A 72,089-nucleotide genomic window follows, 5' to 3' on the forward strand; every position below is an offset into this window, starting at 1 on the left:
AGGCAAGAAAACACCACGGGAGGCAGCGCGCCGGCTGCGCAACACCAGTGCTGACGACAGCAACGAGCAAAGAGCCAGCAGGATCCCACGGAGGGTCAGCAGGCTCAGCCTCGACCCCGCGATCCCGTGTCCAGGGAGCAGAGAGGAAGGACACCAAGGCCCACCACTGTGTCTTCCGTCCTGAAGCACGACTCACGAGGCCCGGCGTCTCCGCGGAGGCAAAGTGAGAGGTAGCCCCAAGTTCCCAGAAAACAAAGGGTCATCCTGGATGAGCAGCGTCCTGCCTCCAGGCCTGCTGGCCCCCGAGCCCCCACCAGCCTCCCGCTGGGCGTGCTCCGTCTTCCCAAGCTGTTTGCTCTGGTCTCTCCAAGGGCGTGATGGGAATCGCAAGCCATGTCTTCCCCTGCCAGGCATCAGGGAGACTCGCCGCCCTGGAGACTCCGCATCCTGAAGACTATCGTAGTCACAGGCGCTGAGGTCTGTGTCCAGGGGTGTCCGTCGTCTGATCCACAGCAGGACGACCCCCGTGGGCGGAGAGCCTGGGCGGACGTTGCAGTTTCTGTGGATTATGGTGACGGCTTAACAAGCAGCCAGTAGGGAACTGACAGGCAGGGAATGACAAGCATCATCCTGACTTCCCAACCGGGCGCATCATCTGAGGGAGTCAACGCCCAAATCATTTCTGTGGTTTCCTTCGGAGCCAATGCAGACTCTCTCTCTGCAGCTTTCCTTTCTCTCTCTCTGCTCTCCCCTCCTGCCTGTCCCCCCTCACCCACGACCTTCTTGCACAGGCATATCCCATCTACAATGAAAGGAATTAGGGGCCACCCGGGAGATGCAGCAACGCCAGACCCCAAGGGCCTTCCCTTCTTAATTACGAAACCCTATCAACGCTCTCGGCTCAATTTTTCATGAGCGACATCCGTTCATTCACACAAAGTGTCTCCGTTCTAAGGAGGCAAGAGCCGACTCCACCTACCACCCGACTCTTTCTGTTTGGATCGTGGAGGTTTCGATCCCTTGTTTCTCACGCGGAGGCCAACGCAAGCAGGGACCTTCAATTCTCTATTACGTTTAAACACGTGGTCACTGCCAACTGCCTACTACTTTGGGTTTTTAAATATTGATTTATATATGCATAGAAGAGCTGGGGTGCAGGCCAGAGATGTGGGGGGGTGAGAGGATTCACCAGAGACAGAGTGGGGAGCAGAACAGGTGGATCGACTGAAACCCACTGCTGAGGGGAGCAGCAGGTGACCCAGGAGAGGTCTGCTGTGCCGAGTGGGTAGCTCCCTGCCGGGGATCGAACTCGTGCTGCAGAGGCTGCGGACCGCTTCATAGGTTGTGTCTTCACCCCTTATGCCACCAGGGAGGCCCGACCCACTATCTGGTAAGTATCCGATCGTCTGTCCCGATGCTTGAGAGTCATAACGTACACGTTTGCCGCCAAAAGTCCACGACGACTGCTTAAAATTAAACTTCCAAAGCTATAAGACGACTCATAACTCACTCACGGAGAACTGACCTTTTCATTGTACTCAATGTTTCTCAAAATTTATTTCGCAGCAACAACATTTTCTTCTCTTTGCGGGAATAACGCATCCATCATCCTTGGAATTTGCATGCGGCTGTTCTTTGAGGCCACCCTTTGGCTTCGTGCCCCTCAAATTCCAGTGACGGAAAGAGTGATTTTGAAGAGACGTCAACGTCAACCTAAGGCGACGTTTATCTTTTTCAGTGCTTTTGTGAACGTCGCGATGCTGGGCTTCTTTGTCAACATAGGTATTTTTATTTTTTTTTTTAATTTTATTGATTTATTTTTCTTATTTTATTTTATTTTTTTGACTTAGTATTATTTTTTATAATAAATTTTATTTTTATATTCCCCATACAATTGCAACCCCCCCATTCTGACCCCATCCCTCCCCTCCCGCCCCCCACCCCCCTAAAAGTGTCTCTGGTTCATAGTTTTTTGTTGATTTTGATTTTCACTTTCTTATAGTAATTCATTTTCCTGGTCCCATATGTATTATTTTTACGGAGATCCTGTCGGTGTCCTGCACTGCCTGTGGCCAACGCACACAGGATCACACCTCTTCAGATATGTGGGATCACACAATGCTCACGACCAGGGCCCCTCAGACGTCTGAGAGGTTTCCACACTTCCCTTGAGTTCCCTGGGAGTCTCTTCAGTAACTAGACCCCGTCATGGGCGCCGATTTCCAAATTCTGAATGGGGGTGACGTAAGCAAAAGCAAAAATGTGCCGAAATGTACTCGGGCTGTGTGTCTCCTGCCAGGGGACTGCTGGTACCTGTTGCTTCTCTGGGATCTGTCCACGCTTGTACTTGTCCCTCAACTATGTCCTGCAGCTCCTCCCCCATTTCCTGCAGAAGACACTGGAGCAGAGACGTCCACCCAGATGATAAAATAAGGACTTTGGGGCCTCCCTGGGGGGCGCAGGGGTTAAGCCCAGCACTGTGAAGCTATGAGTTCGAACCCCGGCCAGGGAGCAGCCCACAGGGCGCAGCAGACCTCTCCTGTCTCCCTGCTGCTCCCCTCAGCAGTGGATTTCAGTAGATGCACCTGTTCTGCTCCCCACTCTGTCTCTGGGGAGTCCTCTCACCCCCACACTCTAGCCCGCACCCCAATTCTTGTATGCATCAATAAACCTTAAAAAAACCCTCATTATTCAGATTCCATGAGCGAGTGACAGCGAAAGCATCACGACCGTTTATCCAAACGATCTGAGGACACTTTGCATCAGGACCAAGACCTTCCTCATCAGAACACGGCCACCCTCTGAATTTTTTCCACTTTTTCAGTTTTAAAATATTCATCTTGGGCATCTAGAGGCTGCATTTGAAAACTCTCAGAAGATGACCTTTTCGTGCAAGATAAGTGAAATGGGGTGGCATTATCCTCTCATGTGTTCTATTATTTCTGTAGTTGTCAGCTTAATGCAGAGTGAAAAATGACGGCTCTCTCTTTTCCCCCCTCAAACTCGATATTGTGTTATTAAATGGACCCTGGAAGGCATTTATTAAGCCTCTATAAGACAGGGCACTGGGCAGTCAGTAGTCCGGTTATTGGCTTTGAGGGTCTAACTTCATCTCTGAGAACTAACTGAATTTGTGGGTCTCGTGGACTTGATTTTCAAGGCAAACGACCTCGTGCCGCACACAAAAAGCAGAGGCCGCTCCCAAAGATCAATGGCCACTTGTCATGCCCGCTCAGCACGCGTCCGTCCGTCATCTCAAAACCAACAAACTCCTTAGCGATCGATCGAAGACCATAGACTGAGCGATTCCTGGGAGACAAGGACAGAGGAAAGTTGGGAGAAAAATGATTGCGAAATACTATTTGAAAAAAAAATAAATAAATACGATTCGGAAGGGACTTATGGGTTTCTCTGGGCTGTGCCTTCCTGCCGGGCACCGCTTCATTGCACAGAGGGCTGCGTCTCCCGCGGGTTGTGGGCCCAGGCGGTATCATTGGAACGTGGAGACCATTCCCGGGACATGCTGACGGCGTGTTTCTCTGCAGGTTCCACTTGTACTGAACTCCTTTGTCTTCAAGTTCTCGGCATGTCGTATTTTTCTGTGCACTAGTTCATGGGTAAATGGGGAGAGGCTGGTGGACGACACAGTCCTCACTGTCCCTCCAGCGTGTGCAACTGGTCACGCCTCCTCCGTGGTGGGAAATGAATCACTAGCAACCGGCCGGCGCCGTTTTCGTTCAATATTTTCAAAAAGTTCCCAAATTCCTTGCACCGTCGCGACGCGATGCTCAAGTCCCATTGTCTATCGACTTCTCTCTCTTTTTCTCATTCTCTCCTTCTGTCTCTTCCCTTCTTCCTTTCATATAAAGAATTCTCAGACTATAGCTTGGGAGTCGGGTGGCTGACGATGCTCTGCAGGTCGGGGGGTTGCTGAGAGCTGGTGGTTGTCCCAATACTTGTCACTACAGTGGAATCTACTGGGAGATTTCGTGAGCTGCTCAGGGCGTTCTAGGGACTCTACGAGATGGTTCCTCATATGACAAGACCCTTTTCACCACCACACGGATGCCGCCATGTGGTGCGCCGTGAAAGCGCTGACTCACTCGATGCACAAACCGGGGACACAGTGAGAAATATGGTGAAATATTTGCACCTCCCGGTGGGTCCAGTGGGGAGAGTATTTCAAATGGAGGCTGCCTAAGGAAGACGGCGCACGGCTCTGTGTTGGCCGCATCTGCTGCAGGAGCGAATAGATGGAGAACCACAGAGCCAGACTCATCTCTGCAAGGACAGAAATAGATTTTCTGAGAAGACTCAGCCTGGCTCTCATGGCGGAGAACTGTCCAGCCCCTGCTGTGAGGGTCCAGCCCCTGGGGAGAGCCTGGGCGTGGTGTCTGCACAGGGATTCCGTTCTCTGCTTTCCCCTGACCCCCCTCCAACACCTTCACTGCCTTGGTGCCTTATAGGTGGCCGAGAGGAAAATCCTTAGGACGTCTGGAGCTTATTCCTCCAAGCTTGATGAAAAGGTTCACTTATATACACACGGATAATGATAAATAATTGAAAAATCCATCATGGATCCTGCATGGAAATAAGGTATGCTGCATGTATGAACTGCATATAGGGGATGAGTGGGCGCTGCTTTCAACTCAGATGCAGAATCTCCACCCTCATCTTTCTGAGCCCCGACATTCACCCACGCCGGGTCAGCACCACATCAGCAGCATCAACAGCCTCATCAGTTTATCGATCCTGTGCCGCAGGGGACACCCTGGTGGCCTAGGGGTTAGTCTCAGGCTGCCACCCCCACAGCCTGAGTTCGATCCCCAGCCAGGGAGCTACCCACATGGTGCAGCAGACCCCCCCTGACTCCCCGGTGCTCCCCTCAGCAGTGGATTTCAGTGGATGCACCTGTTCTGTTCCCTATTCTGTCTCTGGGGACTCCTCTCACCCCCACACTCTGGCCTGCACCCCAGCTCTTGTATGCACTAATTAATAAATATAATTTTAAAAAATTGTGTGCTTCAGCACACAATCCCAGCTCTGAGAACCTCAGGCTCAAAACATTAAAACCCAAGTTATTTTCTCCTACCCTGTACATTTAACGTCCAAGCTGGTGTGTCCACTCATCAAGGAAAGCGCAGCAGCTGTCATTTCTCCAAAATTTCTCTCCCCACAATCAATATCGCTGTCCTGTGGGAATCCTGCCATCACCCTGGTATGGAAATGCTGATTCCTTTTATTTATTTGTCTTCACTTCCACATAATCCCACACCCCCCTTTAAGCTGAATTGGCCTCCCCAGGACACGTTCGGAAATCTACGTTAGAGTCGGTTTGTCTTCACGTCTGATGGTTTCGCTGCATGTCGGTCTCGGCTTCTCCGCGCTCTGCACATAATACAAACTGGTACCAGCAAATCTTAAAATAAATGTACGGACGATGCATTTTAAATACATGTTCCTTTAAGGCTTTTCACTCACGCACCTTGAATACCCACCTCACCTCTCCCGTTCTAGATGTTCACTCCACACAAACGTCCCTCCTGCTGTAATAATATTCCTCCCCCTCATTCCTGTCGCCAGTTCCCCATGAGGATGTGGAGGGATGAGACTATTTGCGACACTTTGACGCAGCTAGAAGAGATGGTCTCACGAATACATTTGCATTTCCGATTGCTCACGGTTTTGGGGGACATGTTGTCCGCAGTCTATGTTCTGGGGAACTGAATCCCCAGGCCAGAGTCTGTAAACATTGTCCTGGTTCTTCCGTCAAATTAGCAAACTCCTTTCTCCAAATCGACGACCACGAGTTCATGAGCTGGTGGGGACACCGCATCATGCCCGCGCCACCAGGGAAAATGCCATTTCCATCAAATCATTAGCAGAAGAAATAGGGAAAAGTGCTTTAAAATCGGATTGATTTAGGATTAGCAAGGCTGGATTTGCCAGCGTGCTTGTCTTATCCCTGCTCTCCGCTTACGTGGATGTCGATGTTTTGATAATTTAGTGTTTCCCCCCCCCCGCGGAATTTCAATGCGCTGTTTACATGATAGTTTTGTAACGAACTCTACTATTTTCCCAAACCTTAGCTCACTTCTGTATTTCACATTTGCATTTTTAAGATCTAAGATATTTCAATGTCTAAAATCCTGTCACCTGCTCACTCATACTCAGCAGGTATCAAATAGCTTTTTAAAAAATAAGTCGTTTTATAGATTTGATATTTCTAGATCACTGCAGATGTTAGAATCATTTAAAAGTGAACAAAAATGATGGTAGGTGGAGTCTCTGGAAAAAAAAAAATGGATTCATCTAAGGAAAGAAGTTAAAGAAATTCAGAGAAGTCACCCAAAATACAGCACCTTCAATATTTAGCATCTCAATCTCAATTAAAGGACTCAATCATTAAGCACATTGAGGGATTTATTGCGGTATAATTGGCTTAGCGCAAATATTTAAAGTCTTCTAACTGGGTATTGTGGGAATATACGTATTTTTCTGAAGTTATTTTTACAGTAAAGATTATAAATACAGTATTTATATGCCCCCCTCCTCCACCACCCGGGGGCTTTCCTGTGACTACAGATGAGTCTGCATTTCCCATCATTTTGCACAACGCATCACAAACTATTTGCTTAGTTTTGGGATCTCCCCCTTGTACGCAGCGATTCATTTCAGTATTTTAAAAACCCATCCGCATTTTTGCATGTTTCAATAATCTGTTGCTTCTTACGGCAATCATTACATGATTATACGATCGTTTATCAATTTCCCCGTGATGGATAATTGGGTCGTTCCCAGTCACAGCGCAACAACTCAAGTGTCTTGGAATATTTGCATGCAGATGTCATACAGGAAATCAGTGAGATGTTTCCAGGAGGAGAAGCTGTATGTGAAAGCGTGTGTCATAGAACAGGTGAGTGTTCGAGATGAGCATGAACCGCCTAGATACTAGTTACCTGGTTTGAACTCTTAACCTACCTGCCCAAGACAAACACCAGTTTCCCATGTGCTCACCACAGCTGTTAATTACAAAAATCTATTTATTTTCTTAAATCATTGTTCATTTTTGGACATTACTGGGTTTCTCCTCTCAGGTGTAGTCCTTGTACTTCTCCCACCACTACAGCCCCTGAGTCCCATCAGCACAGTCCCCTGTGCTCGTCCCTCCTCTGTCCTTACCTGTCTCACTCCCCCTTCCCCTGCTGGATGCCTCAGATCGCAGGTGAGCTTGTAAGTTTTGTCTTCTTCCTGACTCTATGTTCACCCCCCTATATCCCTCCTATAAGTAAAGCCATTATGTTTTTTCCCCTTCCGACTTATTTCCCTTAGCATAATCCTTTCCAGCTCCATTCACGTTGCTGCAAATGGCGCCACTTTATCTTTTTCATAGCTGCGTAGTATTCCACTGTGTAGATGTACCACAGCTTCTCGATCCCCTCATCTATTTGGAGGCATTTGGGTTGTTTTCATATCTTGGCTATTGTCAATAGGGCTGCGATGGACATAGGGGTAGCAGGTTTCCATTTGAGTAGTGTTCTTGTGTCCTTTGGGTAGATTCCTAGGAGTGGAAGGTGGAATTGGTGGATCATATGACAGATCCATTTTTAGAGTTTTGAGGAACCTCTAGTCTGGCCTCCACAGTGGCTGGACCAGTTTGCATTCCCACCAGCAGGGTAAGAGGCTCCTTTTTCTCCATATCCTCAACCAGCATTTGTTGCCATTTTTTTAAAATACGGGCCATTGTCACCAGTGTGAGGTGGTATCTCATTGTGGTTTTGATTTGCATTTCCCTCATGATAACTGATGTTGAGCATTTTTCCCTACGCCCGCTGGCCATCTGGAGCAGGCATTTTTAATTTCTAGGATCTCTTTTTAGCTTTTTCATGGGGGGCAATTTTGGCACCTTGCCTAGGAAATCAGTTTTCCATCAAAATGCACATGCCAGGTTGTGGTTCATTTTGAATTAATTTCTTTTCTACGATGCAGGGAAGAGCTTGACTTTTGCCTGTTTTATTTCACATATGGGTCGTTGCGACCCGTCTGGGTCTTCTCCATCTTCATAGACACTTCTAGTTCAAACTGGCATTTTCTACCCTAAAAGCCTGTAGGGCAGGTGAGTGGGATGTTATTGAAAAGAGAGGTCACGGGGCAGATAACAGAGAGCACCGTCTTGTCTCCTCACTCCTGACTCTGTATTTCCATCGATGCTTCCAGATCAACAGAGTTTAGGTGTTTAAAATCTTTTTTTGGGTTTCACACTACGTATTCTGTGTAAAGGAATGTGTCTTTTATTTAAAGTGAATTTCCCTTTGACTCCTGTCCCCAGCCTCTAGAAACACAGTTGACTTCTGTATTTTTGTGATGTCTCCCGATGCAACCGTTTCATCTGGATGCCGGGCACTGTGATGCGCGACTTTTTGGATTCCTGAATATTTTTGTATCCCTAGAAATATCTAGGACATTGGATCTGGGACACACTTAAATTGGATGTGCACGGCTTGCTGCTTCTACCTCCCGCTGCTGAGATTCTGAAACCGAGTTGTGGTCAGGGCTAACGATCCCTTTCCCAGACCGAATTCTGCCGTGTAGTTCATCCGAAAGCGAGTGATTTGTGATATTTTACAGGACGGCTGGTTGCAATAAGGAACGAGTCCTGGGTGAGCTCTCGGACATATTCCTTCTCATCTTCTGGGGTGGCTCCTTCCTGACCTCATACTTTTGTGTCTTTGAATTTTGTGTTGAAGTAACACTGAATTACCAACTTATATTCCAGCTGTGCAGCATTAGAAATCAACATCTGTATCTACTACTTTAATTTCACCACTAAAAGCCCAGTTGTACCTTCCACATACAGCAGAATCCCTTTATCCAATCGCCACCCATTCGTTCTGACTTTGTAGGATACACATTTATTTTTTGTTTTGTTTAGTTCATTCTTTTGTTTTCTCTATGTATCAAACAGGGGCGAACTCATACTGTGTTTGTCTTTCCCTGCCTGGCTTATTTCACTTTGCAGAATACCCTGGGGTTCCATCCATGCTGCTGTTAATGACGGGAGTTGATCTTTTTTATAGCTGCGTAGTATTCCACCCTGTATAGAAAGCACATATTTTTCCAGTCAACCATTCATGCATATCCAGAGGTTGTTTTCAGATGTCAGTATTGTAAATATGGCTGCAATGAACATGGGGCAGTTATATCATTTCTAATTACTGCTTTGATACTATTTGGGTAAATACCCACAAGTGGGATAACTGGATCTGAAGGAATCTCCATAATGCTTTCTACAACAGCTGAGCCAATTACACTCCAACCCACGGTGCACAAGGCCTCATGCTGCTTTCTGCAGGTGGCGTGTACTTTGTCGGGGATTATCCCCCAGTCTTGAGTAGCTGGATCCATTTCCTTGAATAATTTCCTCATCTAGAAGCATCAATATTTACTCAGATGGAGACTTTATTCTTCTGCTGAAATCACCTCCTTTCTGGTGCTCCATCCTGGGATACTACCCACTTTCTTTTCTTTACAAAGGATGATAAAATATTCGTTTCCGTGTGTTTTCGGGGGATGTGCTATCGGTGTCGTCGTTACCACAGCAGCTTGAAGGGTTTTCGTATTTTCACCTCTGATTCGCCCACATCCCTGGGCAATCTCACCCATTCTCTTACGTTGACGTGTTTCTGTTTGCTTCGTGTCGCACCACCTTTGTGCCTACAGGTATCGCTCGAAGAATTCCAAGAAAGAATGAAGTCGTCCGCTGCAAATCCTCTTTGACGTCGAAAATCACTTGAACGTCGCATCGCTTTTCTCCATTCCAGAGACGCCATCAGCAAAGCCCTGTCTCTTTGACATAATGTGTGTACGGCTCCAAAATACCGATGCCATTAGTTCCATCACTTAAGCTCTAAAGACCCACAGGCATTGTAAATGCAGCGCAAATGAAATTTTCACACACTCTCTGTGTTGTGCATTTGATTAACTGCCTTGCTGAAACACGAATATACCGGAGTCACCCTTTCCAATGAAACAATATTTTGGGGACCTAATTTAATCCAGAATTTAGAACGTTCCTGATTACTCCAGTTATGCTCGCTCCCTGGTCAACCGGTTTCGACCGAAGCTTTTTTTTTTTTTTTAAACACTAGATGAGTTATTCAATCATGAATCATACCATCATATCAAATTCCGAGGGAGGCAGGAGTGAGACTTGTCCTTCAGGAAACCCAATTCAACACCAGAGTCCTGTCATTCGTCATTCTACCCTCACCCCAACCCCTGGGAGGGCTGGAGTCCGTAGGTAGGTTTACCAGAAGTCTGGGCCAATGTTTGCAGCGACCTCCTGTCGTCTGATCATCTTTCACCAACTCATGCAAATATCTGTGTGGGCTGCTTTGAAAGCTGACCCACTCAACAAAGTGAGCTTTTATGAAAGGATTAAGTCGTCAATAAATGAAGAGTGTTTATCTGCAGAAGAGGTTCAAAGCCCGTTTGGATAAAGATGAGCTTTCTTTCCCCGCGCAGCTGTCCTCGCCCAGAGAAGGGGCTGGTGATTCACAGCCCGGGGCGGGCAGGAGTCCAGGGAAGGCTGGGAGGAGGTGACCCGGGCGGCAGACGACTTCCCTTTGCAGGTGCAACCTCAGAGTGCAATCCGGGCTGTTTCCGAAATGGAGCTGGAGAGAGGAGGCCGTTTCCTCCCCTCGCGAACCATTTCATCTAATTTGATTTCAAATGGGTTTGGATGCCATCCTGTGCTCGGAGGCAGCCGGGCTTTCCTCCGCTCTGTCACTGAATTATTACAGCATCGAGAGGACGGAGGCCGTCCCCATCATGCCTGAGGATCCCCCGATTCAGGGTCGATGTAGGTCGGAGGAAACTAGAGACGAAAGCCAAAGTGGCCTCCTCAGAACGGCGCCTACAGGCCCACGGGGGAGCAGAGCGACAGGGCGGACACGCAACCTGCTTTTCAAGGTGCCGGGGCTGGTGCCGAGTGTGGAGGGACCATTAAGGGCGATCGCCGAGGGCAGGTTTCAGCCTGCGTCCGATGGCTCAACCCTACTGCCCAGGTCCTAACAGAGAGGGCGGGGGCGTGGTGTCCCGCTCAAGGCGTCGCCTCTTCCCGGGAGCTTCTTCCGTTAGCGACGGCAAGACAGGGGAGCTGCACTGGCTCTGCGCTGCCTCCAACAACTCTCTGAGCCCCGGACAGACTTACCATCCCTCCGCTGGCATGTTAGTGACTCAACAAGGAGCAAAGCAAAACGTGTCAAGTCGTGGCTTTTCAGAAAACATCGACTTACTTAACAGAAGCCACCACACGGCTCTGCGTCCGACGCAGGATAAACCCACAATAATTAAGAGCCATTTTCAACTTGGCAGTGGTCAAAGCGCCTTCCCCTTGTAGGGCATTTCTCCTGAGAGGTGTATGTTCTGGATGAAACGGTGCTGGGGTATCCCACGCATCCGAGGTGCCGAGCAGCACCCCGCACAATGCCGGGGGCACCCTGGCCCCACAGCAGAGCAAGATGATTGCTGATTAGAAACCCCAAGGCTGCCTTGAAACTCACTGAGATGATTCTAGAATGAGAGACAGACAGAACTACACTGGTTTGCCGCAGTCCCCACCCCTCCCACTTGCCCCGCAGAGGGTGCTCCCCACATCTGGGCTCCCATCGGGCTGACCCACCACCCTCGAAACCCAGGAATCGTGCCTGTGAGCCAGCGGTGAAGGGGCAGATGCTGCAGCGGAAAGTCAACTCACTATTATTCTGGGGCTGGAGTAACAGTCAATAAAATAGAGAGATGTAAACACACGCGTGTGTATGCAAGTGTAGGTCTATGACACATGTGTGTATTTTACACACACACACACACAAGCAGTAAAGGCAGGCACACAGCTTCAGAGACTGACTCTTCTAGAACTGTAACTCTTTGCAGAAACTTGGCACCTTTTCCCTCTTTTGGAGCAAATTCAGACCATGCCCTGGGCGGTGTAACCTTCTGTCCACCCGTCTCTCCTGGGGATTTCTGAAGTCACGTGTCCCTCGGGCTGTCCAGGACAGAGTTTTCGTTTCCTTATAGTGACGTGGACAAGAAAGGCTGGCAGGTGTGCTTGGATTTTGACCTTGATCGCTTGACCTTGCGTGGTCGCGGGGATGTGCATCGAAACGGTTCCCAAGCACGGGCGTTCCGACAAGCCAATACACTCCTTGAGCGTGAAAACGGTTGCTGCCAGGTCACCTGTGTGGGTCCGGAAGATGGTCCAGCAGACAGGACGAGGGGAAATGCAGAACACCCAAACTCACAGGCATGACAGAACCCTTTGCTGGACGTCCAGACGCTTGTGACCGTCCAGAACCAGAGCGCGCGAGAGAAGACACAAGACCTCCCCGAGCCGCCTCATCCTCGCCTCAGAGGCCGTCCGGCTTCCGCAGCATCGACAGCTTTCCCCAGCTCTACTTTGCGAGTTTTCTGCATTATTGCCATATGAGCACGATGGCAGGAAAGGCTTACCGTGCAACAGTGAGACTCCGCAGTGCCCTGAAGCATCCGCAAGAATTTAGCACATTCGATGGAGAAAGCAGAGGGGATTGAGCCTTCCGTGGGCGCCAGCGACAGGGCCCCCAGGTGCCCTTCTCCAGAATCACGTGAGCTGGAAAGGCGTGGGAGGAGACACGCGTAGGGGCTATGAATGCCTCAGGACCCGGTCAGGGTCTTTAAAATCTCCTGTCGCCTCACGACGTTTCTCACCGACGAGCGGTTAAGCACAATCACTGTGAATTTCAGGAGCACTCGGAACCTCGCCAATGCCGTCCAGCTCAAATCCCAGAGAAAGGCCTGAGACAACGCGTCCCTCCTCACCTTCCTGCTGAAGTGACTCGTGACTGCATGTCGGTGTTGAAGAGCGAAGCCGCCGTGGCAAGAGCGACAGCAGGAAAGCGAGGAGAAAGTGGTAGACATGGAGGGACTGTCGCAGAATCAGGTCCCCGTTAGCACCACGGAGCCTCTTGCGGGAGAGGTTCTCGGGTGTAAATGTTCGCGTTGACTCACGAGGCGGCCACTGTGATTCACCGTGACGGGAAAACACACTTTGCGTTGGCTGCAACCGCCGGTTACGGCGGCGCTCACGGGAGCTTCCGTGACAACTGCGGACGGTGACACCAAGACACAGCCTTAGCTCCAGGAATATCTTTGCGAATGACGTACGCGTCGGCCTGGGGATCTTCGGAACATTTTCGATGCACAGACCACGTCTTATTTCTCCAACTCGAAGCACCGACTTCATGTTTCTTCGTTCAGCTCCACGGATGTCTATGCATGTAGGTCCTCGCAGACACAGACACGCATTTTGGGGACGTTGCTGTTCCCCAACCCGGTGCATTATTTCTCAATACGTCCATCTCCGTGCTCCGTCTTTGTAGACTCAGCTTTGTCCTCTCTTGCTTTCGTCTCCACCACAATCGCATCGTTGACAGGGAGGGAAGCGAGACGGTGGCTCCCGGCCGGAGTGAGGATGCTGGGCGAGTCTGGGGACTCGGCTTCCAGAGGCGAGGTGAGTTTCCATGGACATGAGGAGAGGAGCGAGGGCAAGACGAGCAGGGGAGATTTCTGGGGTTGCTGTGATGTCTCAGTTGCCGTGACAACGAATCTGCACCCCCACGCGGCCCGTGGACCGTGGACCGAGCTGGTGGAGCTGACGGCGCGCACACGCTCCAGAAGGGAAACGGGTGAGTGAGAAGCTGTGGGTGACTCACGCCTCGCGTCACCTGTCGGAAGATCGGCAAGTGATGCTCAAGGACGCTTCGAGGACATGGGGAGGGATAAAGGTGGCTCCCTGCCCGCCCCCACGAGACTGTAAAAGTCTTAAAAATCCCCCAGGCGAAGGGGAAAAGAGTGGCCGTGAGCTCCCAGGTGGCGCCGGTCAGGAAGCGTAAAGTCACACGCGTGGGACTCTCAGCCCCGGGCCGCCCCGCTCATGGGCCCTCGTTGGCTGAAGTCCCTGAGTCTCCAGCACGTCATCATTGCCCTCCCCACGTCCGACCCCAGGTGGGCATCCCCCCGACGGCTCGAGCAACAGAACCCTGGCAGGTCATAGCTCCTGAGAACACGTTTAAGGACGGGAGGCTCCGAGCTCTCCTGCTGCGGCGTCAACAGGAGCCGGATGGAATAGGCACAGAGCAGAATCGCTTAATATTCCTCTTAGGGCGCCCGTCTTATTAAAACACTGTGCATTTGGCAGTAATGGATTAGCAGACACACTCTTTGGAAAATAATTACTCTGTGCCTCTGGGTGCAGGCATTCGTTTCTGGCCCTGCAATGTGCGCCTTCTACATTTCAAATGAGATTGTGCTTTCTCCCCCGAAAGCGTCCTTCCTCCCGATCGGAATTGATCTGCAGGGAGCTCGAGGCGGCGCGGACACACACGAGGCGGGTCCCTTGCCGCTGCCTGCCAAGAGTCGCCAACCATCGGGGAACGGTGACTTAATGACCAAGGCTTGGAAGGGCCGTGGGTGCCTCAGGCGCCCACAGGAACCCATCCCATCCTCCGACTCCATTGCCTGCCCCCTAAGGCTGCTCCAGACGCAGCGGTGCTGGGTACCAATGTGACCCCTGATCTTCAGCATCTCCAGACAAGCAAATTGCAATTCGGGAGAAGGTGGTGCATGGGTTAAGCGAGGTCCGATCATCCAGGGGAGAAAGCTGTGCAGGCTTCGATGTTCTGACCACATTCCAAGTCCTTGTGGTGTTTTCCCAAAGATTTTTATTTATTGATGCACACAAGAACTGGGGTGCAGCCAGAGGTGTAGGGGGTGAGAGGACTCCCCAGAGACAGAGTGGGGAGCAGAACAGGCTGACGGACTGAAATCCATTGCTGAGGGGAGGCGGGAGAGGTCTGCTGCGCCCTGTGGGTAGGTGTGACTCCCTGGCCTGGGGTCAAGCCCAGAACTCAGGCCATAGAGATGACAGTCCTGAGACTTAGCCCCTGCACCAGCAGCGAGGCCTCCAGAACATTCCAAGTCTTATCTAAAAGGATGGAGACCTGCTGGGAATCTGTAGGAGGGACAAGCCGCGCAGCGATGAAGGGACATCAGTGATAAAGGTTGTTCTTCTGTCCCTAACTCCAGGAGGAAACTCACACGAGCGTTTGCAGGCGTCCCAGCTGCCAGCATTTATGGAAGGAGGTTTTTATAAGAACTACAGGACAGCTAGGGAATTTTTCTCCCATAGTCTTCATTTACTCAGTTTTAAATCACAGAAACACAAGCGGAGTCTGTTTAAAAACATCAGAGTAAGTTTTTAGAAATAGGCGAGCTCTCCCAGGCCCAAGCGTGGAGGATGCAGGCGCAGACTGAGATGAGATGCCGGCAGCTCTCGCTGCTGCCCAGTGACGGGGTCTCCACGTGGAGGGTTTAGACTTGGGGTCTCTGCGTGGAGGGTGGAGACTTGGGGGTCTCCATGTGGAGGCTGTAGACTTGGGGTCTCCACATGGAGGGTGCAGACTTGGGGTCTCTGCGTGGAGGGTCTAGACTTGGGGTCTCCGCGTGGAGGGTCTAGACTTGGGGTCTCTGTGTGGAAGCTGTAGACTTGGGGTCTCTACATGGAGGCTGTAGACTTGGGGTCTCCATGTGGAGGGTGCAGACTTGGGGTCTCCGCGTGGAGGCTGTAGACTCGGGGTCTCCACGTGGAGTGTATAGACTTGGGGTCTCCACGTTGAGGGTGCAGACTTAGGGTCTCCATGTGGAGGGTGTAGACTTGGGGTCTCCCCGTGGAGGGTGTGGACTTGGGGGTCTCCACGTGGAGGCTGTAGACTTGCGGTCTCCTCATGGAGGCTGCAGACTTGGGGTCTCCATGTGGAGGGTGCAGACTTGGAGGTCTCCGCGTAGATGGTATAGACTTGGGGTGTCCGCATGGCGGGTGTAGACTTGGGGTCTCTGCATGGATTGTGTAGACTTGGGGTCTCCGCGTGGAGGGTGCAGACTTGGGGTCTCCACATATAGGGGGTGGGGATGAGATTTTGCTTTGTCAAGAAGCTCCTTTCACCGGGACTGACCTTCAGACCCTCGGCACCACCGTTTCTGGCATTTGGAGCCCCAGAGTTGTCTTATTTCCCGACTGCACCCCACTTCGAGCAAGAAGGTCTACATGTCCCTCGCCTGAGTAAGTGGGGACTTACCCATCTGCTTTCCAGCTCGTGGCATTTTGCTGCAGTCTCGGAAAGCCTGTCTTCTGCCCCCCGGTTCCTCCTTGTGAATTTGTGCATCTGAGTAAGTATTTCGGGCTGAAGTAAGTTCACTCCCGAATATGTAAAACAAGGCTTCCCTCGGTGTCTGAAGGGAGGCCATCCTCTTTGCCATGAGACGGTTATTTTTCGGAACTAGGAACACGCATTCTTTTTCCCCAAAGAAATTAGAGGCGATAACATTCCCAGACCCCAGAATAACTGGACAAATCCTACCACATAGGAAACTTCTTCTTCTACACAGTGGGGGAAGCCGCACCTCGAATATGTCATCGCTCTGGCCTGATGTTTACATCCACCCAAGCAGACCGAGCGCCAAAATCGCTCAGGCAGGCAAGCTGAAAAGCAGGTGTCGTGAGCATCAGGACGGTGTCCTGTCCGAGCACCATGCCAGAGCGGAGGAAAAGCACATTCTCACTTAAAAAAAGATCCCGTTCTCCTGGGGAGCGGAATCCTGCACATTGACTGACCTCTAAGTCCTCGAAGGGTCGCCATGTCCACCAGCGATGACAAGCAAGCAGTTAAAAGTGGACAAAGAGCTTGGCTTGCGTTTCTGAAAACAGATGGCATGTCCACTCCTGTCTCTCCTCGGGACAGAGCTCCCGCCACGGCAGAGAGGCCAGAGACATTTGGGGGTGCCGGCCCTTTCCATCAACAAGCATTTCTCATCTCAGGCATGTGGCCATCCCATACCAGCTGAATAGTAAGATCCTCATTACCAGGCTGTTTTTAATCCAGCGGTCACCATGGAAACACGGGCTGCCATCAATTTCTCTATAAGAGAATTGCAGGGGAGAATTCATTTGGCCACTGTGACACAGACACTGTCTTTGAAAGCAGGTTTGGATTGTGTAGGATTCAGGGGAGCAGGAAAAAGCAAAAGGACCCTGCAAAGTTGCTGTCCTGGCGGGAGGAGTGTGTAGGTTGCTGCCCAGGACGGCCTGGTGCTGGGAGGAGCCAGCACGGGTCTTGGCCTGAATCTGTGTCCAAAGTCTGTACGTGTTTTAGGATGGACATGGGTTGGGGGCCTAGGGGCCAGCTGTCTGTCTGTCTCTCTGTCTATCTATCTATCTATCTATCTATCTATCTATCTATCTATCTATCTATCTATCTGATACCTGTCTATTATCTATCCATCTAATCATCTATATATCTATCATTTATTTATTCATTTGTCATTCTATCATCAATCCATGCATCTATCCATCTATCTATCTATTATCTATCTATCTATCTATCTATCTATCTATCTATCTATCTATCCATCAATCCATGCATCCATTTATCTATGTATCTATCCATCTATGTATCTATCCATCTAATTATCTATCAATCTACCCATCCATCTAATCATCTATCTATAATTCTATAATTTATCTATCCATGTATTATCTATCTACCCATCCATCTAATCATCTATCATTCATCTAATATCTATTATCTATCTTCTATTTTCTATCTATTATCTACCTATCCATCTAATCATCTATCATTTATCTATCCACCATCTATCTATTATCTATCCATCCAATAATCCATTATCTATTTTCTATCCAGCCATCCATCTAATAGTTTGTCTATCCATCAATCGTGCATCTATTCATCTATCAATCTATCTGTGCATTTACCTATCAATCAATCCATGCATCTATTTATCAATCTATCATTCTATCCATGCATCCATTTATCTAGCAATCTATTTATCTATCAATCTATCCATGTAGTCATCTATCATTTATCTATCAACCATCTATCTATTATCTATCTACCCGTCCATCTAACCATCTATCTATCCATCTAATATCTATTATCTATCTCCTATTATCTATCTATTTTCTATCCATCTCATCATGTATTTATATCTATCATTTATCTATCCATCCATGTAATAATACATTATCTATATAGCCATCCATCTAATAGTCTGTCTACCTATCTATGTATCTACCACCTATCCATCCATCGATCCATGCATCTAGTTATCTGTGTATCTATCCATCCATCTAATCACCTATCAGTCTATCCATCCACCTAATCACCTATCTATCATCTATGTATCCACCTATCTATGTATCTATCCACCCATCCATCTCATCGTCTGTGTCTCTGTGTGTCTCTCTGTCTGTGCTTGCAGTTGAGAAACCTCTCTACATAGACGACAGGTAGCCGATAGCCAGATTAATGCAGTCTAGAAACAACCTTTGCCTTTTCCTCTGGACCCCGCCCCGGGCATCCGCACGCCCACCATGAGCCTCCGCAGAGATGTGTGTCTCTTTCAAGCAGGTTTATAAAACACCGGCTTCTATTTTGATCTGATTTGATGCTTTTTGGCAGCCTGTTACCATGTCACGCTGCATTCCCTGCAAAACCGAGTCCCCGTGATTGGAGGAGACACAGCAGCGCGGTGGGAAATCATTTTGAATACAGATATTCGTGTCTGTGGAGCCCGCCACGCACTACGCATGAGGGTGTGAGGGCGGCTCGTGGACTCTCCCCAGCGACGGACACTCCGCTTCCGTCCCGCAGACAGCGCTCGCGGCCACAGGCTTCCTAGTTTTAATGCAAAAAACGTGGTTTGCTTTCCCCTGAGGACCACTGGGACCAGAGTCTCTCTCGATCCCTCGCTCTGGCTGGGCTGCGTTGCTTTGGGTAGCACAGGGACGTGGCCCCAGTTCCGTCCACTCAGTGGCTTCTGGGGCTCCCCACGGTAGCCAGCCCCCACCGGAACACGCCACGGTAATGCCTGGGCGCCTGTCCGTGACACTTCACATTTCCTTGCATTTCCTCCCGGACCCAGCTCTCTGAAGGCGTACCTTTAGCTTGGCCCTTCGTGACGAGCCCGAGGAGGCTTTCTGGGGCGTCACCGAGCTTCTGTTCCGCCAGCAGGTCACGGGCCGGGCTTGAGATTTCTGGCCTCAGATGGAAACAGTGACATCGAAGCTCAGAATGCACGTTGGTCAGTCAGGCCCTTCTGCAAGAGTTGAACATCTCCCGGTTCCTCCTACCTCGTCCTGTCCCCACTGTCCACATCGGCAGGCGGCGTGCGTCCTCCTTGGCACATGTTTGCTGACGTGCGGTATCTGGGTCAGGGGCGCAGTCTCGGCTCAGCCACGCCGTGTCCCGCGTGGACTGCAGGAACGCCCCGGAGGCCTCGGGGGGAAAGCGCACTCCCTGCAGACACTCGGGAGGCTCATGCTGGGCCCCCACCATCAACGCAGGTCAGATTTGACCCCGAACAGTTTCCTTCCACATCCCAGTTCTCAGTTCGCTCTGCCCCCACGTGGTCCCAAATCCAGGCCCCCCAAAGGACACCCGAGTCTCCCCGAGTCAGACAGATGTGTCACCAAACAGCTGGCCGCGGGTGCCAACGTTCAGTGGACGGTTCTTGGGTGCAGCCTCTGAGGGTCCCTTTGCAGCCCCCAGAGACCTCGGCACGGGCGCAAGTTACTGATGAGGCCGATGAGATTGTCCGTGACGAGGACTCGAGATTTGACCTTTTCAAGGATAAACACTTAATCAAACCCCCGTCTTCACCCAACAAAACAGACGAACAGGTTCTCCGCAGTCTCCGGCGCTCGGCTGTCACCCCAAAGGGAGGGAAGCGGCCGCCTCTTGGTGCCAAGGAGAATGCGATGAAATTCTCGAACTGTAAACACAGCGTTTGCTTTTTTTCCATTTTTCAAAGCCTCAGACGTGCCGACGCCTCGCCACGGATCTCCACGACAGGCGCTGCCGGGAAGAGGCATTTCCAAATGTGACAGAAGCTTGAAAGGCAGAGACAAGAAAGAGGCTAATAAGTGTTGCTGATTAATTACCGCCGCGAGAGACCCACACTTTTTGCTATGGAAAAAAAATAAAATCAAGGAGACAACTTGACCCTCTCAAGGCAGTGGATTCAAAGTCATACGAATCCGAGGACGTTTCATGTCCTTGTTTCTGTGGCAAGTTGAAAATAAAATACTCCGACGTGCTTAGTTATCCAGCAAAGATGCTCAAAAATTAATAATACTGCGTGCACCGTGGCTGAAAATAACTTTACATTCCTCCAGCATTCCTTTCCCTGGAAATTAGAATATTTTTTAATACTCCTGTTGCAAAATGTCTGAAAGACCACTCTTGCACGTTCTAGAATTTTTGTGAACAAATGAAGCCACCACCCCTACATCATCTTCTCGGACGCCACGTTTTGAAATGAAAAAAATAAAATAAAAAATAAAATGAGGAACTCACTGCACGTTGTAGCATCTTTGTTTTATAATCTTCTTTATTTTATTGACTATAATGGACATATACGATTTTTATTGACTATAATGGACATCCAAGATTATATTAGTTTTCGAATATAATTTTTCTATCGGATATAACGGGCATCCAAGATTATAGTCGTTGTTGTGAATACAATTTTTATTGAATACGATGGACACATAACACGATAGGTCACAGTAGTTTGATGCTTCTACACATCGTGCTGTGATTCCAGTGAGTCACGCGCCGGCCCCACCCACCGTTCCGTCCATTCTTCTTGAGTTGAGAACCTTCACGATATCGTCTCCGAGTCAAAGACAGACACTCCAGGGACGACAGTCCCGAGGGTCCATGTACCGCGCGATGCGATGCCGCCCTTGAGTCTGTATCGCTTTCCATCCCAACCCTTGGGAAGTTCGACGGATTCCCTAAAAGACACTGGACCATGTCAGCGCACGACGGCGCGACCCTGCAGAGCATGTCGTGAGGGAGAACACTGTCCAGCGATGGGGACAGTCTAGCCTTGTCCGACCAGGTTCTTCTACGTTTATTGATGATAAAATCATTAATTTTCTCGCAGACTCTGAAGACTGTCGACGAGCAACATCTGTGACTCCCGCGGCTCCCCGCGGCCCGCGCCCTGGGGGAGAGAGGCTTGTCAAGCTCAGGGAAAACCCACCTTTGCTTTGGGTTCTCTTGCTGGTACTTTATACACGAAAGGAACATGTTATAGCAACACAGAGCCTGGCGTGGGACGGGCTCAGGGAATTTCCTTCAGCCTCTGGGTTCTGCTCGGCCGCTCGGGGGGTCAAACCAGCATCAAGATTAGGAGGAGAAATAGATAAATTGCGCTCATGGGGAACCGAGGATGGAAAAGGGAGGGTCAGCCTCAGGCGTGCAGGAATGAGACAGGGGTCCCGCGCTTGAGGGGAGAACACGAGCTCCCAGACCAAGACCAGGCGCTCTGGGGTGAGCTGCTCCCCCGCCGTGGAGAGAGGCTCCCCACAGAAGGGTTATTTCTGGTGGAAACACAAAGTGGCTGAATTCGGCCAATTTCCTCCTTCGAGAGTTAAAGGTCAAGCAGCTGAGCCTGCAGGGGCCTCCCAGAGCTCAGCTCAAAATAGTCCGCATGTCAAGGGACATGTTTTGGGGGGGCCTGTGGTGAGCATTGTGGGGGTCTGTTCTGAACATCTTGGGGGGGCCTGTTTGTGTATCTTGTGGGGTTTGTTCTTAGCATCTTGGGTGGTCTGTTCTGAATATCTTGGGGGACTGTTCTTGATATCTTGGGGGGCCTGTTCTGAGCATCTTGGGTGGGACCTGTTCTGAGCTTCTTGGGGGGCCTGTCCTGAGCATCTAGAGGGGCTTGGATGAGCATCTTGGGGGGCATGTTCTGAGCGTCTTGGGGAGCCTATTTCAAGCATCTCAGGGGGCCTTGCTCTGAGCTTCTTGGGGTATCTGTTCTGAGCATCTTGGGGTGTCTGTTCTGAGCATCTTGGCGGAGCCTGTTCTGAACATCTCCAGGAACCTGTTCTGAGCATCCTGGGAAGCCTATTCTGAGCATCTTGGGGGGCCTGTTCTGAGCATCACAGGGGGCCTGTTCTGAGCATCTAGGGAAGGCCTCCCCCAAACATCTTGGGGGGGACTCATCTTCAACATCACCACCTGCACCTGAGGATGAACTCGCGTGGAAACGAGCAATGGCTGAGAAGCAGGACGAGTGCACAGTCAAGACGCACTTGTCACGCACGCTGCAAACTCCAAAATCAACAAATAGACACTTGTCACCACTTGTCACTTCCCCACAGTGGCAGCTGCCAAGCCGGGTGGTATTTTAGGTGCCTTGACAACAAGGAGTAATTAGCGGTGACTTGTTGTGCAGGGTTTTTGCTGAGACCAAGAAGGCTGGATTCACTAGGCCGGGAGCAACTTCCCAGCCAAGCTTCTCTTCCTCATGAGGCTCTCGGAACTGCAAAGCAATCGTCTTGCTCTCCCAGAAACCGGCCACACACACGCGCACACACAAACACACACACACACAAAAGCACAAATGAAAAAAGCCTGAATTTTACTTGGAGGGACCAAAAAGCCACAACAGGGGCCTCCCTGGTGGTGCAGAGGCTTAAGCCCCAGCACTATGGAGGTGTCAGCAGCCTCTGCAGCACGAGGGGGTCTCTCTCCTGAGCTGAGGATGGGTGAGGCCTGGGCATTCGAGAAGGGAGCAGGGGCTGACATGGGGGGGTCCTGACCAAGACCAGGTGCTCTGGGACCAGACGGGAGAGGTGCCCCCCCAGGAAGGTGTTTGCTGTAAAAATACTAGCTCTGGGTCAGACCGTGAGCGTCTATGCTACTAGGTGCTTCTCGGAGGGAAGCTCACCCTGCTGGGCCTTGCTGGCCGCAGCTCAAGATGATCCACATGCCAGGTGACGTGTCTTAGCGGGACTGTTCTGGGCATCTTGGGGGCCTGTTCTGGGCATCTTGGGGGGCCTGCTCTGAGCTTTGTGTGAGGCCTGCTCTGAGCTTCTTGGAGGGGCCTGTACTGAGCATTTTGGGGGGTCTATTCTGAACATCTTGGGGGCTCTGTTCTGACCATCTTGGGGCACCTGTTCTGGACATCTTGGGGGCATGTTCTGAGCATGTTGGGGGACCTGTTCTGAACATCTTGGGTACCCTTTTCTGAGAATTTGGGGAGCCTTTTATGAAGATCTTTGAGGTCTGTTCTGAAGATCTTGGGGGCCTGTTCTGAAGATTTTGGGGGCCTGTTCTGAGCATCTTGGGGGTCATGCTCTGAACATCTTGCAAGGTTTGTTCTGAACATCTTAGGGAGCATGTTTTGAGCATCTTGGGGGCCTGTTCTGAGCATCATGGAGGGGTTTGTTCTGAGCATTGTGAGGGGTCTGTTTTGAGCATTTTGGGGAGTCTGTTCTGAACATCTTGGTGTGGCCTGTTCTGAGCATCATGGAGGGTCTGTTCTGAGCATCTTGGCGTGCCTTTCTGAGCATGTTGGGGGGTCTGTTCTGAGCATGTTGGGGTTCCATTCTGAGCATGGTGGGGGCCTGTTCTGAGCATCTTGGGGGTCCTGCTGAGCTTTGTGTGGGGCCTGCTCTGAGCTTCTTGGGGGGCCTGTTCTGAGCACCTTGGGGGGTCTGTTCTGAAGATCTTGGGGAGCCTGTTCTGAGCATCTTGGGGAGCACATCCTTTTGAATCCATCACCAACACGAGAACCTCACCATCAGATTCAGGGAAGGAGGTGCAGCGGACACATTGCACAAACATAAACTATATCCTTCCATTTCCTTTATCCCTCTGCAGCAGATTCTGCTCTTTTTAAACAAAGCAGCTTTACCAAGCATGACCTCCTTGAACAGGGAGGCAGGAGTCCATCCTGCAGCTCTCCACATCCAGTGTTTGGAATCCCTGATGCTGCACTACGCAATGGATGGCACCAAAGATCAGACTGATGCTCTGAAAAGTATTTTTTTTAAGCTCAGACCTGTCTGTCATTGGTTGATGGACCCTAATAAGATAAATTTGTCACCCAATGACTCCGGTTTTCCCAAACGGTCCAGGGAGTTCCCGCCCAGAACAGCTCTTCATGCCTTTCTCCTCGGCGCTGTTGAGCAAGATGCATTTCTGTGCTGGGGATGAACGTTGACTCGCGCTGTTATGATAACAATAATATTTAGCGGTAAAAGGCAGCGATATTGTCCTCCCTGAGCTCAATTACTATCCCCGGGAAACACAGCATTTTTAAAACGCAGGTCAATAAAATAGACAGTTTCCCTTCGCGTGTGCAATCTGGGGATACCCTTGCGGCGTGTTTAGGGTTTATGAAACCCCTGAATATCCCGGCCCTGCTCATTACCCAGCAGCTTAACACAGATATCAACCCACCTCCCAATTTCTCAGCCTCTGTTTCGACTGGAGAGGAATCTAGAATCGTTCTATCATGTCAGGCATCCCTTTTGCCTCGCAATGTGGGCCAGATAGTCTTCCCACCATCACATCCCCGGTGTAGCTAATGGGGTGAATTAATCTGATGTGCGGTCATTTGTCCAAAAGATCCCCATTGTTGGATGAAATTTCTCCTAAAGAAAGAGAACCTTTCATGTGGCAGGACCACGCTTCACGCCTTCACGCTAAAACCCTAAAGTATAGAAACGGGGCACTCGCATCCTGAGATAAAATTTGCCCTGGGCAGCACATGCGAGGATGCAAGATCTGCCTGACCTCAGATATCCCACACAGCAACAGGGATTTTGAGGTGCTGTGAACACGTGCATTTGCTTTTGTGTGTTTAAAATCAGGTGTTTTGAAAATTTGCTCAAAACTGCACCTAAAATGATGTCAAGAAACGCAGAGCAGGTCAAGCAGTGTTTCTCAATGACGATATCCTTCCATATTGAATGTGAATGCATGCTGCTTAATTAAGGATTTCATCATTTCATCGGATTCCCTAAATATTTATATATTCAAATTGAAAAAATTATTTTTAACTCTCTGTAACTGGGGAGCTTAGCTACATCCCCTGTAGTGACTGAGGTTATTTATTTATACCCTCTGGGGGACAGGTGATCGGAAATGTCCGATGAGTCACACATTAATTGAAAAATTTGAAACCGTGCCCGTGAAAGTTTATTTATTTATTTATTTATTTAAAAAAAAAAGATTTATTTATTTATTTATACAAGCACTGGGTACAGTCAGAAGCGCGGGAGGGTGAGAGAATTCACCAGAGCCAGAGCGGGGAGCAGAGCAGGCAGAAGGACCGAAGGACACTGCTGAGGGGAGCAGCGGGCGGCAGGAGAGGTCTGCGCGCCATGTGGGATCCTCCTCTGGTGCCTGGGGAGCAGCCGGGGATCGAACTGGCGCTGCAGAGGCTGCGGGCAGCTTCGCAACCCAGCGCTCAACCGCTGCGCCACCGGGGAGGCCCATGAAAGTTTATTTTTGAGGAGAGTTAGGATCTGAGGACATCATTCTCCCCACCACCACTGTCCCTCTATTCCCTGTCTCTTCCCTCCTCCATCTCTCTTCACCTCAGAGCCTTAACTAAATTAACATTTATTAATTTTCTACATTTTACTTTAGTAAATTGTTTGATCTATAAATGTCCTTTGTTTTCATCATTCTGACTTAGTATACGCCACTCAATTCTCTCAAACTCCCTCCATATTCTGCAAATGGCTGCCGTTCATCCATTTTCAAGGCTGTATAATGCTCCATGACAAGGATAAACCACATTTTTTGATCTAATCAGCCACTGATGGACATTGAGGCTACTTCAAGACCTAAGTATTGAAAATAGCTCCGTGATAAACACCAAGAGATGCAGTTTAAGGTTTGTGTGCATGTGTTGATGGGTTCCCATTTTTTGGACCAAGATACCATTTTCTATTATTACAATGAATTAGAAAGTAAAAAGGACTGAATAGACACAATATGGGGTTTCAGGTGGCAAATCTTGATCATAATGGAACAGATAAGATCGAGGACTAGTGGAAAAATATATAAGGGTAATCAGGACAATCTGGAATTTCACTCTCTCCCCTATGAAGCCCCTAATTGATTTCAGGAGGTTTTTTTTTTTTTACAATCAATTATCTCGGATTTTCTACATGTCACCTGAGAACAGAAACAGTTTTATGCAGTTGTAGACACGAGTGGGATGCCTGACTGAGCAACTACTATGGTATCAACGATCATTTCATCATCATCATCTGCTGTCTCAGTTTTTGCCAATTTAATTTCCTTTTTTCTCATCTATAGTGTAGGCAACTGATTGTAGACATTAGATTCAAATTTTCAAGTATCCTATTTGTATTTTTAAAAGAAAATCCTCAAAAGATTGCCAAGCTACAAAATAATTTCCTTTTTTTTTTCCAATCTGTGGAAGACGTTACTTCACTTGTCTTCATTGCATCAAGGCCGATACTACCTATTAAGCCTTGTCTGCTAACAATATCAAAAATTTACTTCTCTGTTGAGGTTATTTCTCTGTTTCCTTGCTCTTCATAGTTTGTCCTACATCCAAATAAGCATCTGTTTCCATATACTTTTTTTGAAGAGCCTACAATGTGTCCAACACCATGCCTCTTTCTAGGAACAAAGATACAGGCCGTCAATCTTTGTCTAGTAGGGGAATATATGGTGACAGGTTATTCCGGATCCCTGTCATCAGGTAATTTTTGTGGCGTGCAAACATCATCAGGCTTAACCACACCATCTACATGATGTAGCCTCACACAGCCCACGCCATAGCTGGGCACCACCATCATATAATCAACCCACCCAGGACTGAAACACCATTATGGACCCACATACCATTTATTTAATTTTCTCGCCTTATCACACTAGCAACAACTCTCAGTACCATGTTGCAAAGAACTAGGGAAAGGGTTGAACAGTGTCTTTGGGAAAGCTTCCAGTTTCTCCTCAACATGATGCTAACTGGATATTTTTCAGATAGTCTTCATCAAGCCGAGAGAGTTCCCTTCTATTTGTACATTACTGAGCATTTTTTTCACATTTATTTATTTTATTTTATTTATTTATTTTTAAAGATTTTTTTTATTTATTTAAACAAGCTCTGGGTACAGTCAGAAGCACGGGAGGGTGAGAGAATTCACCAGAGCCAGAGCGGGGAGCAGAGCAGGCAGAAGGACCGAGGTACACTGCTGAGGGGAGCAGCGGGCGCAGCAGGAGAGGTCTGCGCACCATGCGGGACCCTCGCCGGTGGCCAGGGATCGAACTCGCGCTGCAGAGGCTGTGGGCAGCTCCACAGCCCAGCACTCAACCACTGCGCCACCAGTGGAGGCCCCATTACTGAGCATTTTTAATCCTGCATTGGTGTTGGATTTGATCCAACACTTTCCTTCCATTTATTGATATGGTAATACTTTTCTCTTGCTCTGAATATATTTCTTGAACCTGGAAATGCATGTGGCTTCTACCCCCTGAGTTTCTAGCTGAGTTTGGATGATTATTTTTGGATTCGTATTTATTATTTTTTGTTGAGAAATACAAAGTATGTTTTAATTTCAACATAATTTGTGTGGTGTCAATACTAGTGGTTATATTATAAAAGGTCTTGCTGTATTACTTTTAGAGGCAAATGCCAGATACTTTAAATTCATTCCTAATTTAGTGTGTACATTAATGTATCGTGTTACCAAATTTTAATGTTTTTTTCATATAAAGATGTGACTGTATTGTGGTTCTCTGTACCACACTAGAGAATATCCAGGACACAAATGTTATCACCTTTGGGGCCTTACAAAGACCAAGGAAAGCGATGCCGGCACTCTTCAAGTCTGCAAAAGTTATTCTGGCATTTTAAAAACATTTCCCAAAGTAATACTTTCTGAGAGTGTCTCAAAATTAAGTGGACTTGTCAAAATCACGCCTGTTTTATGTCAGCCACCTGCAGTTCCTCAACACTAGGAATAGCAGTTCGACTTAACGAATTCCAAACTTCACAATAAACTTGCCTGAGTGACATTTTATGGTGGGATCACAGTTTCTCAAAGCGAAGGGAATTCTTTTATTCCCCTATTTATATTCAGCACCTTGCAAATTTATTACCCTGCTTAGAATAATATTCCTGGTGTTTCTTCATAGGGCACCTGTGAAGTGACATTCTCTAGAGAATACAGAATAATCATTCCTTTGATCCATTGCGTGATGAACATCCTTGAACCCTTAAGATTTTTTCCAGTGAAAAACCCAAATAGGAAAATAATCGATGGTGTCATCAAAAAATGAAGGCGACTTCCCAATCTTTGACCTTATATGAATTTTAGCTCCATTTTGTATCCCTTGCACCATGGAGAGTCATATATTTATGACTCAGAAAATATATTTACTTCACCACCTCGTAAATCACAACATCAGTTTATTATGAATTATTAGAATTGGAATTTATTAGAATTTCACAGGCATGTCTAACCCAGATACTGTGTTTTTAAGTATTCTTTGTTGGGGTTTGTGATGTCTTTAGACTGTCAAATTCATCAGACGTTTAATCAATAATAAACAGTGGAATCACAGACTGACCTTCTAACTCAGGAGCTCCTAATGTTATGCTGTGGGTGCCCCGCTTGAATAAATTTGGTCAAGAACGTCAAAGATGACATGATTTTTAGCACCTAGATATTTCCAAATCCCTCTCACGAGATGTGTAGATCTTGCTGTGAAATTCTAGTTTTATTCCTGAAGTTAATAATATTAATAATAATATGAATATCAAGTAACCCGCTCAATGGCCTTCATTACCTCCGGCATGTCTTCTAGCCTAGACTGATCCGACCCAGACTTACATTAAGGACCAGCCACAAAACTGCATTTTGTAAAGAAATGACGGGCTGAGACCAATGTCTTTTATTACACCTCATTTCCCGAAACATTATTTAAAGGATATCACTGGCTCAATTGGGGAGCTATTGGCGAGTAATGACTTAGGCAAATGTCATCGGTTAGAGTTGTCAGCGCTCAGGGGAAAGCCCCCCACCCCACCTGGGGTCTTCAGGGAGAGCAAACATCACATAGGTTAGTGGGAGAAAAGTCCAAATTTTAACAAGCTTGTAAATTCTAAAGAATGATGGAGCAGACCAGGGATATTTATCCTACCCTGAGGGGTCTGGGGTCGCAAGGGCAGCGGGGGGGACCCACAGGATAGACAAGAAGGGGAGCTCAGCCTCAGTCTGAGAGTCAAGAGGCGATTCTCAGGCGGGGATGGCACGTGCTAGATGCACCTGCGCCTGGAGGGGTCCCCAGACTCTTGTTCTGGGTCATCGGAGCCGACAGGGGCCACATATCTTGGCAGAGAAAGGCAGAAGCTCGAGTGTGGGCAGGGAAGGAGGACACAGAGAGGACAGAGCTTCTCCCACCTCTAGAGTCTCCTGCACTGGGCCCCAGACCCTGTGGGCCCTGGAGATGGAGGCAGAGTCTGGACGCACCGAGGAAAGCACTTTGGCGGGTCCTTCCTAGAGCGCAAGGGTCATTTCTACCATGGGCCGAGTTTCCATTTGGAGGACATGGGCCCTTGGGTCCTTGGCGGGCGATACTGGCCTCAGCCCAGAGGGCATCACGCTGGCCCCGGGTGGGGACAGGTGCTGCTGCAACATCGTTGCCCTGGAAACCCGACTGCGTCCCCACGTCACAGAGGGTGCTGGGTGCAAAGGCAGGGGAGGACAGAGGGCAGAGGAGCACTCGGGGAGGACAGAGCTGGTCCCAAATCCAGTTGCCCAAGAGACGCCTGCCCTAAAGTTGCTTCCTCGAGGTCCTCCGCGTCCTTTACTATCGAGACTTGAGAGCCAAGTGCCGGGGAAAGCGTGTGTAGTAAAACCACGCGCTGTTTCTCCGCAATGTAGGACACAAAACCAGCCGAGATTGTGTTATTTCTGCTCCATCAGTTAACACCCCGGGACGGGAGCGCCGGCACGATCCGTCACAAAAGGCGGCTGACAGCGCTCAGCAGGGACCCTTCACACACAGTCATCCCAAAGAAGCGAGCGGTGTTGCTCTGCAAATGCAAAATCCAGGCCAGCATCTATTTTAAATAATTCATTTTTCTGGAGCCAGCCAGCGAGTGACTTAAAACCCCTCATTCACACAGATATTGGTAATTAAAAACGCCAGCCTGTCATCGAAGGGTGCAAAAGAGGGTAATCAGCTCCTTGTTTCCTCTTTCACTTCAAACATTATTTTAGTCCTGCCTGTGGCTTCTGAAGAGAGGCAGCTCTAAATTTGGAGGATGCACGCATCGCCCCCTCTTTCGGGGGGGTGCTCTGTGAACACTGAAAATGCAGGAATGTCGAGATTTGAAATAGGGCACAACAAGCGAACAGGGCGACTGGGGGAAGACCGTCGGCAGCTAAGGGACCCCTGGATTCTACCGAATGTCCCTATTCGTGGGTTCTTTGCAAGAAGAGAGAGTGACCCTGTTAGACGCGTGTAACCCCTTAAGGACGGTCACTCCAGACGGTTTTTGAAAGTAAAAGATGAGTCCACGTTCAATATCAACCAGCGCTCTGGACCCACGTGAGGTCTCTCGGCCCTTGTCTGTTCTTAAGATACTTCACGCACGTCAATAATTCACCCATCAATTTTTTTTTTAAAAATCTATAAACTTCAGCCCAAATCCCCTGTAAGTTTTTGGCAATATGCGATGGGTCAGATCTGCAGGACGGAGGGCGTGGCACGCTCACCGCGTGTGGTTTTTGCAGCTCGCTCTACCTCCCCAGTGTTGCTCTGACATATAACTCCCCATCTTTGATTTTCAGAAGCATCCACCCTCCTTTTGATTCCGTTTCAATTCCAGAGACCTGCTGGCAGGGATAGTGGAAGCCTCTTCGCATTTGTTACCCAAAGAGCAGCCCGTATCTGATATCCAGTCTGGGGGTGACCATGAACGTGGCCAATCAGTAAATGCTCACCCGTCTCGCCCCCTAGCGTGGGTGGCTGTGCCTGTGAGGAGCCAGGCTCAGGGGACTTGATGCTTCTGAGCCGAGTTGTGAGAAGCGGGGATGCCCTTTGAGGAATTAATTAGTTCTGCTCATTGCGAGTCCGAAGGCTTCACTGCACTTTCTGCATCAGGTGAAGGAAAGTAACTTCTAGGATCTCCTTCTGTGTACTTTCTGCATCAGGTGTCGAGTTCTTGACGGGTTAAAGCGTGTCTGTCCAGGGGCCAGTGGCCTTTGAGCACATGCGCCCTGATGTTCTTCCTCAATACATTTTATAACACCTTCACCATCCACGTCTCGATGCCTCAATTAACAGCGAATGCAACATTTGTTAGAGACTGACATAGGAGCACACCCTTGTCTCCTGCAAGGTTTGCATGGATTCGGCGTTGACGTATCTGGGGGACGCAGCATCCTTTATTCAAGGTTATTCCTTGCAGGTATCCCACCAGGTGTGTGAAGTGCGTGTGTTCATGAAAACCACGCAGCGGCATGAACACTCAGTCAACAGGAGCTGAGCGAGCGCTGGGAGACTCACTCACTGGGTTTTCTTCCTCCTGCATGCATGTGTGCTGTGGGTGTCTCCACCCCCCTGAATAAGAACGTGTGCTCTGACACGGTGCCGCCCGCGCTGCGAAGAGCATGTACACACCATGTGTGTCTAGAATATTCACTCGCAGACAAGGGTAGAGAATCGTGCAATGCCGTAAAGCCGCCCACACTACACGTTTCCACGAATGCTTAACGCGCGCTCAGCACCGAGCGAGCTCTTCTCTACAGGCCAAGGCCGAGTCAGACACGTCACGGGAAGGACAGGATATAAAATATTCCGCTCGCGATGCTTTATGCTGATACGTCCTGAAATTCTACTTTAGGAATATTGGGCTCAATAAAATATCCTTTTAAAATTAACTTCTCCCGTTCCTTCCACTTATTTTTAATGCGGCTCTTTGATTACACGAGCGGCCGCCCGGCTCACGCCGCGTCTCTGCGGGCTTTGCCGGGGCACAGGAGCCCGACGCGGATTTCACTGCCACGGCTCTGGCTGCAGCTGCACGCTGATTTGTTTTCATTGTTTGTTACAGCTGAAAATTTTAAACAACTTAAGTGTCTGTCGCTGTGAAAATTGTTAAGCCAATCATGGCAGCCCACGGCCTGAGATTTTTCAAACTGAATGAGGAAAATGGCCTTGATTTATCGCTCTCCACGCGACGAGGTGTCTAAATTACAGCTCGTGCTGCAGAGAGGAGCGCCCCGAAGAGTGCACAGCATGGGGGAGTGGTGCCGGGGGAGACTGTGTTAGTGGGTGATCTCCAGAGACACAACGGTGGTGTGACAGGGAGCCAGGTGGGCAGGGATGCGTTTTTGAGGCCCTGTGAGCACGAGCTGGTCCTCGATTCTGAAAGGCATGAAAGAAATCGAGAGGTTGGAGCTGTTTGACTTCTCTGAGTCAACCAGCCACCTTTTTTTACGACCTGATTAGTCACCCTGTCGTCTGTGTTCTGAGTCAGCAGTTTGCGCTTGTGAAAGACTCATCAGGAGCTGAGCCGCAACGGAGCTTCCCTGGCCCCACGGCCAGAGATGCAGAAAGTCTCTGAGAATCTGCACGTTCTTCTCTCGGAGAGTCTTGGCAGCATCACCCCACATCTGCTCTCTGAGTGGGCGGGGAGGCTCAGGGACCACCTTCTAGAGCTCCTGGCTAGACAAGCTCTCGTCCCCTGCAGGTGCTCCTCAGGTAGAAGCGACCACTGTCTTCCCCTGCTGAACTGGCCAGCCTGCCCATGTCATCCCATGCTCTGCGCCCACGTCGTCTGCAGTGGTCCCTTCTCCTAGCTTTATAACGCCACGTGAAATGATGACCAGTCTTGATTGAACCAAAATAATTGCTTTCCCCTGTCTCTCTTAATCATGTCCATTTCTAGCCATTCCGTTTAGAGCTCAAGTCTCAAGTCAGTGTCTTAATTGCACTGACCCTCTGTGTCCTCTGACACATCACAAATACCGGAACAGGAGCGCCATCTCCATTATGCATTGTCTGCAACCCTTACTGCCTCTGGAGTAATGTGTCTGCTGAGGTAGCTCATAGCAGTTGTGCTCAGGATCCCGACTGTTAAATAGCAGGTGATATTGGTTTTCATGAAGGAGTAAAAAGGAAGGAGGAGTAGAAAATAATGATGATGATGGTGATGATGGTTTAGGATCTAATGATGATGCTGTTGGTGGTGGTGATGATGGTTTAGGATCTGATGATGATGATGATGATGATGCTGGTGGTGATGATGGTTTAGGATCTAATGATGATGATGATGATGCTGGTGGTGATGATGGTTTAGGATCTAATGATGATGATGATGGTGGTGGTGGTGATGATGGTTTAGGATCTAATGATGATGATAATGGTGGTGGTGGTGATGATGGTTTAGGATCTAAGGATGATGATGATGATGATGGTGGTGGTGGTGATGATGGCTTAGGATCTAATGATGATGATGATGATGATGGTGGTGATGATGGTTTAGGTTCTAATGATGATGATGATGCTGGTGGTGATGATGGTTTAGGATCTAATGATGATGACGATGATGCTGGTGGTGATGATGGTTTAAGATTTAATGATGATGCTGGTGGTGGTGATGATGGTTTAGAATCTAATGATGATGATGATGCTGGTGGTGGTGATGATGGTTTAGAATCTAATGATGATGATGATGATGATGCTGGTGGTTATGATGATGGTTTAAGATCTAATAATGATGATGAAGATGGTGGTGATGATGGTTTAGGATCTAATGATGATGATGATGGTGGTGATGATGATGGTTTAAGATCTAATAATGATGATGATGTTGGTGATGATGGTTTAGGATCTAATGATGATGATGATGGTGGTGATGATGGTTTAGGATCTAATCATGATGATGGTGGTGGTGGTGATGATGGTTTAAGATCTAATAATGATGATGATGGTGGTGGTGGTGTTGGTGATGATGGTTTAGCATCTAATGATGATGATGCTGGTGGTGATGATGGTTTAGGATCTAATGATGATGCTGCTGGTGGTGGTGATGATGGCTTAGGATCTAATGATGATGATGATGATGGTGGTGATGATGATGGTTTAAGATCTAATAATGATGATGAAGATGGTGGTGATGATGGTTTAGGATCTAATGATGATGATGATGGTGGTGATGATGATGGTTTAAGATCTAATAATGATGATGATGATGGTGGTGATGATAGTTTAGGATCTAATGATGATGATGATGATGGTGGTGATGATGGTTTAGGATCTAATCATGATGATGGTGGTGGTGGTGATGATGGTTTAAGATCTAATGATGATGATGATGATGATGGTGGTGGTGATGATGGTTTAGGATCTAATGATGATGATGATGATGGTGGTGGGGGGGGGGTAATGATGGTTTAGGATCTAAGGATGATGATGATGGTGGTGGTGGTGGTGCTGATGGTTTAAGATCTAATAATGATGATGCTGATGATGATGATGGGGGTGATAATGATGGCATTGATGATAATGAAGAACATCAAGCTGATGGTCATGATGACAATGATGAAGATGGTGGCTATGAAACCTTTGTAGAATATGATTGCATTGAGTGACCAAATATTTAATAGAAAGCTACGAATATAACCCCTGAAAGGAACTAATTTTTGAAGAGAACGCGACTTCAGCCATGATCAGCTACTTCTAAAGAAATGGTGCGAACTGCCCTTGCTTCTCCCTGCTGTCTCTGTCTCCGCAGTGAAGGTTCTTCTCCTGCAAGCTCTTTGCCATTTTCTCCGTAGGCAAGTGACTAAAATCGTGCATTGCGATAACCATGCCAAGGAGGGCAGTTTCCCCAAGAAGATGTTTTTGCTCACCTTGCCCTTTGTACTCTGGAGGGGCCTCCAGTTTGGGAGAGAACATGAAGTGGGCTGCCCACCAGGTGTCCATCGTGGACATGAAACAGCGAGAGGTCGATCACGTCTGCTCACAGGGCTGCAGACAATAGGTGGCCCTTCCCTCTTGGCCCGAGATAATTTCCTGAAGGTGTTGATTGAAGCCGCTGCCGACGGCTGCAGCAATTAACAGAGAGCCAGAGTCATAAATAGGCTGCTTCGGGGAGTTGGACATCCTCTGCTGAAGTGTTTCATGTCTCGCGTGGCTAAATATCTGCTGTGAGCTGTGGTGGAAACTTGTCTAGGGAGAGGGCAGACCTCAAAGTCCGTCTGTTGTGATATCAACACAGTCGACAAAGGAGTTAAGGTTTTAAGTGGGTTTTGCTGAAGGGGAGGAACAGGGCTTGAAGGGCAAAGAAAATCTCAGAGTTTCCAAAGATGGGGTTATCCTAGTCTGGTGTATGCAGGTAAAACGGCACTTTCTCATCGGATTGTGGCTCCCGCAGGCGAGGGACCGGCGTCCTTGGTGCAGCTCCAGGCTGCAGCTGCTCCACCCCAGCTCCGAAACTGCGCTCAAGCCCACCATGGCTAATTCAATCAAAACACATTGAATTCAGTCTCCAAAAGACATACCTCGACGTGCCGGGAACAAATGCTTTAAATTGTGTTCTTTGTAGGGAGAATTCAATGGTTATCTAATTTGAAACTTGTTTTGTTGGAACACAAACAAAAAATCAGCATTTAAGTGGATTTGTGTGAAATGCAAGGCATTTTTCAACCCAAAGTATATAGTTTTTTGTTTTGTTTTGGTTTTTTTGGTATAAATGGGTGTTTTAATTTTCTTAAATTTTTGAGTGCTATAATGGTTAAGAACACAGGGGATGGTTTGGGAGCGCAGATGAAGACCCCCTCAGATGTTTGTCGCCACACAAGCCTCCCCTGCACCGTCGCAGGGACCCTCCACCGTGTGTATATTGTCTCAAGGGCACGATCCACAGCTCAATTCTAGCTCCAAAATATAAAGTTCCCCTTTGCAATCACAGAATCCTCTCAGCAAAAGAATTCCTCGCACACGCATGCACTTGCAGACGTATATACACACACGGCAGAGTTGTACAGAAATGCAAGTGGGACTTGGCCATGAGAGTCTACAGGGCCTGTCTTGACCTTCCAATGAGAAAGTCCGTCCACCCTCTCCGTTCTCCACAGCCACCTTGAAATTTCCTACAAGCAGTAGCTGCAGAATTTGTAGCTCTTGATCTTACTTCTTTCCTGCCTTCTTCCTTTCAAAATCCAGCCTTCTGATACCAGCCCAAAAAGGATGGGTGCACTGGCACCCCAAACTGTGAAGAGGGAAAATCCATGTTGTCCATTCTAACACTCATCAACACAAAGTCATCAGACTGTGTGCTCAAGAGATTTTTAACCAGTGACGTGTGTGAGAGAGAGAGAGAGAGCAGTAGGGAAGAGAAAGATGTCAATGAGGGTCTCCCTATCACCACGCAGTCACCCATCCCTCAGTGGGCAAACAGAAATGCCACAGACAGAAATGCCACAGACAGAAATGCCAGGAGGATGAATCCCAGGTGCCTCCGTGCAGGAAGCTCAGACAGGCCGAGAGGTTTGGAAGAAAAGTTGGGGAGCAAAGTGCAGAACGTGCTGCAGAGGCTGACTCTACAGCGGCTCAGGGAAAAGGTGGCCACAGTCTCGGAAGCGAGAGCTGGGTCAGCCGCTTGCCCAGGTGCTCACATGGGAAAAGAGGAGCAAAGACAAAAAGCACCAGCCCCGTCCCCATCCCACTGCAAAGGGCCCGCTGCTCCTTCCCGTACCCCAGGCCGTCCCGGAAGCCCCATCATGGCTCAATGGGATTTGTAATGAGAGGAGAGTTTGGAGCCACTCAGTTGGGTCCCCCGACTTGGACCTCCAAGTCACTCTTTGTTCTTCCGTCCCCATTGTGTTAAGGCTCAATGACACAGTGGTATTAAGATTCAAAAAATTATAATTATTGGTTAATTCCCCCAAGACTTTGCATGGGGAAATGCACGCATGGTAGAGAAAGATGTTTCAAGAGGTAACGGCGATCTTTACTTCTTGGTCACCCTCAGCTCCATCTGTCTCCACCGTCTGTACTTCATGTGGTATGACGCGATTCCAGCAGCCTTTTGTGACTCTTTTCAGAATTCGCCACAGGTCCTGGCCCTGCTCATTCTAGGCTGTTTCTGCCAATATTTATCCAGGTGAGATGTATCGAATGGAGAAAGCACAGCCTGAGGCCTGCCTTTTTATAGGAAAACAGCAAATCACACAGGTCTGGTGCAGCCTGTACAAGTTTCCTCTCTCAATAATTGCAACATGGCACGTTTTGGGTAATGAGTTCCATAAACACATCAAAACCCTCGAAGGGAGACGTCACTTAAAGCGTGGCTTCCGTGTCGGGAGAAGGTTCCACACAATAGAACCATCTCTGCACACTTTCCTGCGTGCAAGAGTCTAGTAGGTTAATTTCTCATCCTGAGGAAATTGCTCTAATTTGTATTGAATGTCATTAGCTTCCTCCAAGAAAAGAGCAGCAGGTAATCATCGACAGAGCAATCACCCGTCGGGCACAATGGCAGAAGCAGGTGTGCCGGGACCGCGAGGCTCTGCCTTCTCAGAGAGGCAAAGGATGGATGAGCACGGCAGTGCTGGGAAGAGCATGAGATGAAAGTCAAGGAAACCCATCTGCCCCAATCAATGGTGAAAAGAAGAAGATAGTTCAGCTGGGGTCAGATGGATCTGGACTGCGGCTATAACTCATCAAGCTGAAAAAAATTAATTTAATAATGTGTTTCCTAATTTGCAAGGAAACCCACCCTCCTAGGTTCATGGCAGCACTACCTACAACACAATGTGTTTCCACAATGTGGAAACAAGGCAGGTGCCCAAAAATGCACCAGCAGATTAGGAAGAAGTGTGTATAGACACTGTGGAATACTACTCAGCCATGAAAAAGGCAAATGCTTGCCATGTGCAACAACATGGGAGGAGCCGGAAGGCATGATGCTCAGTGAACTAAGCCAGAAAGAGAAAGACAAACAACACCCGGTTGCTTAACTCAAGTCCTTGTTGTCAGTTTGGCACATTCTCTTTGCAACCCACATGCATGTGATTAAATTATTTTTCTTACTAGTTGGATGTTAATTTGGTCATTTCACAAGCCTCAGAACCGAGAGAGGTAGGGGGAAATTTGCCCTCTTTGTCTGCATTTCTCATTCAGCCACACGGCATGTGCAGCGTCTTCCCTCTTGGCTGCACCGTACAACCTGGCTGTGCCCAAGGTGTGTGTGATTTCACGCTGTGACTGTCACTCGCGACAAAATCACCTAACAATGGCCTTCTTGGAACACACCCAATCAGTAGGTCATGCATGTCTACGCAGCGAAAAAGCAAGGCACTACCCCAGATGCCACCCCCAAACGCCTCCATCCTCTCCAGCACTGACAGAGGGAGAGGAAAAGGCAGAGGGAGACTTGGCGTCTATGTCAGAGTGAGAGAATTTAACCCATGTTTTTCTTCTTTAGACCCCAGAGCTTATCCATGAGGTCATTTCTAATATTTCCGTCTTACAGATAAAGGCCCAAATGCAAGAGAAAGAACAAACGATGGTTGGTTATAAAGTTACTCTGGGGGTCCACGGAGTTTGAACTCACATTTCCAAAATGGGAGGGGTAGAGACATCCGTTGGGGAGGCCGAGAGAGATTTAGTTTATTTCCGCTCAACCCTGACCATTCAAGGAGGAGCTTCTCACCCTAAACTCGCCCACAAGATTCCTCTCCTCCCTCTGCTGAGCTGCATCCACCTCCACGCGTGGTTCTCTCTGCTCCTCCAGGAGATTTCTCCGGGTGCCATTGTAGCTTTCAGGCATCCGCTGCTTTCAAAACATCTCCGTACCGAAGGACACGCATTAATCACACGCAACACAGCATGCAGCATCCTCCGATTTATTCTAATATTATTTAAATGCATTCGCCATATGTGCCTGCACACGAGTATTTTTCTTCCTCTCCCCATCACTCACTTCCCAAGGTTACCCGCATAAAAGAAGATTTACAATTCTTTTAGGAAAATTGAATGGGTCGGATAACCTTTCTAGGAGAGCTAGCGCTGAGATCCTCAGCGTTTAATTCTTAAAAGACCCGAAGAGAGCAGGAGCTAATGGAGCAAAAGGCTTTTCATCCGAATATCCACCCATCACGCGCTGCCCACCATCGAAAGTCTGCTTTCCCGGTCATTGTGGTTTTATCAGGTCATTAAAATTCATTCTACAAAATACTTAAATAAAAAATAAGTAAAAAATAAAAAAAAATTCATTCTACAAATCTGCTTTTACCTAAAAATCAACAATTCTTTTCGCTTACCTAAAAGCTTGTTTTATATGGTTAAGAGTGTCTTGTATGTTTTTTAATATCGCTAAGAGTTTTATATAGTTGAGAGAGTTTTATATGGTTAAGAGTGTTGTCATATATACTACACGGTAGCTACCACATGTGTTAATACGTATTATACATGTGCTATCTGTATCAGTAAATGGAATCATTTGATAAACACAACATATTAAATGCTATGTAGACGGTCGTAGCAAAGTCTATTCATAACGATATATATCAGGATATAGGACTTACAACCTTTTATTTGTCTAATATATCAATATGACATCTTAATGGTACAATATGCTCCATGATAAAGTATAGTGTGATAGATTGTATATATGCCACATGTAAGTATCGGTTTACACAACATGAAACAAGGCTATAGTATTAAAAATCACTTGATACTTTATTTTTATAGATTTATTTATTTATGCAAGTAAGAGCTGGGGTGCAGGTCAGAGGTGTGGGGGGTGAGAGGATTCACCAGAGACAGAGTGGGGAGCAGAACAGGTGGGGCGACAGGAGAGGTCTGCTGCACCATGTGGGTAGCTCCCTGCCCGGGGATCGAACACGTGCTGCAGAGGCTGCCGACAGCTTCATCGGTTGCGTCTTAACCCCTTGCGCCACCAGGGAGGCCCTGACACTTTATGATCAAGATTTTAGTAATGTATAAACATCAAAATCAGCTCTGTAGGTTAGCGCAAAGACAAAAAAGATGAACAAAAGTCCACACACCTCATTCATCTCCACTTTCCAACCCAGCAACCCAACGGCGAGATGTAAATTTTTTGCAAATGCCAATGCTCTAAGCAATGCAAATTACATTTCTTCATAATTGCCCAAGTTGATGATTGTAGTTGTTTCATCTACGCGATGTTGCTTTCTAATTGCATGGATTATTCTCCGAAGGTTTCCACGGCGCCGACCTGGGCTTGCTTTTTTTTTTTTCTTTTTTTGCAAACTCACATCATATTTTGCAAAGTTGACACTGCATGTTTTTATCTGGGGTTTTGCAATGCTGATATTGGAGTTTGCATGTTATTAAAATATTCTCCTGACACTCCTCAAACATGGTTAACTCAGCTGAGGAGTTAGAGGTGATTTAGTAATGCATGTCAGGTATAAAATTACCTTCCCCAAGTTCTGAGGAAAATGTGGAAATGCAATATCCACTTTGAAAAATACCAAACAGGGGAGTTTGGGAAGATTGAAGGTCCGAGAAGCTTCTCCATGCTTTCTGGTCTACGAAAACTTATTTCCTTGGCAAATGTTTGTGGGGCTGGAGACAAATCACACTATTAATTCGCCCAGGTATTGATTGAAGTTTCATTATCCAGGTTGTTATAATTGCTTCGATTTTTAATTAGAGCATTAAAGAGCTAAGAGAGACCATAGCTTGGCATGTTGGTCGGAGGCTGCTCTCCAAGGGTTGAATTGCTCTATCAAAACTTGTGTGTTGATTTCATGGCAAGTGAGGAAATCAGTAGTTTAAGGACTTTCATGACGGGTGGGTCAGGAGAAGCACCACAGCCTTTTTGGAGAACGTGGCTGGTCTTGAAAGATCGTCTAACTCCACACAACACACATGTCCCTGCAGCTCAATGTCTAGAGCACAATCATGAACCCTGAGGTGCCGTCAGGGCCACTGGCCAGTCCGGGGTCAGTTGATGGGTGTCCCTCCCAGCTCGTAAAGGACAGAGCATGGCCTTGTGCAGGGGCCTGGGTGCAACTATTCATATGTTAAGTAGCCTCCTGGACCTTGCCTTTCGTGATATGGCCAGTGGAGATAAAGGCTGCAAATTAAACTGAGTACTAAGCCCCTGACTCTAAGCCGGCAGGATTTCTGTGGATTTCTGAGGGAAGGTACCTTGTTCCTGGCCCCACTTCATGAGAGGTGGAGCTGAGCGACCAGGTGATTCAACACCGACGGTAGGGAGGGGGTTGAGGGGATGAGAGTTCTTGGTTCTGCAGCCCAGAGAGACTAGGATTCGGGGAGAGGCCGTGGGGAGGTGACCATGGGGGCCTTTGTCTTGACTTGGGTTGGATTGTGCTCCTTGGCTCCCAGCCCTGCCTGACCCCTCCTGCCCCTGTCCTGTGGATCCCCAAGAAGGAGCCTTAGACATGGGGGACACTCTTGGGGCTCCGGGGACCTGCTTTGGGCCCCCCCGTTTGGCTGGACATTTACCCATGTGCGGAGGGGAATTTACTGGGACACTGACATCCTCTCCTTTCTCTCTCTCTCTGCTCACCATCCTATTGACGATCTTTCTCACTAAGAATCTGCTTTGCCTTGAGGCACACCATTGGCCAGATGCTCTTAGAGCATGTGAGTTTTGGGGTCCTGGATGCCTTCTCCACACACTCACAGGTTATCTGGGTGTGTCCAGCTTAGCTAATGGATCTTTACGCAGAGGCGGGATCAGCAATGAGCAGGTGTCCAGGCGACACATGAGCTCTGATCTGGGAGGTGTGAACGGGATGTGTGAGCATCCCGGTGGCTGGGGGCAGAACCATCAGCACCAGCCTAGACCAGCCGGTACTGTCCCCAGGAGGGGCCCCGGGAGTCGACCGCCTGCAGGTCAACCAGGCGTCCGCTCCTCCACTGATGACCCCAAAGCCACCCACAGAAGGTCAGAATCTCGGCCACCCAGCCCTGGGTCTCCACAGAGCACTCTTCAGACATCGCAGAAATGTGGGAACCCCAAGTATGCCCTCCTCTGTGCATGGAAAGCGCAGACACCTCTTTAGCTCAAGATCACATCTCGGAAGCGTTGAATTTCCCCCCCATTTTAGGGACGGTTGCACTTGCCAGATGGGCAGTGCGAGTCCTTCAACACTGACGACCGGGATCTAATTATCACTGCAGGACTCTGCAGAATCCCAACCATGGCGGCGGTTCAACAGCTGTGTGTTTCCCCTGGAGGTTTAGTTACTTAAGAAGCAGCATCTATAGGAATATTTTCCTATTAATAGGACGTGCGCTGATTGATTTGACGTGCTAGAGTGACAGGCAAGGCTTCATGGCCAGAATATTTGCTCCTGGGATAGCTCTAAACAACTTGCTTCAAGGAAAGAGTAAAAGAGTAACGTTCACTTTGAGCGTGTCATCCTTTTATAGGGTCACCCGATTTTTGTTCATCTTGGATCTCACTTAAGACATTTATCCTATAGTCTCTAGGTTCTCATCATTTACACCCACGGACATTGAGTTGTTTTAATGAGCACGCACCCTACAATCACACCCTTAGACAAAGACATACTGGAGCCTTGAGGCGTTTCATACGGCCCCTCTCCAACTTCCTGTCAAATGAATTTAAAGCTTGCAAAAGATTTCATTGTATGTCTAAGTTTAGGACACAAAAAAATTACCTTTTTCATGATCCTGAAATGAATCTTTTCTTATTCTAATGTGCACAAGTTTCTTAAAACTACTAAAAATACCGCCACATCCTGATGATATGGGTGTCTGTCATGAATTGTTTTGTTCCACGAACAATACCCTTAAAATATGTTAGAAATCTATCCAAAAATCCCCCATCCTACCGCCTTGCAGGATGCGCAAACTGAGGTGTGTAGGGACAATTTCTAATGGGAAGACTTCGGCCCCTGGAAAGGTCTGACAGTGCACGCTGACTGGGGGAGACGAAGGCATATTCGAACTAAAATCTGGTGAATCATCTGTCCTGCTCCAGGAACCCTGAGGATCGTGAATTCATGGGGTAGCTCGAGCGTGTAGTGAATGAGGGAACAGGTGCGCTGACCCAGGTCTCAGTGATCCTAAAACCATCACCCTGGGTATTAGGTCTCAACACAGAACTTTTGAGCGGGACGCAAACACTTAGCTCAGAGCATTGTACCCCTCTGGACAGCAACACCCCCACATTTCATCTCACTTTCACATGCTGTGGGATATCAAAATGGAAGTGCAAACACTCATTGAAATCAGGTGGCAACCAGAAGGAGTTGAGCCTCCACATAGAAGTCATCCTGAGCCATTTCTTCTAAAAAACCCAACAGAGGAAATGCCGACAACCCTCTCGCTTGGCGTTCTGTGTTCCTGTCCGCCACTCTTTAAAACTGCAACAGTTGTAGACTAACTAGAGGAGGGCGATAGGGTAATGATTACAGTGAAAAGAGTCAGCTCTGGTATGCACTGAGCAACAGGCATATAAAAAAATGCTCTTCGACACACAGCATCAGGGAAATGAAATCAAAACCACCAAGAGAGACCATCCCGCACCTGTGAGAATGACCAACATTAAAAGACCCAAAACAAGTGCTGCTGAGGATGTAGAGAAAAGGGAGGCTTCTTCCACTGTGGGTGGGAGTGTAGATCGGTCCAGCCCCAGTGGAAAACAGTATGGAGGTGCCTCAAAATATTAAAGATGGATCTTCCATTTGATTCAGCAATCAGGCGGCTACCCGAGGAATACCAGCAGACTAAAGGCAGAGAAACCAGCACAATTTATAACCATCAAGCTACGGAATCAACCTAAGTGCCCAAATACAGATGAGCGCACCAGGAAGATGTGGTCTACAGACACAATGGAATACTACACAGCCATCAAAAATGATCAACTCTTGTTATTTGTGGCAACATGATTGGAGCTGGGGTGCATGATGCTTAGCAAAGTCAATCAGAAGGAGAGGGAGAAATTGTAGAGGGTGTCACTTATACGTGGAATGTACCAAGAAAGCGAAGGATGGGATAAAATGGATCTTCCAGAGGGGAAGCTGGGGAAGAAGGGGCAGAGGGGAGAATAAGGGATTATGGAGATGGACCAGGGAGTTTTGGTGGTGGGTGTGGGGTTGTAACAACACCTGGGTGGTGAGACCCTATTCCTCTCCCACACATAACTACCTAAGCCAGTTTTTAATGAGCTTGGCATATATTCACGCAGATAAAACAGAGCAAAAGGATGAAGGAGAGCACAGAAATCTGGTGGAATTGGGGGGCTTTTTCCTCAAACATGACTTGATAGAATCATCGCAAATGAAATAACAATCTGATTTCATTTCAAAGCTCAACCCATATCTCATAACTCCTAGTCCTATAGAAACACAGTTAGGGTCCGGAAGTTAATTGTTTTCCTTCCATTGAGAAATATTAATAAAAGGTTAATAAAAAATATATTTCAAACCAAAGAAAATTATCATAGCAGCAAGCTGGTAATTTAGCCATATCATCTTGTTGAGATCTGGAGTCAAGCATAGCCATAAACAGTCAATATACTCAGATACATCATCAACTCTTTGAAAAATCACGACCTTCCAATAAATGTACTTTCAATCAATGTCTTAGTGGAACAGGCTTGAAGTCGACAAATCACATTTCCAGAGACTTGTCTTATTTCGTGCTGCGGAGAGTTATTTATCTGAGAAACGATTCAGGTAGACGCTACAGCTTACGTCTTCAAAACCTATTTTGGGCCTCGTACAATGTGTCCCAACACTTTGGAAAGCACATTTTCAAGGGGAAATTGAGAAAAAAAAAATTGCTTTGTGTTCTCTAATTGCATACCTATTCATATGATATCCCATTGTTTAATTTCATGAGAAAAATGCTCTTGCACAAAGAATTGAATATATTTTAATTTGGTTTTAAAAGGAGGCTAATGATATAGTGAACTGAAACAATACACATACGTACTCTCTGTAGTATAATGTATTCCTGAGATAAATCTTTCTCAGCATTAATTTATACATTGACAAATTAGAAAAAGAGAGCTCATATTCATTTAGGACGTGAGTATCTTTTCATGGACAGATGGAATATTAAAATAATTAATGCTATTTGAAATTGATCCAAAGATTAAACTCATCTCAATGTTTACAGAGAGTTTAATGAACATAAAATAACTTACAAATCATTTTATCTCCGTGATTAAAAAATGTTGGCCAAAACCCAAGTGTTTTTTAGAAAGGAATTAATGAGTAGGGGAGAAGTAAGGGCTAAATTATATGTGGCTATTAAAGAACTTTCTTCGGCTTCTATTTTCAAGAATATATGTATAATACCAAAGGCATATGTTAACTGGAGAGACATTATTTACATTCCATACATCAAATTTAATTTGTATATTTAATACTAATTTGTACGGGAAGCTAAACTTTGGAGCAAAGTTTCTGGCTTCCTCTACCGAGAGTCAATGAAGTGAAAAGTCTCAAACCTTCCCAGCTGGATTAAGAAAATACAAAACGAATAACGTTAGTAAAGATAACACAGTCATTTCAACCATAAATTGATTTCACCCATAATTCACTAATAAAATTGACTTTGTTAAATATATTTTGGCAGTTTTATTGTATATAGTCCCAAACCCAACCATGATGAATCGTCTGTAGTTTCTAGAAATAATTAATAATGAGCAGGGCGATTTAATTCCCTACGGTATGCCCTGTGCTATTTTTCATTTTGTTTGTTTTGAAGAATGTTATTGTTATGGAAAATGAAACCATAAATTGTTGCAATGAAATCAGCATTTATTGAATATGTTCTGCTATTGTGATGCGAATCTCGAAAAAGACGGCTGATTAGCCATCTATATCGAGACGCAACTTTTTAAAGAAAACATCCTAAAACTTCAGCATATCTTAAGTTTTATTTTACGGGATACTAAAATTTGCAATGTCACATTTGTCTCTGTAAGGGGAAATAATTTATTCTAAAGCTCTCAAAGTTTCCACTTCATGAAAATAAATCCTTATTTGAAGTGAAATGCAATAAAAACATATTTGCGGTGTTTTCAATGGGTTTCCCCACTTCTATGTTACAAGTCTGATCCGTGCAGCCAAGGTTAGTTGAGAAGCGTGAAAATACTCAACACTGGCTCCTTCAAAATCGCAGTTAAAATGATTGGGAACCAGGCAAACCTGGTGGAATAGTGTCATCAGCTGCAGAATGCAGATGTTTGGAAATGTCAGGATTCGGGAGACGGAGAAACGATAGGAGAGCTGGCGTTTCCGTATTTCTGATGTCTGGTAGTCAGTTGGACATGCAGCTGACCCTCCTTCCGCGGATCTCACTGGATGCCTGACCGTCATCACTCTTTCGAGGAGAGTTGCTCTAAATTTGGGCTGAGCTCACTAACAAAGTGGGAACGACGTATGCTGGGGGCACTGCTGCTGGGAATGCAAACTGGTCTAGCCACTATGGAAAGATGGGTGGAGATTCCTCAGAACACTGAAAACAGAGCCTGCATATCTACAAAGGACACAAAAACACTCATTTGCCAGGAAACCGACCCTCCTGTGTTTACTGTAGCACAATTTACAACAGCCAAGATATGGAAACAACCTCAATGCCCCCAAACAGATGAGTGAATCGAGAAGACGTGGTCTATACACCGTGGAATACTATGCAGCCATCAAAAAGGTGAGTTCATGCCATTTGTGGCAACGCAGATGGAGCTGGAAGGGGCGACGCTTGGGGAAATAAGTCAGAAGGGGAAAGATAAACATGGGATGCTTTCAGTTGCATGTGGAATCCAGAGAAACCAAACAAAGGCTCAGGAAAAAGACCAAACTTGCAGACATCACAGGTCTGAGGCATCCCCAGCAGGGGAGGGCACAGGACAGGGTTCAAAACAGGGGATGGGAGAGCACAAGGGACTGCGATGATGGTCATGGGGGCTGTGGTGGGGCGAGAACTGCGGGGACCACACCCGAGGGCAGAAAGCAAATACTGTCCAAAAATGAACAGTGATGTATGAAAATTTAAAAAAGAAATATTTAATTTTTTTTACAGTAAATGTATTACTGAAAAAAAGAAAAAAAAATTGGGCTGGGCAGAGTGACATGGAGCTTCGTAACAGATCAGACTTTGAGTTGTGACACAGTTCAGTCCACCAGGCCGGTTCTGCTCCCACCCCGTTAGTCACGCACGCGAGCCTGGCGTTGGGGCGACAGGGAGGACCTGGCCGAGGGCCGGACCGCGTCTCGTCCGTCCTCAGCAGCCTCTGCATCGCTGCCAGACGGAGCTCGGTAATGAATTTATAAACTCCGATTGCGAGTGGCTCAGTGGCCTCTTTTCCATCCCCAGAGCCTCGTCGCTCGGGAGACGATCCATTTAGATACTAGTTTGAGCCATTCCGCACCGACTTAAAATGCAGACGGCCTTTCATGCCATCAAATAAAAACCAAATGTCTTTGCCACCCTTTCTACTGCTCGTAGGAATAAAATATTCTGTGCATTTACAGAACGGATGACTTTTAAATGGTGATATTTTATTGGGTGACATTTGACGGAAAGGGGAGAAAAAGAGGCATTTTGTTGAGGAGGAGAGGGTGGCCCTGGGGTGGGGGCATCAGAGCAGAGGTGCCAGCTGAGCTTGAAGCAGCCACGACACTCTGATTCAGCTCGTGCTCAAGATCACGGAGCAGCTGAAGAGCAGGACGGCCAAGAAGACGCCCACCCCCCTGGTTTATGGGCACGTGTTGGAGCAGCACAGGGGGCTGCAGGGTCCTGTAAAAAGGGTGCCCCCATGACCTGCCCTCAGCTCAGTTGGGCTGTGGCTACCCCCTGGGTGCCCAGGTCCTTGCAAATCCTGCCACCTGTGCTTCCCTCCCTCAGCTTGCACAGGCGCACCTGACTCTGTTCACACAAGAAAACCCTGTGCCCTGCTTCTAGAAGGCTCCACCGAGGGTTCCTGCACGCCCGGAAGACGTGATCTGAGGGGCATGAGTTGGGGGTCCACCATTCATGAATAGCGGGGAAGGGATTTTCCCAAAGACCCTTTTGAGAAAACTGCCACCTCTGCAGGAGCCGCCAAGTTTCACCCGAGAGATCTGAGTCAGCACCTTCACGGAGACTCTGTTCTTTGTCTCACTGTAAAGATCCCCCAGTTCCCTCTGAGCGACAGTCCGGAAATTAGAGTTTCCAAGGGATTATCTGGGGTGTCCTCGCCATGGGGAAGGCAGGCTGTGTTTGCCAAGGAGAGAAAAGACCCTGAAGAGGAAGAACCCCACAGAACTGAGCTTTTTCATCGGGTCTCATGGCATATGTTTCTGCATAAAAGGATCAATACAAATCTCACCGGTCTCACAGGTAAATGCAGTCCCCGGTCTAAGAGAACAGCCCTGTCCATCCCCCCATAATTATAAAAACGTTACTAAAGAAATATCAAAATGGCGCAGCAGACCTCCCCTGTCTCCCCGCAGCTCCCTTTAGCAGTGGATTTCAGTGGATCCACCTGTTCTGCTCCCTGCTCTGTCTCTGGGGAGTCCTTTCACCCCCATACCTCTGGCCTGCACCCCAGTTCTTGTATGCATCAATCAATAAATCTTAAAAAAATAAATGATAAAAGCAGTAATCATCTTGCTCCTAACCCTCTACACTCATAGTTGATCCGTCTCTTCAGTCTCAAGAACATTTAAAGAATTTCCCTAAGATTTGAAAAAGGACTGTGACTTTCCACCTCACATCCTAAGACCCAATAACCCCTCTGTGCTTTATAAGTCATCAAAAAATCCTAATTTTTCAGAAAGGTAGAGTTCAATACTTGGGCATCCGGTGTCCTCTGTCAAAAATGCTTCTGATTGATTAAAGCAAAGACAACAAACAGCCTGAATAAAAATGTGTTCTGTGGAGTGACTCATCAGCTTGGTAAAGATTTTAAAATACCTTTCGATATAAAAATCTGTTTATCATCATCTCGCTCCAAATTCCCCCAAGACAGGAGTCTCCGGAAACACTTCCATCTAATTAATATCAGGCCCGAAACACCTGGCATGGTTTTATTCTCCAGAAATGAAAATGACAGAACTGGAGACAACCAGGGTGTCTGATGGAGAAATCTCGCTGTAATGATTTTTGGGGGGATCTCCTCGTGGCTGAGAAGAACAAGCATCTCACTTTGGTTGAAAAACAAAACAAATGCACCCAAAAGGCCAGGCTGTGCGGAGGAGACACATAAGCAGGTGATGGAAATAAACGAAATGATGAGTCACCTGCTGCAGGCGAGGACTGGAAACCGCAGCCCACGACGTCAGCTTGAGGTGAGCCCGGACTCCCGTTCGCAAGCTACAAACCCGTCCGTATCTGCCGTCTTAGACGTGCTTTTTAATTCATACCAGGAGGACCAGGTGCATCATCTGGCGTGTTTTGAACCTGCAAATTTGCCCCGAGAAACTCAACCACCGCGTCTTGGAAGCAGGAGTCTCCTCATTGGTCAACTCTGCAATGGAACCGAAACATGTTGCTACTGGGAGGGGCGGAAACTTCTCTACCAAAAGGCAGGACATTGGCAAGATGCAGAAGCATTTGTTTTCCAGCACTGGCCAGCAGGGAGCCGCGGATGACCTGCCCCAGGATATGGAGCAATTTACGGAATGTGTGGGCTCCCTCCCCCAGCTCGGCTGGCCCACCCCCGGCTGGCCCACATCTGGTGGCCTGGCCGGCTGGTGCGTAAAAGGAGCGAGGTCCTTGAGAGCTTGGAAGACACTGATCTGACTTTGCAGTGGCTGGAAGCCGTGGCTCAGGGACCCCGAACATCCCACCCAACCCAAGTAGAACCCCCACTTGGCCTCGCGTTGCCTACTGCAGAGTCCACAGATGGGAAGGCATCCATAGGTCGACGGAGGGGACATCTGAGGGCTTCTCTCCACGGGCAGCTGGAGTTGGACTATTCTCGGTCCACGAAAGACCCTCCTTTTCAGCGTGTGGCTGTTTGAATTCAATGACCCTTCTCCCCGGCGCCAGAGAGGAATTTGATCATCAACGTAAACTCCGTATTATTGGGAGAAAAGTAGCAGTTTCCCCTTTTCCTTCTGTCCTCTTTTGGGTGGTTTTCTCTGCACTCCCAGCCACCGTCAGCATGCGCGTCTCAGCTCCCAAAATGGGCAATTTGGGGAAAATACTCAAGAAAATCGCAGCACTTTCTGTAACGGACGGGAGGAGGCGGGTGTTCAGTGCGGACGGCGTCCTGGGGAGACAGCAGTCCTTTGGAATCGAGCTCAACCTGTCAGAAATGGGCCATGATGCTGTCTTCGGTCACTAATGACACAGGATCCCCACTAATGACATAGGAATCCCCCCAACTAGGTTCCACGTTAGCAGCACAATTGGCTTTGACAAAGGTCCCTGATGAATAGGGGTCTGTGGATCTAGAGATTAGGGGAAACCCACATGAAATAAAGAGGGGACTAGGTTTATTTTCTGTGGTGAGCGCAAGAGCATTTTAGCGGGGGATTGGGTTGGGGTGGCGAGGGCCGTTTTTAGGAGCGAAACCTAAAATTGGAGGCACTAGAAATGATTTCACGGTGGTCACGCTTCCCTGGAGAACTGGTTATTTGTAAAGTCATTGGGAACACGGTCAACCACGTGACTATTTTTAAGCATCTGAGACATCTGAAGGAATTGAAAGAAAAATACGATTCTTAGGAGTCACACATGTGGCCTTAAATGTGATTGTTCTCGAATTTAAATTTTATTTTAATTTTTCCTTACGTCCTTGTAGTGCCCATCATTGTGTGCCAACATGTTGCCCGTGATCCAACACCAGATTTACTCGTGTTCATCTGCCCCGTTTTGACCCCCCTCGTACCCCCTTCTTTGCTGGATGCCTCTGATCTATGGTCAGCTTAGTTTTACCTTTTTCTTGATCTTTTGTCTGCTTTCTCTGTGTTCCACAGATAACCGAGACCATCCTATATTCCTCTGTCTCCTTCTGACTTACTTCATGAAGCATCAGCCCTTCCAGCTTCATCCATGTTGCCACACATGGCCACACATGGCATGAGTTTATCTTTTTGATGGCTGCGTAGTATTCCATTTTAGAAATAAACAACCTTTTGGATCCATTTGTCTTAAAGGTGATTCTTTCAAAAAAAGAGTTTATCTACGTTCCGACTCTAAACCTATGTGGACTATGAGGAGTGCCTCCCGTGGTTTACTAAACACTGCACAGCCTGTTACCGTCGGTCGATTTGGAAGCAAGGAATGCAGAAATGGCGCCTTTGAGAATCTTTTAGTGCCTGTTCCTAACAATGTGGGACTTCAGGCGGGTGAGTGTAGGGACATAACGGCAAGACTGACCTAAGTTCCTATGACGAAAACCCCTTCCTTCTTGATTTATCTGGCTGCCGTTAATTTCTCTCCATCTGCTATTTCTTGGAGTCTCTCGGAAAATATACTCCTGTCCAGTCTTGACTAATTCACTCTTACCTCCTTCATGCATTTTTTGTCACTTAGAACGATAGGATTTGAGCTAGAATGCAAATATTTTAGCGTGTGTGGGGCCTAATAGTGGGGAGATTTTCCACCTTAATTCTCCCATTTAATTACAACCTGTTAGAAGATACAGCCACGTATTTTTTTTCCTTTTTCCTTCAGGAATATATTTCATTTTCATGAACATTTGGATATTGGATATTTATAAAATTATGGAGGCACTCACTGGTATTTCATCCAGTATTGCACATGATATTTTTACAGTATATCTCAAAATCCACATAGGTTGCAAATGTGATTGCCTTTTTCCTACAGGATTTACTTTACTGACAATGTATGGACCAATATAAAATCATGAAGTGTATGTCTTGTTGGATTATAGATACCTCTTCAGCATTTTCCTATACAGATACTCTGTTTTACTCTTCAATTTCTGGTTCTTGCAGATACATAGAAGAAAGTCTCTCTCTGCACTCTCGCAGGACTCCACTAAACTTATTAATCATTATCATTTTTGTGCAAATTATTTTGCATTTTTATACACAACTGCATCCCGTGTAAATCAAAGTTTTATTTTCTATTTCAATCTTCACATCTTTTTTTATTATCTTTCTATGCTGATTAAGTATTAAAAATAAATGTTAACAAAGGCTACCCCAGCTTCCTCAACTTGACAGTAAAATGATGGATGTATATGATGCAAAAAAATGGAGAAAATCTTAGCCATGATTAGACATATTGATTGACGTGGCAGAACAAGGGGTCGACATGCACTGAGCTAAATCTCTACTCTAAGAAGATCAGGCAGTTTCATCATTGTTCCATTAACATATTCTCGGATTCCTTTTTTTGACATAGAGCACTTAAAAATAGATATTCCTGTTTTCCAAGCATATTCATATTTTTATTATATATTTTACTGATGACTTGAAGTAGCCCTGGAGTCAGTAAATCTGTTTTACATGCTTGCAATATACTTACTTTTGTTGAGATTTTCTGCACAGCCCAATGTGGCAAATTCTGCATAAAATGAGCCCCAATTCTGTACTTATCAAATGCAATGTTCCACATATGCTAATTTGGTTAATTTGTGTTTCTGTGGTTTTCAAAACCTCTGCACATGAAAACTTTGCTTTTGGTTTTTCTGTTTTATCAATTGCAGTGATGTCGTTCTATTATTATCTCTCTGGTTCGGGAGGGTGTGGTTTTATCTTTTCAGGACCTCGTCATTTCTGGTTGAGTAACAGACATTGGACATGAAAGAATAGGCATCGTTTTACACCTAGATTTTATCTCCATTCAGTAAAAATGGTCATTTTCTGAGTTTCTGTAATACGGTGGGATCCAGCCAAACCCAGAAAATTGCGTCTGATTTCATGGGACTGATGGGGTCTTAGCTCCAGTGCTAGGTTATCGTAAGTGTTCCCAGTGTGCATCCGTTAGGGGTTCACTCCAAAGCGTGGGAGATTTATCGGCACCTCTGGGTCCTGCACTTCATTTTTCACGTCTAAATCTCTGAGGCGACTGCGTGTTGGCGCCACTGCTCCACCTCACAGCTGCTTCTCCAATATTAAGAGTCATTCCTAGGAGAAGACCAGCCCCAAGTGCTTAGATAGTGACCGAATAATTCTTGTCACCCTTCTTAAAAAAAAAAAATATGCAGCTCTGCTAGTTTTTTGAGGTGATGTGTGGCTGAATTCTCCAGTTTGCTTTATCTGAGGGCTCTGCTTCTCTTCGAGTATTTTTCTAATCTCCTGGTTTTCAGTCCTCTAAGCTGTCAGAGTTATTTTCTTACGATCATTTTGAAATAACAGAGAAGAGAATTTCATTAGGATCTCACAGCTTTCTTTCCCCCCAAGGAGCTAAGCCAAGGAAGTTATGCAGTAACTACAGTCTTTATTTTTCAGAAAGCGACAATTCTTACATTTAATTTAATTGAACACACGCAGCATCCGAACAGCCTCATAAAACTATTGTTTAGAGAAATACGTGCTTGCATGACAAATGCTACTAGAACTGAGTAGGTAAACACAGGAAAATGACAATAAAAAATTTGCTTTTTGTCTTTTAAGCCAGCCTAACATAATGCAATGTACGTAGATCCTGGAGATGGATATTTTGGAGCAAATGTGTCCTATCGTCAATTAAAACACCAGAAGCATCCATGTGAGCTAAGTGTGCGAATAAACTAAGGACACTTTATAGCATCTGGACAAGAACTTTTACCAAAGGAATCATTTCTGAGATCTGATCCTACGTCTGTAATGAAAGATGCCTGCGCCCTAGAAAATCACACAGGAAAGGAGAAAAACGATGAGAATCACTACCTTTAGGGTAAATCGCTGCTCACATCTTAGCCTTCTCCTTTCCCCTTGGAAAATTGTCTTAGAGAATGAATTTTAGAAAGAATTTTGTAAATGATTCGAGTAAGAGTTGTCTTCCCGGCGGGCAGAGCAGAAAGACTTCTGGAATAGGGGGGTGTCAGGGAGGAGAGCAGGACAAAAGAGATTCTGTTAGAATCGAAGTAAGTTACCCCAGGAGCCAGGCAGGGGACATTGGGAGATTGTGGAAGGTTAGAAATCAAGTAAAATTGGAAGGTTCAGCACCTCTTCACGGAAATAGTTGGCAATTTAGTGGGTTCATGAGAGGCACCCTACGAGATAGCAGTGTGGCAGCAGGAGGGCGGTTCTGAACCCGGGGTGCCTGGGCTCAAGAGAACTGGAATAGAAGCAAGCGTCTCGCTCCCAAGTAGGGTGCAGGTTTGGAATGAGATTTCTCCACCTGCACCCTTTAGATTCTGGGGACGGACTCATCCCCACCCATCAGATGCCAGAAATCCTCCCGTCAACCACAAATGTCTCTCGTCACTGCGCAGAGGGCCCTGGGTACCCACCACCACCACCTCAGCCCACTTTCCACCCACCAGAGATGCCACTTGACAACTCAATCATTTTTCTGGATGGGGCCATTGTGGATCCATCATTGGGGGATCCATTGCAAACCCTGTAGACTGGGCCCCCACCCTACTATCTCTCTGCCCAAGCTTTGGGAGGGCCACTGGCTCCAAATCCAGCCATCACGCTTGGCTTTCTGGAAATCTTTCTGGGGGAGGTAACTTGGTGAAACAAATCCATCCGTTTAGTGAACATTTCTCAGAGCTCGGTCAGCACAACCCGCACCTTCAAGCAGCTGGAAGGCCATTTCTGTCACGCAAGATGAGGTTCCCTTGAAAGATCCGGGGGTCTGTTCTATCCAAAGCCTCCCCTGAGCACAAGGAGGGCAGTGCCCACTTGGCCAAGCTGTGAAAGAACCCCAGGGATCATTCTCTCAACTCCTAGCTCCTACGACAGACCATTCCAACAGCTACGGCAGAGTCGCCGGTGATGGATGGTTGAGCTGAATGTGTATCCCTCCATATCTCCAGCAGATCAAATACACAAAAGATTTCCTTTGGACTTACCATTTAGAACTAAAAAAAATTGTTGAGAAACACGGTGGGTCCTTGGAGCACACAGGTGCACGCCCTGGGCTTCTAGACCTTTAACATCAGCTTCCTGCCTCGATAACTACACACGGTCTGTGCTGTGCATGTGTTTTCTCTGAGGCTTTTAGTAAATTTCCTCTAGTCTACTTGCTGGTAAGAGTAAAGTATATAATATGTGTAACATGTAAAATAAATGTTTGTCAACTTTCCATTGTTGGTAAGACTTCAAGTCAACAAGAAGGGCTTTGTCGTTACATTTGGGGAGGGGGAATCAATGTTTATAGGGTGATTTTCACTAGGAAGGCTGGTGCCCCTCGCCCTGTGTTCCTCAAGCAACTGCTTCTTTTGGTAAAAAGGAGATTTTTCTTTTTTCTTTTTTAAGATTTATTTATTTATACAAGCACTGGGTACAGTCAGAAGCGCGGGAGGGTGAGAGGATTCACCAGAGCCAGAGCGGGGAGCAGAGCAGGCAGACTGATGAAATACACTGCTGAGGGGAGCAGCGGCCGTGGCAGGAGAGGTCTGCGCGCCATGTGGGACCCTCGCCGGCGGCCGGGGATCGAACTGACGCTGCAGAGGCTGCGGACAGCTTCACAGCCCAGCGCTCAACCGCTGCGCCACCAGGGGAGGCCCAAAATGGAGATTTTTCAAAGCAAGTTTAATGCTACTGAAATCTCATTCCTGGGATTTGGAAAACAGACTCTGCCTATGAGACACGGTTTACGAGGAAAAGAACAAAAGTGATGAACACGAGGGGTGCTGGGGTTTATCTGGAACTCACTCCACAGACACAGAAAATGGCCATTTCTGGGCGTCGGTCTTGGAATTCGAGCGAGAAACATCTCTGGAATGTAGATGCATTTGTTGTCATAAAACCACTCGGTGGCAAACACAGGCTGACATGTTTTAGGCATTTTGATAAGCAGGATGTTATCACAACATCTATTTTCAAAACACATATTGTCAGACGGAACAGGCTCACTTGTGAGTTTGGCAACAAGGCAGCACTTATTTTTAGCTCGCTCGGAGGAGGATTGCCAATTTACGCCAAAGACCTTGGAGCTGGCTGGGCGAGCGCGTTTTGAAAAAATATGATGTTACTATGGAAATGTGTTTTCAGAGCGAATTGGGAAAGATTATAGCGAACAAATAAATACAGATGGGGAGCGGTTCACATGTTTTTCGCGATGACCTCACTATCTTCTACACATCATGTGGTAGGAGAGAAACGGTATTGTTTGCGGGCACGGAGCCTCCCAACTGGCGTACATCCTTGCAAAGAGCTCAGAGTTCACACTGCATTAGCTCCCGCAGGAGAGAAACAAGATGCTGCGGTTGCATGTAAATTGAGATGTTTGCAAAGGATCGTGAGATGCCCGCTGGAATTGAGGGCGGCAGAAACACACGAAGCTCTGTGTGAAAATACCTGGACCCTGGTTCGCGGTGAATAGATTCACGATGTGATCAGGATGCAACGACGGGTGGATGTGCATGCTACCCACACGTTCAGAAACGCAGAGGGAAAATCTCAAACACGAGACGTGCTTCTCTGCTGGGGCGTCCAGGAGACGCCACCATCTTAAAAAGCTCAGCCAAGGTGAAGGCGGTCGGGGAGCAGAGAGGAAGCCCATGATGGCGTCGGACGGGGCAGCCTTCCCTGGTAAAGGCGAGGCAGGGATGAGGTCTCCCAGGAGAGAAGAGGACACAAGCATGAAACGCAGCCTCTGCTCAGCCCTCAAAGCCCGGCCTGCTCTCAACTTCTTGCCCAAAGACCTCTTTGGGGTGGCTGATGGTTGCCTCCCTACAGCTCCATGCAATGATGTTGGAAGAGATGAGTGTTGCCTGAGAGTAGAACGACTCTGTCTCTTAGATACTACTGAGGGGCGAGGAACTCCAGAAATTCTCTGCTGTTGTTCAGAAGCTGAATCCATAAGGCAGCTCCCATTTGGGAATCCCAAAGAGGTGGGCTGATGGGCCTGCACACCCCCGCAGGCGTGCAGAGACACATGCCCATTCTCAGAATACCCATGGCATTTTAGCTACTCGTGATCCAAAAAGATACACTCATGCCATTTGCGGGGAGATGGATGGAGCTCAGAGAAATAAGCCGGAGGGAAATGAGATAAATATGGGTGGTCTCAGCTGCAGGCGGAGCACAGAGAAGCCGAACCAAGGGTCAGGAAAAAGTCACAATCTAGGGTTCAGGCTGAACCCTAGATCTGAGGCCTCCAGCAGGGAAGAGCACCAGGGACTGTGGTGATGCATCACGGGGGCTGTGATTTGGGAGAACTTCAGGGTCCACACCTGAGGGGAGAAATCAAACTCTGTCCCCAAAATGAACCATGATGTAAGCAAATAGCTAAATTTAATAAAATTTGAGAAGAATGTTCATCGTGTGTCACGTGCTTGTCAAAGCCCAACCCAACCCGGGGGTCCTTTATCAGCGGGATGGGGGGTGTCCCCACTCGGATAAGGGAGTCTGTGCCACGGCGGAGAGGAATAAGCTCTTGCATCGCAGAGATCAAGAAGCGCACATCAGCGTGTTGCACAAAACAAACTGTTATAGGGCAGCCCCGATATTGAGCGGGTTCCTGGCTGTGGGTCCTCACCCGCGCGCTTACAAGGGACTTACGAACACTCCACTGCAGGCACACACAGAAGATTAATAAAAGGTTCATTGACAAGGGAAAAGGAAATAAGGAAAATGGACAACTCAGGGAGAAAATAGGGAAATAAAGTCTTTCATGCGTCCTACCCGATCCGCCGACCTGGAAACCCAAAGGCACCCTCCGAGCTGGCCGGACGCTGCGAGCTGGCGGAGAGCCAACATGGGGGATCCCCTCCAAAGCCCACTGTCTGGCTTTATACCACACCTGGCTGCTGAACCCCACCCTCAGGTCCCAGCCCCCTTCCCTTGGGTGGGGATGGGATGTGGAGTCCCCAGTGGCTTTGGCTTTGGCCTGGGGTGGGGGTGGAGACCACAAAGCCTGTATGGGATCAGCTTCAGGACAGCCTTTCCCCCTAACAATTCGACAGACAGAAAGGACGCCCGACTCGCCGATGTACAGCAGGGTCAGAGACCAGGTGCACTAGGTGTTGGTGTTAAAAGCATGTTCAGAATCGTCCTTGGAGTGAAGAAATGTCCGGTAGCGGGAGGTGGCCCGGAAGCAAGGCTAACTCAGCTCTCGCAGGTGTGAGAAACCCACTGGGGAGCGTGCGTTTTGTGCAAGTTCTCACTTATCCACAACGCACCTCTTGTGAAAGTGTCTGATACTCTGAGCTCAGCTACACACAAGAGAAACACCCCAACTGTGTGCGTGAGGACAACGGAAGAAGACCCTGCCAAGTGCTCACGCGTTACTCTGCTTTCTGCAAGGCGTGAGCCTTGATCACGGCGTCTCGAAGGGGGAACGTTTGCTGCAGGGAGAGAGCGAATCCAGGCAGCCCGGTCTGGCCAACACACTGAAGCGGTGACAGCTCTGTGTCCGGTTTTGCCCAGAGCGGTGAGGACTCCCACAAAAACTCTCACCACCACGAGCTGCTTCTGTTCTCCTATTTTCTCTCTGTCCACGAAGCTCTCATTGTCCTCGATGGCTCTTCACAGCGATCCAGCACCCGTATTCTGTCAAAGTCCATTTTAATCTCCTTGCTGGTGACTCCGTAAAATCTTCAGGTTAAACTGCAGGCACGGGCCATGCCGAGTCACTGGTCTACACACCCGTGTGTAACAGCAGGTGCGTCAGGCTCCCGTCTCGCCTACGAGATGGAGCTTTCAGAGCCAGAAGACGTTTGTCTGCGTCTTGCTTTTCAGTGTGAAATTCCAAGCAGTGGTTGTTGAATGAATGGGGTGTGAACAAAGGGAGCAAAACTCTGCCCAGCCCCAAGGATACCTTTTACGCAGTCGGTTGATGTCACAGGGAGGGCTCTGAAGGCCGCGTGGATCTTGCGTTTGATGTTTTCAGTCAACTTCTCTCCGTACAGGCTCTCCCAGCAAGACCTGGTCTCTGTTTCCAGTGGAGAAGGAAGAACTTGATTTTCCACCTTTGCCTCCTCTGCCCGCCCCAGCACCCCCAAAGTCCTCGGTCTCACTGAGCTACTTAAGAGGCATTGAAGGCACGTGGGTGAGTGAGTCTGTCCTGCTGGGCCTCTCCATGGACACAGGAGGTGGACATGTGATGATGAAACATCTCTTGGGTGTTTTCTCCCGCACCTGACGGCTGCCTGAAGATCTGCAAAGCTAGAAGGAGCCAGAGAGGCATGGGATGGTTTCCCAGTAGCAGTGATGGATTCGCCTTCAGACGAGGGGGTGACAATATCCTGTCGGGTCAGGATATCAAACGATGAGAAACAGGAAACGTCAGGAGAGAGAGGTACCTGCCAGGTATCAACCCAGCCTTGGGCACCAGCCCTGAAGGGCACATCCCCCTGCTACTTTGAGTAACCAGCTACCAGGGCTATTTTGCAAGGACCCCTCAGGGCATCCTGAAGTGGTAGCTAGGGAAGAAGCCCTTTGCTTTCCTACGACAGACACCTGAAAGCTGAGTTTTCTCGGACCTGTCTCCTCTCCAGCTCCCTGGAAAGTAGAAACTGCTCTCCCGGGAAGGCTCTGCAGGGAGGGAGAGACTGGAGACATCTCTGTCCTTGGAGACATCTCTGGAGACATCTCTGTCCCAGCTGTCAGCTCATTCCGTTCTGCAAAGTGAGGTTTCGGCTCTGTCCTGTCTGCTCCTCGCGAGTGTGTTTCTTCTTTGCCTAAAAGCAGCGTGTGCTGGCGCTTTCGGTTGCTCACCAGATCCCTCTCTCATGTGCCTCACGTGCCCGGAAGGAAACCTGGATTTTCTCTTGCTAATCTGTGTTGTGTGCTAAGGACGCAAAGGGGGTGGAGGGAGATTCACCAAAAGTTTCCCTCCCTTTCACAGCGACGCGGAAAGGCGCGCACACATGTGCACAGAGGAGCAGGCCAGGTGCGTGAGCTCCCTGCAAAACAGGCTGGACTTTGACAAATAAATCAAGAAAATCTATTGCCAATCATGCCCAGATTCACCGGAAGGAAATACCAAGGGAAAATACAGGTGCCTTGTATTTCCTGCCAAAGCTACGCACAGTAAAAAACTACGTCTGGCGATCATGGTGCCTGATCCGTCCCGGCAACAGATATACAGTCTCTGTTATTGAACTATTTACCCCAAATATCTGCGTTGCCTAATTCAGAAACACGGATGGGTCCACGACAAACTTCCATGGACATCAAGCCAACAAAGAAGTCCTTTCTGTTCCAAGAACGCCTGCAGGGTCCCGCCCCCTCGTTCCCAGAAATCTTCCTTCTGTAGAAACCTACACACGCCTTCTTGCCACCCGCACAAAGGCGCAGGAAGGCTGCAGCCCGCACACCGTGAAGGGTCCTCGCTCAGGAGGTGCTGGCTCGGGAGACCCCCACGGGAGGTTCTGACAAAGCCCTGGAGGCCACCGTGGTTCCCCCAAGCTGGACACGTGTCCACACTGATGGAGACACGCGGAGGCTGGACTACAGCCCCATGCGTAGGTGGGGGTGCCTCCTGTCCCCAATCCCCGAGGTGCAAACCACCCCAAGCACGTGGATTAATATTGACTCATGCGAAATAGTTGGCGATTTGATTGGCGTGAAAAGCTCTTTAGTGGGAATTAAGTTCCAGGAAAGGGATCCTGGAGATGCATGTGTGGACTCTGACCTGGCTTCTCTGCACGGTGGACAGGGACAGGGTCTTTGTATCTGCGGTGGGGACAGAACCTTTAGGACAGACCACCGAGCGCAGGGAACATGCCCAGGAGATGAAGCTGAATCCCAGGGCTGTTTCGCGTTTACCCCCGCAAGATCCTTGTTTCCCTGTTCTCCTAAAGAGATTCCCGGCACCTGTCGGTGGTGCCCCACACGATTCATGACAAGGAATCACAATAGCAAGAAAACTGCCTTTGTGCGCGACTCACGAGGTCTTTGCCTTGTTGTTTAGATGAAAGGAAATGATCTAAATGCAGGATTTTAATTGCTCTGTGCACGTTATTCTGCATCTTGACAGCACCCGCCTAAATATTTCTCCGCGTCGCTACCAAGGCAGCTATTTATCCTGCAGCCTCGTGACGATCAGACTCACCCTTTGGCCTCACTACGATGTCAGACATTTGTCCCTCACTTGAGGTTTTCGAATTGTCTCCTGTCAATTGGGAAAAATGGATTATTGGAAACCCTGACTCTATCGTGTCTGAACTATTTAGGTTATTTGATTAGAATTATAAGAAGATAGGGCCTCCCCAGTGGTGCAGCGGTTGAGCGCTGGGTTGCGAAGCTGCCCGCAGCCTCTGCAGCGCTGGTTCGATCCCTGGCCGCCGGGTGAAGGTCCCACATGGCGCGCAGACCTCTCCTGCCATGCCCGCTGCTCCCCTCAGCAGTGTACTTCGTCAGTCTGCCTGTTCTGCTCCCCGCTCTGGCTCTGGTGAATTCTCTCACCCTCCCGTGCTTCAAAGTGTACCCAGCGCTTGTATAAATAAATTAATTTAAAAAAAGAATTATAAGAAGATATTCAGCAACTTCTGGGGATAGAAGGGGGTCCCAACATCCCGCTGGATTGGGATCAATTGATTCCAGAGTACCTGACACAACCTTGCCATTAGCTGGTCATCGTGCACGTCACACAATGTACTGAGAAGCCGCTATGGATGGTGGCGCGGCTGGTGGTGACAGCGTGAAGGTGGGTTTGGAAAAACCTTCAAAACGTCTCCCTGGGAAAATGTCCTCGATGTGGCCTCTCATTCTTCTCCGCCAGCTCTGACAACCGCCGATGGCTCGCGGGCTCCCCTACATCACCCAAGGACGGTGTCCACGAGCCAGATTCCCGCGATCCGTCCACATAGCCCACAGCCTTGGAAGAGGATTTAATAATCCCTTTCTGTTGGCTGTGCTGCCGCATTTATTTTGATTTTGCTCATTTTCACTCACCACTCTGTGTCAAAACAAACAGCTAGGCGATCCCTGTGATGGGGGTTGCTATAAACCTTCCGTTATCAGCGCTCATCCCAAGCTGCAGACCTCGAAATGCTCCTCACCCCCCAACAAGGCACCGGTTATATGGATGAGCACGGGACAGACACACGGAAGAATACCTGTGCCTGGACCTCTTTCCCCACATGTCTGCACTCCTACCACTAGTTCCTGGAGTCCATCTGCAGTTCCTGGGCAGAACTTCTAGAAATACTTCGATTTCTGGTCTGTGTGGGTGAGTATGTCCTCCCCAGGCATTTGGAAAGATTTTGAGACTATTGGGATGATCCCCACACCTTTCGGCACCAAGGAAACCAAGTCATTTTTGTCAAGTGTGAGCGTGTCGGACAGAGTGAACTGGGTGTGGGTGGGTGTGGGTGTGCAGCCAAGAAAAACGTCCTGGATTGAGATCTTTCCGCCTCCGTGTCTACACGTGTGGAGAAGACACGGCCCCAAATTCACGAGTCTTTTGCTAACTTGAAGTCTCCGTGATAGTGTTTCAGTAGAGGCCAGGAGGAGAAGCTCTCCGCTCTCTTCCTTAGCCTTAATGAAAACGTGAGTGATTTAGAAACAAAAAAAATTGCCTCAAATGTTTACAGACAAGAGATACAGAGACAAGGGTGTCGGGCCAGAGGGCTGATTGCCTGAAAGCATCTCCCTTACTTTGCTCCTCCTGGGATTAGACAGAAAGACGGGGTGGGGGTTGTTTGGATGCACCACTGTGAACCTTTCCGGATTATTGTTTTTTCCAGTTCCAACTCTGGGAGGTGCGAGAAGAGAAATACAGTGTGGAATCCCCCACCCTGTTCTTTTTAGACCCCTAGAGGCTGCAGGGGGAGAAGAAACAGTCAATTGTATCTTCCCCATTATCCAAGAGGCCGAAGATAACTAGATGACAGGTGATTCAGAGCTGGCTGGATAGATAGCGGGTGGGTGGGTGGGTGGGTGGATGGGTGACGGATGATGGAGACACACTGTCTATAGGACAATAGATGTTTGGATGGAGAGAAAAGATAATTATAGGCGTAATGGATGGAGAGACCCAATTCCTTTTTATGGAGACAGAAATGCCCCTATTTGGGGGAGAACCTTACTGTGCATGATCGAAATTGCTATTGGCAAGCGCTGTGAGACGTGCCGCTCATGTCGTTCTGCAGCCGCACCAGATGATCCGGCAGCTTGAATTTTTATGAGTTGACAGTCGAGCTCCAGGGAACGGGAAGCATGTCTGGAGATGGGCTGTGATTACCATCCATGCAAGGTCACAACCTCGCTAATGAGATGATTGTACAAATAGTGGGGACATGTGAGGCGAAACCGAGATGAAGCCTGTGTCGACAGCTCACGAGCGGTTGAACACTCAATCGTAAGATCGAACCTTGTACGGGGAGACGCTGACAATCTCGAAAAGCTAAATTAATGCTCGCGGCAGTGGGAAAAACCCAGCCAGGGAGGCAGAAAGCAGCCAGAGGGATGCTGGCCCAGCAGCAGCCTCCACGCTCTGGATGTAGATGCAGGTAAAACGATGAGCAGAAGACAACACCTTGGCGTGTGCTAACAAGCAGGTGGGTTCTCCAGACGTGGGGATATGTGTCCCTGGTGTCTGAATAGAGCTTTTAAGCTTGGACTCCTCATCTCTGTCCCACCGTGGCCAAGCTTTATGCCTTTCCTCGTCCAGTTTGCAGAAGGGAGGGCATAACTGGAAAGGAAATGCTGAAGAGAGATTTGTGTGGCACGGAGTTGAAGAGGGCAGGGGAGTCTTCACTGTCCTTAAAAGTAACCCAGGGCCTCCCTGCTGGCACAAGGGATTGAGTACAGCGCTGGGAAGCAATCCACAGCCTCTGCGGCATGAGTTTGATCCCCAGCTGCCCAGGGAGCTACCCACATGGCGCAGCAGACCTCTGCTGACTCACCCCTGCTCCCCTCAGCAGTGTATTTCAGTAGATCTGCCTGTTCTGCTCCCCACTCTGTCTCTGGGGAGTCCTCTGACCCCCCACATCTGGACTGCACCCCAGCTGTTGTGTGCATAATAAATAAATTTTAAAAAAGAACCAGTAACACGAAGACGCATGGTCCAACATCTAATTGCACTTTGAAAAATCCCAGAAAATGGCCCCCACCCCAGTTGGCACAGCAGTTGAACGCTGGACTGCGAAGCTGCCCGCAGCCTCTGCAGCGCCGGTTCGATCCCCGGCCGCCGGCGAGGGTCCCACATGGCGCAACAGACCTCTCCTGCCGCCCGCTGCTCCCCTCAGCAGTGTACTTCGTCAGTCTGCCTGTTCTGCTCCCCGCTCTGGCTCTGGTGAATCCTCTCACCCTCCCGTGCCTCTGACTGTACCCAGTGCTTGTATAAATAAATAAATAAATCTTAAAAAAAAAAAGAAAAATCCCAGAAAAAAGGGAAACTAAGAAATCTAAGGAATATGAATTTGATGAAAAAACACCTTAGGAAAAGAAAAATCAGTGTAGAAAGAAAAGCACCTTTAAACACCATCTCCAAGTGGCACCATGGAGCAAGAATCACAGAGAAATGGAGACACAAAAGGATCTTAAAAAAGGAAAATACACGAAAGGCATAAAAAACATTATAGAAGTTACTCTGAAAAATATCGGAACACAAAGGACCCATTTCCACCGAGAAGAAGAAACTCAGTTGTATAAAGTATTCAGAAAGCGACACGCTTGATTCCTGTTTAATGTCTTAGGACTTTTCCTGGATGAGAGGAAACTTGTCTTCCACCGGCCAAGACTAAACCGGATTTCCAGGACGATCCGAAGATCGCCAAGCTGTGCTCCCCACGGTGCACAGAGGGGGGACTCATCCCAGGCCGGAGGACCCTGGTCCTTTTCTTCTAGACCCCGTATTGGACCAGGATCCCACTTGGATTCCCGCTTGGAATCCAGCGATTCCCGCTGGCACCAGGATCCTGACAATGAAAGCTTCACGGCGGCCACGCTGGTCCTGAGAACGCGCCCCTCGCTCTCTCGTTGCAGCCTTTGCTGTATTTCAGGCTTGTCCCTAAATTAACCTCCTCCGACGGTTCACGGCAGCAGCTTTTCCTCTTTTTTTGTCATTAAACCTGTTGGGTTTCTGCCCATGCCTTCGTTTTCATGATTCGATGAGCTTCACGTTTTTGCATTTTATTTTGGGTGACTTTTCCGTGTGGCGATAGCTGCGATGGAAGCCTCCCGTTGGCTGAGTTGATGAATCTGTTTGCACCGACGGTTTCTGTTTTCCTAACTTGCGTGCTGCTGTGTCTGTATTTTACTTACTCCCCTGTGTCCGCTACGCCGCCGATTCACTGCTATCGAGAGTGAGGAAATCAGGAAAATGTTTTTTCTCTTGCTTCAACATCTGATTTTAGTCAACACATTTTTTTCCTGATTCAATCATTTGTAGCCCCGTCTACCCAACATGTCTAATGCAGGCTGACGATATATAAATGACCTTCAACTCCATCTGAAAAACAAAAGGCGATCATATCACCTGTGTATTCATATACAAGCACATATATGTAGTGGAGATTTTCCAGCAAATATTAGTTTTTTTAAAAAATATTTATTTATGTATGCATATGAGAACTGGGGTATGTAGGCCATAGGTGCGGGGGTGAGAGCATCCACCAGAGACAGAGTGGGGAGCAGAACAGGTGGATCCACTGAAATCCACTGCTGAGGGGAGCAGCAGGGAGGCAGGAGAAATCTGCTGCGCCCTGTGGGTAGCTCCCCGGCCGACCAGGGACCGTACTCGTGCTGCAGAGGCTGCAGACAGCTTCACACTGCTGTGCTTAACCCTTTGCACCACCAGGGAGGCCCCCCAGCAAATATTTGAAAGGTCCACCTAATTTTTTCCCGGTACTTACACTAAAATATATACAGGTAAATGAAGGGAAAGTTAAGCTAAATAGAACTAGATCTTTATCTTGTGGGTATTTCTCTGCCTGTCTCAAAGGCCAATTATCAGACCGTCTTGTTACACACATGAGTCTGCAGAGATTGAGGATGGGATGCTATGATCCATCCCAACCAAATGAGGGATACCCAGGGACCTGAAGAATATTGTTCTTAGTGGCCTCCCTGGTGGTGCAAGGGGTTAAGCACAACACTCTGAAGCTGTCAGCAGCCTCTGCAACGTGGGTTCGATCCCCAGCTGGCCAGGGAGCTACCCACAGGGCGCAGCAGACCTCTCCTGGCTCCCTGCTGCTCCCCTCAGCAGTGCGTTTCAGTCAGTCTGCCTGTTCTGCTCCCCACTCTGTCTCTGGTGGATCCTCTCACCCCCCCACACCTCTGGCCTGCACCCCAGTTCTTGCCTGCATCAATAAATAAACCTTAAAAAATTGTTCTTAGCCCTTTCATTAGAAGCCAATAAATAGACTTTTTCGAAACAGATGTGTGTGGGCTTCATGGATGATAAACTGAGGCTTTGTGATATCAACTGGTGACCCACAAACTTCTTGAGAGCTTTATCCCAGTATAAATACAGCCTTGGACTAGTAGGGGCAGCAAAAATGGCTGATCTCCAAAATCCTACAGGCAGAAAATCGAGAACAGCTTCCCACATTTCATAGACAAGGAAGGATGGTCAAGGCATGGGAGCTGAGAACAAGAATGTTCCTCCCAGACACTGAAATCCAATGCAGCCTGTTGGCTGGATGTCTAAGCTCAAGGGCCGCCATCCACTCACTGAACCAGCAGGTCCATCCTGGTGGTTCTAGGCGTGCCCCATGTGTAGGCACTGGAAGATGTGGGAGTGGGGAAACAGATTTTAATTTCTCAGATTTGTGGAAATGTCAGGAGGTCACACAGAATCTCACCTACATCTGAATTAGACGGAAGGACGTGGGGATTCTGAGCGGACCAGGTGTGTAAGAAACCTCAGGCAACGAGTCCATCGTGTGATCGGAACAGACTTTGAAAGATCTTTGCCTGGAACACACGGACTCTGCCTCTGAGCGGAACACGGCTCCTTGGGGTCATCGCCAGCACTTTGTCTGTTCATTACACTTCTCAGAGCTCAGTGATGAAAAAGAATGGAAATGAACAGACACACTGAGCTCTGAGAAGTGTGATTGTTAGCTTTGGGCTTAACTTACAATATTTATCTTTGTAGAACGGATGTGGCGGTTTCCAGGAAGCCACGGTTTTTACTCTTGCAATTTGTCAAGTTGCAGAGTCTCCCTGGGACCATCGGGGTGTCTTCCTCTCTCGAGACAGCAGCCACGTAAATGCTTCTCCCACGTGAATCTGCCACGCTCTCTTTAACGTTCATTCGGCGACGCCTCCCAAGAGAAAGGCAGGGCCGACCGAAAAACAAAGCACGTGAAAATAAAAAGCAGAGCTCAAAAGAACACCCTTTCCTCTGCTGCGTTTCATTCATCGTATGGATTTTCAATTATCAGAGTTCAGCAGCTTTGCATAGCTGACGTGTTTGAGGACAGTTGTCGCCGCCGCTTTGCCTTGCACTTTCTTTTCACGTTCAATCGGTTTGATTCAAGAATAAGCATGAAGCGGCTTAGAAACCCCGGGATGTTCTCGCGGAGTCTGATTTCTGCTTTTACAAGGGGGAAGTATAGTGGGTAGAAATAGTCACTTATCTCAATTAGCCACGTCTAATTCTCTCTCCACCTCTGGAAATATGTCTCGCTCCCTCTTGTCCGCTGATCCTCCAGCAGCTGCTATTCCCACCTAATTTGCAGATTATCTGACGATATTCTGTAGATCATGGACATTCGTGCTCAATCCTTCCCTCTTTTCAGGGTATCATTTCAGTGTTTTTTTTCTCTTAAGTAGCATCGGATTATACGACCTAAGTTTCCCGCGTGCGTAACTATAAACCCGCGTCTACAAGCACGATATTAAATTCACCACCCAGAGTCCAATTCCACCCTTCACCGTACATCGGCCCTGGAAACCGATGCATCCGTTACCCACGTCCTCTAAGCACTCATTTGTTCTTAAAGTCTAAAAGCTTGTTTTTCCTTTTATTAATCTGTTTTCACAGGAGTGGGAGCATGTGGTGTTTGTCTTTCTCCATCTGACTTATTTCACTCAGCATCGTTCTCTGCCGCCCGTTCCCGTTCTTCTTGGGAAATAGCAGCATTTCATATTTTTAAAGAAAAGAGCTGAGTCGTATCCCCTTGTGTCTCTATCCCGCTCCTCTGTGTTCCTTCCCCACTCGTGGGCTGATGGGCATTAGATGGTTTCCAGCTCTTGGTAAATAAATGAAACAGAAATCCCAAAGTCAATGCCAAAGATCGATGCAAGCGAGAGCTGGTTCTCTGAGAAGTAAACAAAATGGACAAAGCGTTAGCTGGGCTGCAAACAAGAAAACACCAATAAAACCATAAATGAAGAGGACTTAGGACAGACGCTAGAAAAACGCGAAGGATCATGAGAGGATTGTGAACAGTTATGGCAACGACTTGGGCAACGAAGAAGAAATGGAGAAATCCTCAGCCACACGCAACGTGCCCAAACTGAGTCGGGGTCTGACAAACAGAGCAGAGCTGGGCGGTGGCAGGTGGCCCCAGACAGCCGTGCGTGTGTGACACCGCACACCCAGCTGAGACACGGCACACCCAGCTGTGACACCGCACACCCAGCTGAGACACCGCACACCCAGCAGACACACCGCACACCCAGCTGAGACACGGCACACCCAGCTGTGACACCGCACACCCAGCTGAGACACCGCACACCCAGCTGAGACACCGCACACCCAGCTGACACACCGCACACCCAGCTGACACACCGCACACCCAGCTGACACACCGCACACCCAGCTGTGACACCGCACACCCAGCTGAGACATCGCACACCCAGCTGTGACACCGCACACCCAGCTGTGACACTGTACACCCAGCTGTGACATAACACACCCAGGTGAGACACCGCACACCCAGCTGCGACACCGCACACCCAGCTGTGACTCTGTGCATGTGTGACCCGCTCCTTGCGCAGAACAGCGGTGACCCCAGCTGTGACAACACACAGCCAGCTGTGACACCGCACACCCAGCTGAGACACCACACACCCAGCTGAGACACCGCACACCCAGCTGTGACACGGCACACCCAGCTGTGACACGGCACACCCAGCTGTGACACGGCACACTCAGCTGTGACACCGCACACCCAGCTGTGACACCGCACACCCAGCTGTGACACCGCACACCCAGCTGTGACACCGCACACCCAGCTGAGACACCGCATACCCAGCTGTGACACCGCACACCCAGCTGAGACACCGCACACCCAGCTGAGACACCGCACACCCAGCTGTGACACCGCACACCCAGCTGAGACACCGCACACCCAGCGCCAGGGGACGCTAAGTCTCGAGTAAATAGGAACACTCCTACTTCCTAGGACAAAGCCTTTTCAAAAACTGAATCCTACGGAGAAGACCCACAAAATGCAAACAAGCATTTCCGATGACAGCTGCTGAAGCCGAGTGGTCCCTTATTAGGACTCTGAAGCAGAATCTGTTTTTATTTTCCTTTTCTCAAGGACTGTCAACGCGTTTCTTTCTTCCCCAAGTTGGTTAAAATCTTCTTGATGACCCTCAAGAAACAAAGCTCTCTGTTTCCCTTCTATTTCCATAGTGCACTTGCTACTGGAGTCATGCTGATCTCCACAGCCCAGCCGACACGGCCACTTCACCCAAGGGCCCTTTTGAGACCCTCTTGTCCCGTCTTCCAAGAAATCCTTATTCCCCTGCTGACTTTACGAGGGGAACCTACACCTGCCCCCGGTGCTCACGGCTGCTGTTGTGACTCTTACGGGTTTGTATGTTGGTGTCCACCAGATGGGCCATCGGCAGCTTACACGTGCTTCATGACAGCCCTGTGAATGTTTCTAAGTCAGTGGTTATTTTGTCCATGATCATCTGTGCGTATTCATTGACGGGGACGGTGCGGGGATAGGTCACGTGTCTGACGGATGAGGCAGGGCAGGGAGGACATCTCCTCAAGCTCCAGGACTGGAATCGAGCTTGAACAATTAGCAGAAAAGTCAGCGGTGGCTAAAGCGAAGCCACAAATATCACACGTTTCCCAGAGAGGCTGGACAAAATGAACCTTACCTCCTTTTTAACACTTTTTATCAAGGTGACTCGGGTTGACGGCACTCTGTGATTTAGACGTGGAGCTCACACCCTTGCAGACCTTTGCAGACCTTTGCTATCCCCTACCCACCACCTAAGGCCCCATAATCCCCCACCACAGTCTGGTGGCTCAACTCTCGCCCCCTCCAGCAGTCTCAAATTTAAAAGAAAAGGGTTTGTCTCCATAGGCGCCAGGAACAAGGCCTGTAGAAGGTGGTGGGAAGCATTTCCTTGAGTGCTGTTTTGCTCAAGAGGTGCTGAGCGACTGATTTAGTACTTGGAAATGAACACACCTTCTTGCCTTGTGCACTGCAGGAGCCCAAGCCTTTTTGCTTGATATTATGTGCATTACTTTTTTCTCTCTTTCAAAAGTGTGTCGTGGCTGACATGCTTATCTAAACCACGTGGATGATAGCTGTCTGATCTAGCTTGACTTTTAAGCTTTGGCTTACTGCATTGGTGAAAAAAAGAGTTACAAAAGAATGCTTGGAATGAGGAAGCACAGCTTAATCTTATTTTGCTGGAAAATGCTTGGTATTTGCATAATCAACAAGCCTGAAACCCTCTACCAGTTAATAGGCTGATGAGCGATGGCCCCTCCCAGCCCCTTCCAAACCCTGGCCTCTTACGGAGATATCCTCTTGATAAAATTCGCAAGTCGGTGAAGAAAAGACATTGCTGACACTATTATAACATGCAATTTTAATTAATAAGATGTTGGGCTCCCTGAATTATAGCAATGTTCTGTCATCCATTGGGATTCCCGCGAGATGGAATACAACTTATGTAAAGGACAGCTGTAAATGGCAGACGCCAAAAAGCACAAATGTATAATTTAATTTTTTGCACCAAAAAAATAATAGCCTGTCAAAACGTCTGCCATCTTAAAATGCATAAAATCCTTTGATCTTAACCTTTCGTGTAGAATGAGTCTGCCCGGGATGTGTTTAAATAATAGCACTAATATAGATCATCGGATTGTTATCTGTACATTTCTACGGGGTTAAATACTGTAAGTAATTTGAACTGATAGATTATTACTAAGATGTTCCATCAACAGATGTAGCTATTTCATTATCTTCTGTGGCTCTGAGGAGGACACAGACTAGACAAATTATGTCTCTTGGATTGAAAACTTATCTTCATAAAATAATACCAAGCTTATCTAAAATAATACAAACAACCTCTATAGGGGTACAGGGAGGGAGAAAAGACAGGGATGGTTCTGAGCTGAACATTCCAGACAATGGCATAAATTTAACGTGCAAGTCTACCAGCCTTTCTCGATTTTTTTTTTAACATGTAACTAATGTGTTGTGTCAAAAGGCAACATGGAAATGTCATTTTTAAATAAATAGTGAAAGTAAATAATAATGCTGATAATTATATGTGCGTCTATTAAATAGTCTCTCCTGATCAATCAGGACTGCCTTAAGAGCAGCTAAGAATTCAGAGATCTTCCCAACTTGCTCCATCAGTGGAGTAGAGGATGGACTCCTTGGCTCTGTCCTAACAATTTTGAGAACATAGTTTTGGTTCAACATCTTCAGAGTTTGGGGGGCAGTTCTCAGGTGAGATTCAGAAACATAGTCCCAGCCTAGTTTCTGATCACCTAAGGGATGACTGAGCAGAGGCGTACTTTTCTTGTCTCCAACACAGGACAGAGAGGGAACTGGCCGGGGCAGTTTTCTACTCATCCACAGTTATGGTGTCCATGAACATTATTGCAAGTCATGCCATTAAATGAAGCCCTTCACCCTGTCTGGGTGGTTCATTTGGGAGATAAAGATAGACAGAGAATGGACAGATGGATGTATGGTGGGTGGGTAGGTTGATGGATGGACAGATAGATGGATGGATGGATGGATGGATGGATGATGATGGGTAGATGGATGATGATTGGATGGATGGATGGATGGATGGATGGATGGGTGGATAGATGATGGGTGGATGGATGATGGATAGATGGATGGATGGATGGATGATGAGTGGATGGATGATGATTGGATGGATGGATGGATGGATGGATAGATGGATGATGGGTGGATGGATGATGATTGAATGG

Source organism: Talpa occidentalis, unplaced genomic scaffold (assembly GCF_014898055.3).
Source record: "Talpa occidentalis isolate TD23 unplaced genomic scaffold, MPIMG_talOcc4v2.1 talOcc4.15, whole genome shotgun sequence".
NCBI classification, from domain to species: Eukaryota; Metazoa; Chordata; class Mammalia; order Eulipotyphla; family Talpidae; genus Talpa; species Talpa occidentalis.